General features: G+C 41.4%; 2 protein-coding genes across 4 annotated transcripts; both read left to right on the forward strand.

Moving 5' to 3' along the window:
• Positions 1-39,755: 39,755 nt before the first annotated feature.
• On the forward strand, positions 39,756-48,526 carry paxbp1 (PAX3 and PAX7 binding protein 1). The gene is made up of 18 exons (XM_034549950.1): positions 39,756-40,343; positions 40,618-40,737; positions 41,185-41,397; positions 41,608-41,832; positions 41,931-42,037; positions 42,172-42,395; positions 42,710-42,899; positions 43,816-43,939; positions 44,603-44,705; positions 45,013-45,128; positions 45,210-45,409; positions 45,508-45,655; positions 45,763-45,884; positions 46,006-46,082; positions 46,179-46,245; positions 46,343-46,489; positions 47,327-47,481; positions 47,710-48,526. Exons 1-18 carry the CDS (start codon positions 40,016-40,018, stop codon positions 47,828-47,830), a joined length of 2,787 nt encoding a protein of 928 aa, XP_034405841.1. The 5' UTR covers positions 39,756-40,015; the 3' UTR covers positions 47,831-48,526.
• Positions 48,527-48,867: 341 nt separating this feature from the next.
• Positions 48,868-60,291, forward strand: slc7a1a (solute carrier family 7 member 1a). Of its 3 annotated transcripts, none has more exons than XM_034549992.1 (13): positions 48,868-49,076; positions 53,327-53,592; positions 53,687-53,869; positions 54,017-54,175; positions 54,424-54,601; positions 54,789-54,922; positions 56,054-56,276; positions 56,853-56,992; positions 58,521-58,623; positions 58,864-59,069; positions 59,149-59,300; positions 59,435-59,543; positions 59,632-60,291. In XM_034549992.1, exons 2-13 carry the CDS (start codon positions 53,406-53,408, stop codon positions 59,802-59,804), a joined length of 1,947 nt encoding a protein of 648 aa, XP_034405883.1. In that variant the 5' UTR covers positions 48,868-49,076; positions 53,327-53,405; the 3' UTR covers positions 59,805-60,291. The 3 variants fall into 3 exon arrangements, with proteins under 3 accessions (XP_034405883.1, XP_034405885.1, XP_034405884.1); XM_034549994.1 differs by lacking the exon at positions 56,853-56,992 and adding an exon at positions 57,658-57,794; XM_034549993.1 differs by lacking the exon at positions 48,868-49,076 and adding an exon at positions 51,268-51,469.
• The last annotated feature ends 11,798 nt before the right edge of the window (positions 60,292-72,089 follow it).

Genomic DNA, 72,089 nt, shown 5'->3' on the forward strand with positions numbered 1-72,089 from the left:
GCGCCCTCATCACCGCCCCGTTGAGCAGAGACAGACTTGTTAGTTAAAGTGCACACACATGACTGTACAGTAGGTGCAGTTACACAACAGTTACAGCGAGACTGCAACCCAGACATCTTTTAAATTAGCAAACAAAGACACACAAAAAAGGGAGGTCTATTCTGGAGCGAAACATTGTTAGCTAATGAGTACATTATTATTATTATTATTATTAATATTTTTTTAATTGGACCTGATGTGTGAGTTGTACCTCGTATACTGCATTATACAACAACAGCTGTTGCTAATGTTGCTTATGCTTCCACATGAACTTGCGTGTGTGCGTGTGTGGTTTTCACATTCTTCTTCAAGAGTAAGAAAGGAACTATAATGAGTCCTGTCCAAGCCATCATGCAACAGTAGAAAATGTCTCCAGGAATAGGCCTAATAAGGATCCTAATGGTATACGTTTTTCTCTTTTAAGTAGGCTGCTTAGTATTTCAGAGGAGTTCTTTAAATGTCTCGCTGAGAAAAGACTGAATAGAGGGCAGGGTGGGAGGAAGGATGGGGAGACGGCCGACTGAGCAAGTAAACCAAGGACGGTGGAGGATCGAAGCGGACAGGAAAAGGGAGGTATTAAGAGCAGTTATATCTCGAAACGGCTTCCAGGGTCCTAACACTGAGGGGAAAGGAGTAAATAGCTCTGTCTATATTCATTTTTCTCAAACTGTTTCTTTGCAAATACATAAGCACATGGTCTTTTACTTTGATCAATGTCATTTTCCAGAGATAGGAAAGGTTAAAAGGATTGGTGGTTTTACAGCCAAACTCCCTTTTCCATTACATATACCACGTTTACGTTTATGATCCAGACCAGACAAAATCATAGCAAATATCAACGCTGTAATGACAAAGTTTATAAACCCTAGATTCATAACAGCGCTTAAGTAATATTTCCGGATCATTGAAATGGTTTCAGTAAGTCTCTGTGATTAGCCTCCCTGACCTTCACATCAAATCAAGATGAAGGTCACATGTTTTGTTTGAGTATTTGTTAAACCATGCACACAGGAGAAACACGCTCAGGCAACACTGCAAAGCTCAGCCGGTAAATAGTATTCATGTCCTCCAAAACAGCCGGGGACAAGTATACTGTTTTACAAGTCCTCAATCATCTCAGACGACAAAATCTCAGATGAAATTGGTTTGATAAAAAGAATAACTATTTTGTAGAGCTATGCAAAAATATAAATATAAACTTACTAATGCAATAATTTCTTTAACTATAGTGTATCGATACATACGTGACTACATCCAAAAGAGAATCCTGTTTTAAACGGATTAAAAATGTCCTTTAAATTGCCCTCGATTCCCTGTGTGTCCAACAACCTCGTCCTGCGCGCCTGTAACGCTAGATGTCGCTGCCTATTTCCTTCTAAGCTAAGGCCACGTGATCCTGCTAAAATCACAACATGCTTCTCACAAGCAAACGGCCGTATAGCGCTCTGCAGTAGACGGACAATGGGATCCCAAATGATTCCTGCCGACACACGATGAAAGAATAAAGATGTGACGAAACCTGTCAAAACATCACTTTCCCCCCTGCAGAGAGACTAGACCTGACGTGCGATGCTAGATGTCTGGACCACAGAGTTGTATGTTACGATGATGTCACACCATGACACCATCACACCACAGCACAAAGCCTGTACAGGCAGTAACAACGTGGAGTTTCTGAAAACTGAAAGTGCATAAATGGGAAAAACACAGTCATAGATAATTTGACTTTCATATGATGTTCATGGCATCCACATGTACATGCGAAGAGTGGTCAGCAACACAATAAGACAATATAAGACAATATATTTCAAATGAAGTTTTGGCAAGAGCATTTCAGAACACAATATGCATTATGAGAAGTGCATTTCAATTCAGTGTGTTGAGTGAAAATGCCGAGTGAAAATGTACAATACAAATACCCTCTAAAGTAGTTTTGATGCAATTTGTCTGCCCGAGTTATCAATATGTGATGTACGTATTAGACTCTCCAGGTGGAAAACAAAAAGTTGCATTTTCAGCTCGTTTTTTTACATTTTCATTAAAGAAGAATGTCTTTAAAGAGTATTGCAATATGTATTGTGATATTGATCACAGTGGGACTGTTTGATAGTCTTTTGTATTATCTATATTTCTGCAAGAAACCCATTTCAGAAGTTAAGAGTGTGTATTCTTAATTGTAAAACTAATTGGGCGATTTGTCAACGTAATCGACATCATCGATTACAAAAATAGTTGTCCGCGGATCGAAGTAGTGGCTGTTCCTGGTCAAAGTATGCGTTCCTTCGGAGAACAAGGTGTAGCTATAAAAACCTTGCCTACGATTCTCTAAAGTGTGGAAGTATTTTAGGCAGAGAACCAACAATGCAGTGCTCTGTACACTCTGAAAATTGAAAAATGGCTTATGACAGCAGTAGAACTGTTATGCACGAACCAAAAGTGATCCTGGAGCACTTGGTCAAGACAGCAGCGTTTCTTGTTTACTTTTTGTCCTCACCAAGGCATGATATATATAAAGTGTTAGGATTATCCACACGAGAAGCGTGTTTGTTAGGAATAGCTACTCAAAATTGATTTTCTAAATGTTTCTTCATTGCCCCCATGTTGAAAGTAACTTCTGCACTGCTGCTGTTATGGTAACGTGACGTAACCATACTTGTTTATCTGTTGTCTGTCAAAAACATAATATGTGCTCTGCTTGCTGTCAATGTTTTCATCATTTAAATAGGTGATGTGATTTGATTCATTCATTGATTAATGTATTCAGTAATTCATTGTACTCAAGTGTAGCACCCTGCAGTGTTGCAGCGCTGCTCTCCTTTACCACAGTCAAGCTCTACAGCAAAGACACTTTGATGCATACCTGAGTGTGAAACAGTATTGAGGCAAACCTTGAGTGACTGAGGTCCAACAAATTCAGGTAGTAGCATTGTATTGCAATTACCGTTAATCCTGTAACTCGATGAGAGGCAAAACATGTTACTTGTCTGTTGTCTGGTTATGCATATGCACAAGGACACACATGTGACATCACACGATACAAATTCCGACCAATGCGTCTACTTCTCCACCCATCTGCAGTTAGTAAGTGGTAACGCGACCAAGATATGCTGCAATGAACCAAGAAAGACGGAAGAAAAAGAAGTGATACTAATGAACATGGATGTGAACCCACTGCCGCTGCAGGGCCGCGTCATGTGACACGTGTCAATTGTAAGCGCTGTAGTGGATATAGGAGACCATATACCAGTTGTTGTTGTTGTTCTGCCTACATATATACTGTTGCAAGGATGATGTCTTTTTGCAGGCCAACCCCAAAATCTTGCATCGCACTGGTCCCATTGACAAAATGCCAATCGGATTGTTCTATTGGATTTTGGATTATTACAGAAAATAAACTCTGTGGCAAACAGAAGTGATACTCACACATTTTGTTCAGCAAGATAATGTTCACAAATGAACACCACTTTTATGATTTTTGAAGGGTAAATGCAATTGCTAGAAATACAATACTAACATTATAAAAAATACTATAAACTACACCACAGTTGCATGAGCATGAGTATATACGAGGAGGTAAATGAGGACTAGTTTTTGTTTCATTTCAGGCATCTAACAAACAAATTGAAGAACATGGAGGGAACTGGAAGTGCAAACATGCTGAGTCATTTCCAAGTTTTAGGACTCATTCATCAGCTCTCTGTAGTCTAAATCAAAGCACAGGGGCCTTAAAACTGAAGGTAAACATTGCTTTAGTTTGAGCCAACAAATCCACCACGGCACTATGTCAAGCTCATCACACTCAAAGGAGTCGTATTCTTCCACTTAAACTTCCATTCATACCATAGCAATTATGACCTAATGTACACACAATCAATAGGGGCCCACACTCTCCCACAAGCACAAACTCAGTCTGCAACTCAAAAGCAGTGTCTTTTATAAAAATAAAATAAAACGATGCAGGCCTCAATGGTTGTTTGGGAGTGGTATGGCCTAAAGCAAACAACCACTTTACTTGCCAGTGGAAGCTGCATAATGAGGTGCAAATGTGCACTAATACATTGTACTCACGACCCCATTGGAATGGCACCTGACGCACGGTGACGGGCGAGTGATGGCGAGGCACAGCTGTGAGGGGGAACTACTTCCGTCCAACATGGCGCTCTGGCTGGTGGCACCAATTCCAACAAGGAGACTTCTATCTACTCCTTGAGTGCAGAGAGTTTCCTCTCTGTCCAATGAGTACACAACTAACAGTGACATACAGTGACCGAAGTACCAACGGTTAGCATGCTGACGCGCTAATCGCGATTAGCGTCACAACTTTTACTTAAGTGCATCGGCTCGGTGCACACGCACGCGCCTTCACGACATGTTGCAGTCCGTCCTCAACCAGGTGGCATGACTCTGCGATGACTGATATGGCGGACATTCGTTGTTTCGACATATTCTTCATGGCGTTCACAAATCGTGCTTTAGGTCCTCACCCTGCGCCATTAGGGTACCTCTGCACCCCCCTCCCCCTACTTTTCATTTCAATTTCACCATTATCTACTTTTCCTCGCTCTGAAGTTTCATGAAGACTTCCATTATATTTGCACAATGTGGACAAGAATATCTGAGTCATAATTTATGCCTCCAGTATACCCAAGTGTTCATATTTATTTATGGATTCATAGTGAGTATTACAAAGATATACACAGATAAAACATTGCTCTCTCAAGAGAGGAGATTACAAAAGTACAAAACTGCTCTTTGATTTTGCACATTGTACTTTACTCTCAAGTCATGGCAATATAAATGTAGGTCTGTAGGTTAAAGGAGGATTATCTCGCGTATACATCCTACATGCATGGATCTTTCATGATGCACAAACACACTCCTGAGTGACATGGAATACACAGATGTGACTTGGCACCAGTTTGTCTTTCTCTCACTTAATTAATTCACTGTGGTGATACATAAGCAGTCTGATGACAGTGGAATTCTAACCAACTGTGAAGACCTCTGCATCACACATTTAATGAATTATTTGAACATTATAGTTGTGGGAGGCAAACTGTGAGTTTATTTCCGAGCACCTTCAGCTGGTCTTTTAATCACACTCACATTTAATAAAGATGCTTAAGTGCAGTTTATAGTCTCACTGTCACTCATAATGTCAGTTATGCTCCTACCCGGAACAAGCCACTGTATGGGCTGCAACTCCCTCTGCTCTTTTTTGTCCTATTTTGTACTGCCATACTTGTTTGTCAACGTCATATCTTGCCTGATGCATTTTGTGTACCCCATTTTTCAATAAAATGTGATTGTGTTGTGCTGAGTCCTGCACTGCTGCTCGGAGACAGAGGGGAGACAAGTAACTGTCATAAATAAATAAAACCCTACAAACATTTGTGTAATATATTTCCCCATGTCCTCTGACCACGTGTCTCTGACAGGAATACAAGGTATCATGTCAACTATTTGGTGACCTGACACATTTTCTGTAGGTGTCATTCCACAATAAATGTATAATAAACACAGACTTTCTTAAATTGCTTGGCAGTAAATGAGTTGATGAGGTTTTGTGTGCCCACAATGAATTTATATCATGATATCTAATAAGTCCCAGTCAGGTGACCCACAATAACCTAGATTCTATTTACAGCATGTGTGTATCTAAATTAGCGCAGAAAAAAAACATTAGAATTATTTCACCAGCTTCAATACACAATGCTGATTGAATGACTGACTTTGATCATTAATCATGGGTGACTGTCAGTATCCAAATAACTGAGTTCATTGTGAGTCATTCCCTCAGTTTAAGACATTCCAGTAAGATTTTCCAAACAGCTCTCTAGCAAAAGCAAACAGTGGGCCAAAGACAGAAGAGTCTAATCTGTCATGTCATATCAAAGCACAACCCTGAGCGGCTCCATTGAAAATGGAGCACAGAATTTGCGAACACACATTATGCTTGTCTATACTTTGCCCTGTCATCCTGTTTTGTTCTTTTATTGCCTCTCTAGCTTACACTTATCTTTTATATTTCTCTTTCACCTGCCTACTGTTCTTAATGACACTAAATTATTAAGTTTTTCTAACTGATTTACTGTATACAACTTGTGATGTTTTTTCCCTTCTCTTCCTGGAGTGCAAAAACAAAATTAAACCTCTGTTGTTTGAAAAAAACAAATACAAAGTGTTTGTTCACTGTTTTCATTTGACAAACAGAAAATATCACAGCCTTGAATATCACAGCCTTGAATCTCAGGCGTAAACACATCCTGGCGCACACATACACCAGCACCTTTAATCCCATTTCTGTATTGGGTCGTTTTGGGGCTCATGAAGATCTGAAGAGATTATCTGAGCTACCATACCTTAAGGGATCACTGTGCTGTTGGAGGTGGCCCTCAGTCACGCCTCCAGTAACACTGATGATGGACTAAATCAATTAGATGGACCAGATACTTGTTTTTTCCACCCTGGATCCATGGGGCACAGTGGGACTTCCATCTATTCATCTACCACAGTGACACACACACACACACACACACACACTGACACACATAAGCATTGACAGTGTATGATGTGAATAACAAGAGCTTTATGGAGGGTCCGATCGCAGGTTTAAGTATTCTGAGTCCCACACAGTTTTTCATTCGATCACCACCCTGCAGCCTGATATGAAAGCTAGACCATGGAATTGTTTATCGATCAACCTCTAACGAGCTACAAACCAGCAAACAAGCAAATGAATACCAAATACCAAAACCTAGCCTGGCTTACATGTAGATGTGATGGTCACTCATTTAGATATGCAAATGTCCGTGCAAACTGCCAGACCACAACAATAGGCAAGGAATAATGGAGATGTGTTCAAAGTGATATTTGTTCATAGATTTAATTTGCTACTCCTGTTCTGATTTGTTAATTGCTGCATTCGGCGTGCGTGGAGGCTTTGGTATTGTTGTTGTCCTTTGGCTGTTTGTCTGGACCAATTACGGTTGATCCTCCCGGGAGTAGACTGGACTCTTCAGATGTCTGCTTATAATCTATTGATTCCTTTCATCTCTGGTTGCCGTTGTGCGTGTGTGTGTGCGTGTGCGTGTGCGTGTGTGTGTGGGTGTGTGTGCGCGTGTGTCTGCGTGTCTGTGAGGGCGTGTTTGTCAAAGACAGATGGGGGTTGTGTCTATGTGTTGGAAATGAGTCGATCTCATTTACACTGGTCTCTTCGCCCGACAGGGGGAGGGAGGGCGCCTCATGCGCTTGTTGCCTGTTTCCTTCCTCTTTCTCTCGCTCTCTCTCTGTTTCCCCACATATGCTCATATCGTTCTGTTGTTACCGTTCTCTGTCTCATTTGTTTCGCACAAAACCTATATCTTCCTTTGCCTCCTGTCTTTGCATTATAACCCCCTATCTTAGTCTGTCCATCTTTGGCCGTCTACCTATTCACTCTCAATTTGTATCTTCGGCTGCTTTCTATTATTCTGTCTATTTCTATTTCACTATCGTTCACTCAGAATCCATTTTATTCTCTCACTCACTCTTTCTCCAAGTACTTACTCGGGTTCCGTCTTTATTTCTTCTTGTTTCTCTCACCGTGCATCAGATAGTGTTCATTCAAAATCACATTTGCCAAATTAGGGATGTAGAAAGCAAAAGTATCATTTAAGACTGGGACATTGTTGCATATTCATTTCAAATTCAAGTCACTTGCATAATACATTTCTCTGACTAGCATGGCCTAATAATTAGCTTGTTTGAATCTTTCAAACAACAGAGCAACTCCGGTGGAAATCCATCCACTGGAAATTAGTTTCAAGGCTTGTACAAATCTATATTGTACCAACTGAGAAAAAGCAACATTGTTCTTCGCTGGGGTGCAGTATAACTCCACAAACACACATGTTCTTGTCATCACTGGATAATCACAATGTTTCAAGCTGGTGTTTAAAATATGTGCCATGCAGTTCATACAATGCTAGTATGTCTGATCATCAGGAAGGATGGTATGAACTGTGGTAATTAGAAAGTACAGATATACACATACACACATGCACTGTCTCTGTCCTTTTCATTCAACCCTCCGCTGTGTGGGTGGATGGATTTCTTCAGTAGATGATATGACTTGAAGTGATAAGCTCCCAGAGTGGAAAGTCAAAAGCTGTCCCATCACCTCACACTCATTATACAATTTAGAGCATCCATTTCGATCAATCACCACCTATTGTAGTATCACTGTAGCAACCGTGAGGCTTTCACATAATGGAGGTTTTCTAAATAACTGCCTAGAGAGAGAGAGAGAGAAAGAGAGAGAATAGAACTACAACATTTCTGTCTGTCAAATATTTTCTCTTTGCACTCTCACTTTAATATCTCTGCATAATTTGGTGTGTTGCTAATGCTAATGTGGTTTGACCATTATTTATGTATGCATGCATGCATCTGTCTATGTGTAGTAGTTATGTCATGTAGTTGGTTACACATGTGTTTTAAGTGTAACTTAACCCCCAGGTCTGAGCCTAACTCCACCCACTGCATAATTAGAAAAAATGACAAAATAAAGTGAAAAAGGGGAGGTGGAGCGCATGGATGTGTGAGGTAGGAGTTGCTCAGTGGTCAGTTACATTTCTATTTTTAGATACATTTCATGACATAGATAAGTCCCAACCAAGCCCTCATGAAACCCCCCGGGCTTTGAAGCAAATCTGACAAAAAAACAACGTGATACCATTGGGCCCAAATAGGCCCATATACTTACATTAGGAGAGAGACATATGTAGATCAGCAGATATATATATATATATTTGATATTATTATTTGTTCCCATAAATTAACTTTACTGTGCAAACACTTGAATAGTTCTTACATGTTTAGGTCCTAAAAGTTGTAAAATGCTCTATTAGCCATATACAGAGTTATTTTCATTCCTCCGTTGAGGAGCCCGAGAAGGAGGGTTGACTGAGGACTGTGAGGTGGGGTTAAAGGAAACGCTAGCACACTTATCTGATTTCTTTATAACGAAGTCACAGGCGCCGCCTCCATTGTTGTGTCCAGTTCTCTTTACACATCCGTGGTCCTGATCTTTGCCATTAAAACAGTGGATGGTGTTTGTAGCCATTTTACAACCAATGAAATGTTGATTTTTTTCTACAGTTGGCAATATAATTTAATATTGAAACCATCTTTAATGTGTTTCATCACAGTACTGTCAAATAATGTATTTTACAGCTAAAAAAACACAGCTCTTTAAGTGCAGCGCTTTTGTGCAAAGTCGTGCCATCTTCGGGTCTAGCTAACAAAAGACATCTTTTCTTCATTTCATATTTTGTGACAACCACAGACAATAATAGAACATAATTGCATGTTTGCTGTTGCATCTACCTTCCTGGCACTTTTCCTTTTGTTTTGATTTCATTTCAACTTTCTAACTTTCCACTTCACTTAGAATGTGTCATTGTTTTTCATTCAAGAAGTTATAAATTGCAAGGGAGCTGCCAGCTTAGAGTTTGTCTTCTCCAGTTCCATGTTGAAATAATGTGTTATTGTTGTTGTTGGATACAAAACTGCATTAGCAGTAATTGCATTGTTTCACTGAGGTGCCTAAAAACAACAGTTTTGTACAACAGTTTTGTTTCATTGTGTTTTAAAGGCAAGCGTAAAGAGAATCAGACACCTTGGGGCAGAACTTGCTTCTTCAGCAGTAACAGTAAAATGGCTTTGTGGAAAAGCAAAGCACCATTTTTAGAGCGCAATTATGGGAGACTTTAATCACTTCTGACTGCTCACACTGTGTGTGTGTGTGTGCGTGTGTGTTTCTTCACCTTATGAAAAGCAGCAGACAACACATATTTTACGCTTTCCCTTGTTCATTATGGGTATCTGTCTGTGCCTATGTATGTCACCAATAATTGTGTGTGTTCATATGTCCTTTTATTTTGCTGACTTTAGGAATGAACGGCACAATTGAACCTTGTTTTAAGCAAAGCCAGCACCACAATAAATGTAAGAAGAAATGACAAAAATGACTCAGTATGATGCCTCGTTGTGGCTTCATGGGCTCCTTTCTCTCTGAAACTTCCCTACAGCCTCTCTGGTGCTTTATCTAATAACTTTACCCATGAGGTGCAGGAGGTGGGAGCAAACCAAAAGTGAGCAAAAGTGTGGAAAAGAAGTTTCATCACACAACCAAAGTTCTTGCATTGTCATGCTACTGTAGACGTTGTGGCCCTGAGAGTCCCTTGACTGTCCTCGTCGACGGGGTCAGTTTGGCTACTGATTACATTCTCAACATGTCCTGCTGTGCATAATTCTCCCTGAGCAGGGGGATACGCAGTGTTGGCACAACACTGGGTAAGGACACAGTTACTTACTTGTCTCTCAGGGTCTATTTGGTCACTTTGAAGCCACTCAGGCTCAAGTATGAGCGGAGGAAAAGAGCATCAGTCCCTACATGCCATCATTCTGAGACAAAATGTTGAAGTCCAAGCAGCCCTTTGGTGCCGATAAGTTCTTAATTGCAATCTCCTGCCAAATGAACAGGGTCTGTTGACATTAGAGGGGTGTTATTGTCATGATGCCATATGGCACTTGACAGAGGCTTTGCTGTAGCACGGCATAATCCTTTGCTACATGCATTTAGTGACAATTACATTGAGCCACACAGAGTCAAAAGAGTGGCACAGTAGGTGAAAGTGAAAGATCACTGAATATTTTGTTGAAGATCACTGAATATTGTCTTTCACTGTAGTGTCTGTACAGTGGGGAAATGAGTACTGAGTAATAAGTAGCTGTTTTAAAAAATATATATCTGTTTAACAGTGACTGACGTACTTCTATTACATCACAATCTGTGAAGTGTGTACGTCCTTTTGTAACTGACTTGTCGCTCAGCGGCAAATCCTATTCCACTGCTCACGCTCTCGGTCTCGCTTGTGATACAATTGACATCATGTGGTAGTAGACGAAGCAAAGCTCCTCATCCCATTCTGTGATGGCGGATTGACCTTAAGGACAATATACTCAACAAGTGGTCTCAGCCTTTTGTAGCATTAACAAAGTCTTTTGTTACTAGAATCGATAAACTTGGACTGCCTTCAATTTGTTAACTGTACCCAATATCAGAGGAAACCATCAATTTCAACAACACATGTCTCTTTGCATTACCCTCTAACACAGAGATATGTTACTCGTATTGTTACATCCATCATGCCCATTCATCACCATTGTTTTTGCATATTTCTGTGTCATTGTTGTGAACCCATAAAGCACAATAAGTCATAAGAATACGCCTGGTGAGGAAATTATGTTATTGACACCCTGTTGCATACATTTCTAATTTCTAATTTAATGTGAACATTTCTTTCATATTAATATTCTGTCAATACATGTATTTTAGACAAATGTATTTGCTAGGTATTGCAATAGGATTGACATTAGTTACTAATATAACCGGTATATGTTGAATAGCATGGATTACACCGAGGCGGCTCGAGTACGTCTTTTAAATTCTTGCACGATGTCACATATCAACTGCCTCCTCCCTTATTCCCCATCCCCTTCACTTCTTCCCAGGCTTTATCCGCGTTGTTGACTTTGATACTTCCTCCTCTCTGTGATTCTGCTGCTCCCTCCATCCCTCCTCTGTCTTAAGACAGCTTGGGCTGAGGAGAACTCTGCTGTGGGATAACTTCATTACAAAGCAACCAGGGGAATCGAGGGAGGTTGAAACAGAGGAAGAGGGTGGGGGCGAGATAGGAGAGATAAGCAGCAGTCTTGTTTTAAAGCAGTATTCCTTTTATGCCTTCATCTCATCTCTCTGCTCTTGTCCTTCACTAATAGAGAGACAGTCTGGCATTAAATGAGAAGACACTCACCTTCTCCAGGGTACCACAATAACAGAAATGTCAGTTCAACGCTTTAGATGGTGATGTACCAAGGTGATTAATATTTTGTTGGTTTGGTTTCTTTTTGTCTTCCAGGAAGGAAAGGATCCTAATTATATGGCAGGTGAAAGGGATGTGTCTGTGCCTAACAACGTTTATAGTCTAATACCCAGAGCAATCTTGTTCTGGTGTGTATTCACAGCATGTGAGTGTGAAAGAGAGAGAGAGATCGGGATGAGTTAAAGCTGCGAGTGTACACGTTCGCATGTTCTACATTTTCTTTTTCAATTAATTTTTGCAACGATGACAAATCGAGTGTCTCAAGGTGCAACCAACAATCAAACGCCCCTTCAAGTGTTTCTGTTTATGAGCAAGATAATCATCCTCTCCAACATTTGTTTCCAGAACGTTTGTCCTCTCCCCCAATTTCTGTTTCCATCTGTACCCTTTGTGCCATAATGAAATATAACAATAAGAGGAGACATGTTGAGCTCAGCCCGTTGAGCAGTCATCCCAGTCTCATTTAAGTTTATTTAATTGAATCCCAACAGGCAGAAGCAACTCTATGAAGTCAGCGTTTGGTGCCCTCTCTCCTGTCTCCGTATGAGCGTGTGCATGTGTTTGTACGCATGCACGTGTTTGTCTTGCAGCTGCAGGGTAATATTTCCCCCTGGTTGAAAGTTATTTCTGTCACCAAAAAGGTTTTGTAAACAAGAGGAACTCGAAGACACTTTGCCCCAAGGCAGCAAGACTATCATCTCACTCACTTACGCATACGCTCGCTCATCTTTTGGGGGTTTGCAGGGTTCACAACTTGAAGAGTGACAGAGACAGAACGGTAGAATGTGTGATGAGCCCTACATACTGTATAGAGAGGGTGGATTCAATTAGAGTGAGTGTTCTTGTTAAATTGCCTTCTCGCTGTGTCGCATTAATAGACCATGCATGACTTAAAGGCAAGATGGAGCAATGTCTAGTGCTCCAAACTCCTACTTTTCCAGAGTTGATTAAAACTGTGGTTCTTAATTTAAAGAATTGCTGAAATGTATTTAACATTTCGTCAGGCTTCTACACTGCTGCGCGCAACAGGCAGTAAGGCAAAGTCATGGCCTCCAACTTCTGAAGGAGCTGAAAGTGAGAAAACACAAACAACAGTCGGTGTGAACACATAATTGTACTTTGAGTTTGTGTTTGCCAACTCAAAGCACCAATCCAGCTCCTATTTAGCCCCATCAAAACAAGCTTATCTGTTTGTTGACACAATATGTCAATGATAAGATTGCACAATTAAAACCGAAATGCATTCCAAGCTAATCAGCTCAAAATGCACAAAGGGCATAAAAAACACTCTCAGCAACTCTGAGTCTGCAAAAAAAAAAAGAAGAAACCACATGACTTAAGAATCAGCACCCCAAAAGGCACAAACAAAATTATGTGATAGCTTTTACAGTCTTCGTTGATGTACTCAACTCAACATCTAATGATTCTCATCTTCCTAAAATGGTCACAAGGCAATGTTCCACTAAGTAAAGACAGCAAGGCAGGCGAGTTACTTCACAAGCAAATATATCCCTCTTCATTGTTTTCGAATTATAATACTTGCATAGTTTATAAATTAATTTTTTTGCCCCTCTGCATGCAGGGTATTTTCCATTCTCGTCTCAGCAGCCCCATGGGGTCGGTGGGAATGTAGTGTTTAGCTTAAGAGAGCTTCAGCAGAGTGGGTGGTTCCTTACAAAGTGGAACATGTGTTTTTATGCTGGAAGTTGAGCTACCTGCTGCTTCCTCCTGCCAGACCTGTTTGGAAGCATATCACTTTGATGGCCTAAGCTTTGAGAGAGTCACCTCCGTGATGGAACTGGTAGGTAACGACGGGTACAGAGGAGTATTTTGCTGTAATTTGTGTGCACATGCACACGTCTGCTGCTGACACACAAAGACCCAGAGGTCGGAGAGGGAACAGTGATGGCATTGCGTACGAAAACCTTGAGCGCAATAATGACGCACAGAAGATGTGAATAGGGATAACAAACCTTTTTTTAAAGTGGAGTCTACTATCCGAGATTCTCTCATTACGTGGGTCCTTGTCTCAATGACCCTGCTTTGACTATGGAGCATAAATGCACTCACCGAATGGCTCACGGCTGCTGAAGGAATATCTCAGGTGAATATAGGGCTAGAAAATTAACTCATGCAAATTGCCATGAAACTTCCCCAGTTGAATACTTACTTTAAAATAATTTTGTATAACATGTTTTCTGACAATGTATATTTAAATATACAAATGACCCATTATGTTATTAAATATGTGCTAATTTGCATATAGACAGGTTGACATATTAGAGTCAAAGGCTTGTAAAGAGGAATTTTGGATATCACTTTGAATCACTTCATAAATCAGAAAATATTGTCAACAGCCATAGAAAAATATGGTAAAAGATTTCTGTATGTATGATGATAAACGTCCTATGAAGATATGTTTTAAAATTCCATAAATGTTATAAGTTACTACAGGTGAAAAGTGTAATATAAAATAAAAACTAGTAGATATCACCATACAGTTTGCTAGTTTATTCCTTACATTAAAAAAATATTGTTTGTGTTATGAGTTTTCTGAAATATGTTAATGCTTAAATATGCAAACGAAGAATTATCTATAGCTTACCTTTGGTGAATTTGGGAGAAACCTTCAGACACAACTAGGCAAAGCATGAAATAGACTGCGCAATTTGTACTTGTTTGTGTGTGTTCATGTTAAGGGTGCAACAAATAAGCAACATAGCCCCAAATCTCTAAATTGACCATACATAATAAAGTATGTTTTTGCGTTGATCAAGTGAAAATCAGAATCTCATTTTGAAAAGCCTCTTTTTTCCTTTAGACTTTACAACAAGTGCAAAAAAATGTACACAAGCAAGCCAGCAAAGTGCAAATGAAGTTATTTCATGGGAAACAAGGGCCGTAGTATTCACAGCAGTATTACTGTTGATTTTGTTCATACCTTTATACCTTTTTCTTGGCTTCTCCTTTGCTCTAAGCTACCTGAGAGTTCCTGAACTGAGAGGAGGAAGGAGAAGCAGGATATAGCGATGTGGTTATCAAATGCAGGTAATAATGGATAATTGAGGTCTGCTTAGCAGAGAAGTCAGTCTGCAAAGTCCCCCTGCTTTTCACATTTATCCTCAGAAGTTCACACGTTCAACCTAACACTCTCACCTCTAAGAGAGCAATGCCTTTTTCTTCAACCTTTCAGGAGGAAAGTCTAATCTCACCGTTGCAGCTATTTTTGTTTCCTTTTCATAGGCTCAGTTCTCTCACTTGTGAACCTCTTCCTAACTCTTTTCCCAATTGTCATATAGGCTTTTCAGCTTTGATATTATTTAGAGCTCCTCAGGTGGACGACTCTGGAAACATATACAATCCCAAAAATGTATTCCACTGTTTTCGCCTTTTTTTGCTTCTGATGTTTTTCTTCGATTGTAATGTCAGGACAGTGTACGCTCATCAGGAGAGGAGGAGTGGATTTGTATGAAAGGAACATCAAAAGGTAAAAAAAGGCTATTTAAGTAAAACACGATTGTGATGAACAATATTCAAACCATACCTTAATGAATCCTACAGCCTACATTCCCCACATATAATCTGAACATAGGCTACTATTTATTCCCATTTTCATATTCAAAGAGGTTGAGCAGGCACACACTCACCGTGTCTTTGTTTTGCCTTCTACCCAGCATCCCTTTTTAGTTGGAGGGTTTAAGTGCTTCTTCTTCTGTGGTGATGTAGAGACTGCAGCAAGGCACTGGTACTTAAAAACCGACAGGGCCATTAAGGTGCTTTCATCGTCTTCACAGTCATTATCTGCCCGATGCATATTCAGCTACAGAATAGTGATGACTGGCTAATTCACTTAAGATAATTAAGTGAAGCGGGTTTGCTGTATCATTTCAGCCATCCCCTGTCCACTCCATCCTAAGCCTTTTTATTTTTATTTTTGGCCAAACCCTCCAGAGGAACAATTAGGCCGAGCATCCGTTGAACAATACCGACCCCTTCCCCTCCTCTTCAGTAAGAGAAATGTTTGTTACAGTTGCTTCTGAATGCCTGAAGTAAAGGTTACCATAGAGATAACATCTGCATCTACAGATATCTACATACACATAATCTATATTTCCTCTAATCATGAAGCACACTCACATATTCTCGCCTATCTTAAGAATACTTAGTTATGTAGCCAGGTTTTTTTCCACCCATCCCTTTCTTGATCCTTATCAACGTTTTCTAGACTAATTCTGCCCCCTACTGGGTATAGTGATTATTTATTTTTTTGTTAAATAATTAAATGTAATTCTGTTTTTTTCACTTTCCAGCACAATCGGCAGCTGTTGAGCACATATTTCAATATGCAACCTTGTTTCCTTGTCCTCCTTTCCTTTTCACTCAGGGACGCGCAGCTTCAGGATGTGCTGCTCACGTTACTCGTGTCGTCCCTGTGTCATTTGCAGCGAGGAAGGAGCGGTGGGAGCCATCTGGTGTGACTTCACATGCGATGTGATTTCACAGGCTGATTTTACAGCCTGAAACTACCCTGGCCTCCTCAGCCTGTCTTTACGAGACACATCAAGGACAACTTGCTAGTAAAGTGTGTTTGTGAATATATGTGTGCGCTCGTGAGGGGAGTGCGTGTCATTGTGAGAGAGAGAGAGAGAGAGGGAGAGGCCACCATCTATCGCCCTGTAACAAAAGATGCTGCTGTTAAATCACCCAGCTGAATACGCATAAACACTGAAATGCATCATTGACGAAGGAGGTAGGCAGAGACACGCCGCCATTACTCCGTTCCAGCTGCTTGACTAGATTTTTCAAATATTTGTGCTCTAAATAGCTTCACTGGACTGTTGGTTGTGCTTATTCGAGTATATATCGAAATAAAACGCGGTGCAGTGTGCATTGTTTTGCCATCGTAGCATTTCTTTGGTTTGAATTGGAGGAACTTCCTCTGAAGTGTTCTTGTTCACCTCACAGGTACACAGGACCAACCCCCCCCCCAAATTAATAATTATTAGATTAAAATGTGTAACTGACAAAAGTGTAAGTGAAAAATGGAGACACTATTCAAAAACTACTATTTTTACTTTGGATATGATGATGCAAGGAGTAATGTATTTTTTAAACCCCAGGAGCAGGCTGAAATGCATCCATAATTGACAGGTAAATCAGTGCTTAAAAATTCTGAAGCAGATTACAGCCTAAAACATCCCATTAAGAACTGGATTGAATGGAATTGAAGGGACCTTGCATACGACTGACTATCTTCTCTGCTGACATCTTCACTCTGATGTTAATTCCGCTTTCACGTCATTTTACGAATTCACCATAAATATGAGAATCCAATTGGGAAAAAAATGGGCATGTCAGCCTCCTAGTGCTAATTACAAGCAGGATGTGTGGGAATATTTGTTGGCTCCGTTGTCTCCCACTTGGCATTACAAATTGAAAAAAAGCTTGTCAGCTGGCAAACACAGCAACAAACCCAGTGATGTCAACAGTCTAAGTTAATAGAAATTATAATTATCAGTTATAATAACACTAATATAATAAACTCTTAAAAGCCTGTAATGTATGTGTGTTCGTGTTGGACTTAAATTTAGACATAAACTGTTTTGAATTTAGTTGAAGTCCAAAGCTTCAATATGACATTAACACATAGAATGGCCGACAGAAAGAAATAACCTAATTGTCTGCCAGAATGAAAGAAATTGGGCACTTGTACCCTGGGCATAGCTATTGATTTGCATTGAGTTTGCTGCTTGGGGAAATCTTACTCTTTAATTGTTCCAATTACAGAAATGCTCTCTGCTTGCTGATCACACCAAACTAGAGACCAACACATTGTATTCAGGCGGTTGAAGAAAATGAGACACCGTCACACACTCACACCTGACCCCACACACCTCTCAGAAACACCCTGACTCGCTGAGAGCTGCAGATCACTGTACCTTAACAAAGCTGCAAGTCGCTGTGTTATGTTCTTCCAGGTCTAACTAAGACTAACACGACACAACTTTAAAGTCCAACTTACCTTCTCCCTCTGCGGATCACGCAGTATAACTGTAGATCAGCTCTGGACACGGTTCAGCCATGTGGCAGCTCTGACACAGCTGCCTCATAGCTGTGAAATGGTTTTAATGTCCACTAAAAGCATTTACCATTCTGTCTCTCTTGCAGCTTACCTCACCCAAGACAGATCCAGAATTAACCCCTTGGACAATGTTGTGACAGAATCCTATTTACGTTGTAGTTTGCATTACATTTTTTAGAAATCATCTACTTGTGTTTTAATAATAATCTATTACTCGTATAAATACATTTAAATCGTATGTGCGAGACAATTTGTCTAATTTGTCACAATCTAATAACAGATTTCTCATGATTCCATCATTTAACCCCACACATTGTGTGTTAGACGCCTCTTCTTCTCCTCAAAGAAATGCAGTCTGAGGGAGGAATCTGCATATGAAATGAATTCAGAGATATCTTAGCACCACTTAATTATTATGATACGATATTTGAATATTCCTATTTATGAAAGTTGTATGTGTTTTCCAGGTGAAATACAAGATTCAAATTAAACATGTATCTATTTTTCTATCCCAATACAACATTTAATGAAACACCTTACCATACAATACAGTGAGATCTTGAGGTTCACTTTATTTTACCAGTATAATCCACTCAGTGCTGATTTCCAGGGAGTCCTGGTTACATATTGAATAAGAATTTCAAAACAGTGGGACAGTTAAAACACAGCAGTCGATCAGTACAATCTGTACTGATCAAGTGTCAGATTACAGTTTTCATTTGAATGCCTGCAGGCCAGTTTGTACACAATCGATTCCTCGTACCATTAGAGTCTGTAAGTGAAGCTCTGTTGACCGCTTCATGACATCTTACACACTGCAGTGGTGTTGGGAGCCAGGCACGTCCTCTGAAAATTTAAGGAAAGGGGACATTGAAAAACATTTTGGGGAAGAAATGCCTCTATTGCACCCAAACAAGCAACACGTGTCTGAAAATTAGGACCGTAAATATTCAACCCATCACTAATTGTTGAAGAGTTTCTGAGAGCTTTTTCAGCATTCTCAGTTTGGGCTTGCTGACATTTCTCTGACATATATTGATTCTGCACTTAATCAGCTGTACATATAGGTAATTCATATGCAAATGTACACTTCCCTGTGGCACACCAAAACTGCATGAGCTAAACAGGGTTTTAGGAAATTAAACATATGTATCCATCCTTGTAGGTAGGATATAACTGTTGTATAATCATTGTAACCGTCAAAGCCAAGCTGAAACGAGGGGAACCAGGGGATGGCATGGACCAATGGTTCCCGGCTGGATGCAAACCAACATTTTATGGCCTCTTGTCCATCAGGGTAACCACTTTTTATTGCATGGACAGATGTCATACAGTTTTCAACCAATAGTAGCGATGTATGGTTACAAATGAAATTTGGAAGAAATAAAGACATTGTCACTATTCTTTTTTCTAACCAAATGTAGATGTATTGTCAGACAATACATCTACATTTCAAAAAACTGTCTGCTATCTATTTTGTTTGGGATTGCAGTAGAATTAGGTATTTCACTGCAATCTCAAATCCTGTTGTCTTAATAGAAATGCCACCAGCTGCCAAAAGTCATTGTCAGATTGACACACACACTCACACACACACACACACACACACACACGCACATCTTGTCAGAAATGTCAAAAGCTGTTTTAATAAAGTATCCTATTTTCAATAATTACAGAGCAGTTGCTATAAGTCTGGGTTCATGAACACATCACATATTTCTCATACTCGACTGCTGATAGACGTAATCACCACCGAAGGAAATAATGACCCTGATAATTAAATCCCTTGTACAGTACTTGTAGAAAACTGTGGTGAAGAATAAAAGCATTTTAGAAGCATTTTCATCATATTTAACTGAAAAAAATATCAAATGACATCAAGATACCCCAGCCCACCCCAGCATCTTGGGTGAGTCAGAAGGTGTGCGAGTGTGTGTGTCTGTTTATGTCTGAGGCCCAGTGGGTAAATATGTATTTGTGCTTTTCTTTGTGGGACTACTTCGACCTTTCATCGCTTACAAAAGCACAGACTTAGTGTGTCTGTTTGGCTGGCTTGGCTTTGTAATTGTGTGTCTGAAATGTCTGACTCACTGGAGTGAAAAGGTTTCTGGGATGTTGTCTGTGCTGAGGCCTACTTAAACACAGAATAAAGAATAGTCTCCCTTTGGTTCAAGCTCTCTCTCTCTCTCTCTTTCTCTCCCCTCCGCCCCCCATCTGGCATCCCTTTCTGTTGGTCTCTGTAAATATCTGCTCAGTCTGACTGTACTGTCTGACATTGATGGTGAACTCTCCAGCGCTGACTGAGAATCAGAGGTGGGAGTGAAAAAAAACAGTTGAATACTGAGCGGCACACATTTAACCAGGCGCTCTCTCTTCAATAACACACAAAGCACAAATAAAACACAAAAGAAGGATTTCCTTGGAGGCAGGGAAAGACTGATATGATCTAAACTGATCTACTCAACAATGGCAGTGTATTGCCACTGAAAGATGACCTTGTAAATGACACTAAAGATGAAAAACGAAAGCGATCGACAACTTGATACCAACATGAGTGCTACATTGTGTCAGCCTGTTAGTGGACCAATTAACAATGTTCCAACACAATGAGGCTAATACGAAGGTGTGGATTAACTTTCCTTTTAAGTGATGCTGTGACAACACATAATGAGACTTTAGCCGGTAGGCACAGAGGCACATCAGAATGACTGGTGAGATGTTGCCAAAGATTCAGCGGCTTGTATATTGACAAAAGCTTTACTAGAGCACCATTTAGCACTTTGTCAGTTCTCCTTGAACAGGGAAGGAAGATTTTGTCGGGGTAAAAACTAACAAGGACGACAGACACACAAAGGATGTGCAATTTGAGTTTGAGACTTTGCAACCTAACTCGCCATCCCCAAATTGTTTCAAATTAAAGTACAATGTTTATTGAGTTGGTTTGCACGGCAACTGAGATGTAGATAACTTCCAACTGGGAGTAACACTTGCCTGTTTTTCTCTGACCAGCATATTTAATACAGGTGAGACCAACAGGATCTCACAGAAATACCGTATGTACAGTGACCACGACCTCTTCACAGCGTGTTAGGTGGCGGTGGCATGTACTGTGTTGAAATTACATGAAACACTAGTTTTTAGGCGAAGTTGATAAATCACAAACCTAACTTCATAATAACTCAACAACACTTTGGGACACCGGTCGGGTGGTTAGAAGTCCTGTGTTTGTTTGCCTCACGACCCTACTGCCCACCATCAATAGTCTTTCTCACTGTCTATTACTAAGTCACTGTTACCATTGCCATAGTCACATTGTGTCCACCACAAAAAATTGTCCTAATTGTCTTTCAATTGAAATTGTTTCTGGGGTGACGACACGTAATTTGCCACCACAATCTGCTTGGCAACCAGATTGAAAGAGAACTATTGAGACCTATAACGCTTCAGGTACAATGTTGGCTTCGAAAAGTAGGTATATTTTATCTTATGTAACTGTTCTGTAATCTATCAAGTTCTCGGAAATTATGACGAATAAAGTAATGGCTCATTTCGAATATTTAGAATATGTTGCAGACCCAGGAGAGTCTGCACTGCGTCCTCTTGTTCCTGTTGGGAATGTAAATGTGCTCACCATGCTGGTCAAACACACAAAGATGTGTCTTGATGGACAAGGTTGACCTATTTCCAACATGACACATGTATTAATTAATGTTAAAATATCACCGGAAGGCCTTTCTTGACATTTTATTTGAATACCTCAGCTAGCTGTACTGCATTGCAGTAGAAGCCAACAAACTATCAATGACCCAGAATATCCGATATGTCTTTGAAAGGTATGGGAGAAAGCCATGAACTCATCAATGTCGCTACATTAATGCAAAAAGGAAATAAAAGTTAAGCCCAATAAATAGCAGTGGGGTCACATTTCTCTTCTTCCCAAACTGTTCCTGACAGCGCCGCAGAAAGTTTGAAAGTTTGAAGGGTTTCAAAGAAGTTTGAAGGTAAAGAAAAAGATAATTTTGATACAGAGCTGCTGTTTGGGAGATGGAAATGAGTCACACAGGCAGGCAGTGCTCTTCTGCTTTGTCATTAGCAAGTTAATACATGTGTTTGTTTATGTGACTTCAGTCTTTTGTAGTTGCCAATCGTTATTTCTCTCACTCTCACCCTTTCTCTGACACGCAGCTGTCTATGAATCCCCGGAGACCAATTTGCCTGCAGCTGGCATACTGTAGGTGGTACCGGCCATGGGGCATTTACCCATTTACCAAAGTAATGAGGCTTACTACTGTTCATGGGTCTCTTGCTCCTCCGCTTTAAAAAATAGCTGAATGCGCCTCCGTTTTCCCCGCACACACGGTGAATAAAAGTTTTTTGGGTGACTTTGGCTCAACATTTGTCTAAGAATTCTTATAGCACAAATGCTAAACTGGATGAAATACAATGTTGCACAACAGGCCTTAAAGTAACAGTTTCCTCAAACAGGGCGGTTGCAAGGCAAGGGTAACAACACTGTGGCAGTCTTGGTCGCCATCAGACAAGCACAGCTGTTTGTAACCAAACAGCCCCCGTAGAGCAAATACATAACCTGAGGGAAGCATCAAGGTGTGCCAAGATTCGCAAGCTGTGCGGGCCCAATAAATAAGCAGGCAAAAAACTGAGAGGATGAATTTTAGTATTACCTGAAAGTGTGCAGTAATTTGAGCTTCATTATTGAACTATGGTTAAAACTTCATGCCAGAACTTCAGCCCACCTGCACCCATAACTTCTCTGATACAGCCTGCCAGGATGCAATTATTCCTTTTTTTACTGGCAGCACAGCAACTGACAGCAAACAGAAATCTGTTACTGTTGGGACTGATAATAATCAACAGCAATTGTTTGCATTCTGGAGAGGCCTCCTCCTGTGGAACTATTGATGGGCACTTGACATAAGGGGAGGTGGTGAAGGAGAGGGTCATGGCACCGTATACTGCAGTGACAGCAAAGAGAGAGAAAAGCTTGTGCATGACCCACGAGTCTACTGGATAGTAATTAAGAGGTGGAGACCAGGCGTGATGAGAGAATGAGAGTGATACTTGTCTTCCTTCCTGAACTTTGGCTTAAAGGTTGACATCAGGACAGCAGAAAGTCTCTACATAGTCCGTCGCAAACTAAAAACACATCTTTTTCGACTATACCTTCAATAGGGAAGGTAGAGCCGTAGTAGCACTTTGGTAGCACTTAAATGTCTCTTACTGATAGCACTTTGTAGTTTAACTTTATTGAAGAAATTGTACTTGCTTGATTCTTGTTGTTCTGAGTTTGGACTCACTTATTGTAAGTCGCTTTGGATAAAAGCGTCAGCTAAATGACATGTAATGTAATGTAAAGTGCTAGGACAATTAGAACAACACAAACAAGTTCAGCACAAACAAGTTAATTCTCGCCCAAGAGTTTGAGTTGAGCTGAAAAAAGACAGCACATAAAGGGTCATAAAATAAATAAAAATCTGTAACATAAAAACAAAGTGCTCAGAAACTTGGGACATAAAAACATCAACATCAAGACATAAAAATAGCACATACAAATCCATTCACGATGCCCCAATAACAACAACAAGCAGTGAGCATCACACCCATCACAACTCTAGTTCCCATTATGGAAAACACCGACCCACATCCCGCTCCTCATCTTCAGGAGACCACTGGACCTCAGCACAAATGAGTTTCTGGAGCTTTTAGCCATAACAGTGGACAGCATACAACAGGAACTAGTGGTAGGAGATGAAACTTGTGCTGAAGTCAGGAACTATTTATTATTGAGTTGGCGTATGTTAAGACATTGATTGAAGCAAACAAATGAAAGCAACTTGCAGTCCCACCAGAGATTGTCAGCTGCAGTCTGAGGCCTTAATCTGTATTTCAATCCAGCACCCGGCCGTCTGTTTACTTGGTAGAGTTCACCCTGGAACGAGAGGAATGGCAGATGAGGGCCGAGTAGCTTTTGTGGATTTTTATGCCACATGTATATGAGTTTAGAGGTTTGTGGATGGGCCAGAAAGGGCAACCAGTGACTCAGCTGGAAAGACAAAATATGGAAATTATTAGTTAGTTATGATTTACTGTTACTAAGTTATGGTCACGGATTTACAAGAATTTATTTTGCCATACACTATTATTTTATAAAGTTTAAGGCACAATGAGTGGGATTTTCCTGAGAAACCCGTATAGACTCGTAAAAAAATAATCAATGATCACTTATGAGGGGGGGGTGGGCTTTCACCCGCACCCTAACCCTTGTTGAATGTTGTATTTGCAAATTGCAACCGACAAATCCTACTCATTGTGCCTTTACCCTTAAGGTTAGCTGATCCAGAAGCAAGACAGATCTTTCTTTACATTGCTCCTTTTTACTATCGCAGGGCTTCTTCCCATCGTTCCTCCTCAATGTAATTGGACTTTCCAGGTTAAAGTATCAGCATTGAGGCTACGTCATTGGAATTTCCATATATGTGCTGGTAATGCTGCAATTCATGGAAATAGATCAATGCGTAACAGATTTTCTGAATTTAGGAGCAAATTATGATGTATTCTACTGTGTGCTGAAATAGCTGAATGGGACATGCAATTACATGCAAATGTTCTCCTAACTTTCATCCACTCCCCAGACTAAAACTACGCCTTGTCTCGTATGAGTCCCGACCACACAGCATAGCAACGCTACCATCCCATGACGATCCTGCGTGTCCTGCAGGATTCTGATTTAATTTCAGCCTCTATTGTAGATGATTGCTAGTCTGATCAGCATTGATGGTGGAGGAAGAAGTGTGGCTCTGTTTATCAAAGTCTCTCGGAGTTTGTGTGGGCATATGCCTAAAAAACAAAAACAAAAATAGAGAAGATGAAAGTATCGTAAGTGGGAGGTGCCCACTTGATAACACCAATAGCAACAGCAAGGCTCTCATTAACCCTCATCCCATCTCTGCACATGAAAGGAAGTTTCCTCCATAGTCCTCAACACCATAACAGATAGTTACATCAGATCCATGTCCACTGGCGAATGATTATCTGTATTCTTCCGTGCATGCTGCAAAAATGCCCGAGTGTGAAATTTAAGCAGCATAAATGTCTCCCAACAAAGCAAAGTTCAAGTGAGTGCTGTGGGACTCTTAATTTTTTCAGAAATTCATTTCTTGAGAGTTGTTGGGATTTATTTATTTCTTTCTTGTCTTGTAAGTTCAAGGAGAGAATCCCCCTGAAAGTCACAACTTTTCATTGGGAATTATTCAGTACTAACTTCAAGAAAAATAAATTTTCTTTTGCGCCAGGTTTAAACAAATATACCGATACATTAATCCTCGAGCAGAGGAGGAAAAGTAGGCTGACGAAGCCACATGTCACATCCATGATATTTGTAAAAATGTATTCATGCTCTGGTTTTTAAATCTCAACTTGAACTGCTAGCATTGGATAACAACTTGTCAACCTCACACTGTCACACTGAGGTGAAGCGTCAACTGACAGAAGAAGCAGGACATGTTTTACTTTACTAGAAGGCTACTACACATCGCTGTTACACTGTCAAAATTATTCAGTAAGGATTTGTGTTATATGCTGCACATGGGAGGCATTGTGTCCTTGCAGTATTAAATGTGCTTGTCTGTGAGCTATAAACCACTTTTATGTCATCCTGCCATGTTTGGATCACTCTTTTACTTTTTTTTAGTTTTAAGGAGAAATCTCTCTCTTTCTCAAACTTCCATCAAAGTTACGCTGTCCAGTGTTTCCTTTCAGAGACACGCATGACAGCACATTGGGATAAGCTTCCCCTGTTTTATATTCTTGTGGTTAGAAGGTGAGGTAGAAGTTATGTACACACACACACACACATGTGTCACACTTGTCAGCAGTACACCCTGAATGTGGCTCTACCTCATGTTGACTCCGAGAAACTCTGAGCGGAAGCATAAGAAAGGGGCAGATCATTTTACTTGGCTTTGCTGCCTTCGTCAATAACTTAATAATGAAGTCATTTTTGTGATAGTGACTGATTACATGTTTCCATTCATAGAGTAATAGATTAACTGTAAGGGTTTATCCAAGCCTTAGTCCTGCACCCATTGAACTCATTTTTGTGCAGGCCAGCTATTAATAAACACGACTCAATGACGCTTAAACCCCGACTTTAACCTCCCTCCTCCACTTTTCCTCTTTTTACACCCCCACAGCAAGATGTTCATCTATCTTGTGTAATAGAAAGAAAATGCTTTGAAACCCCCTAATCTGCAAAATAACGTTATCCGTTGCCTCTTTGTTGGGTTTTCTCATTGTGTGTGTGTAGTTGCAGAGAAAGAGAGCCTGACTGGATACAGTGGCTTGGACCCTGCTGATGTGCCCTCCACCCCCCCCCCCCTCTCTCTCTACCTCCTTCTGTTCATGGATTGTGGAGGTCCATTCACACATTGTCATATTTTTTGGGGAGTTTTTCCTGATCCGATGTGAGGTCCTGGGACAGGGATGTCGTATGTGTACAGATTGTAAAGCCCTCTGAGGCAAATTTGTAATTTGTGATATTGGGCTATACAAAATAAACTGAATTGAATTGAATACAACATTGTGCACATTATGAGTCAAAAACGCATGAAAAGAAATATGAGTCATTTTCAAACGTCACCTTCTTCTTAAATAGGATGATATTTCCCACTGCTCACACACCTTCTCTGCTCCTCCTCTCCTCCTCATCCATCTCCTCTCCGGCTCTCCCGGCGCCCATGGCCCATCAGCAGCAGCAGTTTGTGTTTCCACAAACAGAGAGAAGGCAGGAGAAACCCACCATGACAGGCAGATAACAATGCTGCAAGGCCACACTAATTGGCCCGGGGCTTACAGGGAGAGTCTGGTGTTCAGCAGCCTGGTATTTTGGGATGTGAAAGCAGAAGGGGGGGAGGTGGGAAAGGGGGGGTGTGGGGGAAGAGGAGAGGGTGGAGGCAAAGAGTGCCATTTTTGATTATGAATTGTGAGATAAGTTGAGTTAGGACATGTTTTTGTGAGGTGGAGGGAATTGTGTTGTGCAATTGTTTATTGTTGTGCGTTACTGAGGGTGGGTTATATGTCCATGCCATGCATGCACGCCTGCTACACAAGGCTCTAATCAGAGGAGATGATGATTAAGCACTTTCTTTTCCGTGAGCGATTAAAGAGGGCCCTGATAAAGTCTGCTAACATAACCACGTTCACACATGCAAACATTTCATTTGCATATATACAACTGTCTTTGATGCTATTTCTATAAGGCCGTATGTTGCAGACTTGAATGTTACATTAGGAATGTTTTCAACTGGGGAGTTTACAATTGTTTTATCGATTTATGCCTTTGAGTCTTTGACACCTCTGAAACAAGCCACAGCACACCCACTCGCATCAATAAGAGGTGCATTATACTCTCAAAATTACATTACACCACTACCAGCTATCTGGACAGGTTACTTCACATAATTTCATCCAATTCTTTTCAACTTTCTTGTTGGTCCTGTTAGCTGTACTTTGAATCACTTGCAAAAGGAAGGCTGGCCTTATTTGCTAGTGCACAGCAGTCCAGCTGGCAGCTCAAAAATTCGAGTTGTATTTGAACTTAAGTTTGACCATATACTGGAGCACAATGAGAGACAACAGCTTGTGTCTATACTCTGACTTGTGTCGGAGTTCTCAAGAATCAAAGTACCTCAGTGGTCTGGGACTGGCGGCAATACATTCCATCAATAAGTGATAAACCTTTTATATATTTGGAGTACTCTATACTCCAGCCTCTCTTCTGTTGTGCTTTTTTTCCTCACCATCCCCACTGGGACTCCATGAGGGTTTGTCACAAATCAGGTTGTGTCAGTTGACTTGACAGTGTGAAGTAAAAAGATATATACTGTACATGCAGTATTTGTCTGTCTGGGTATGATGTATGAAATATGTCGTTTCCTACTTTTTTTCAATTTCACAACTTCATTCCTTGTCATTGTCTTATTTCAAAACACATAAATATACACACTGCACATGCCTACACTCACTTTACCCCCCCCCCCCACACACACACACACACACACAATAATATTGTAGTAGGCAGATTATTCTGTCTGCGGTAATACTTTAATATTCTCACCGCATGTGCAATATGTGAAGGCCTATGATTGTCCATTCATGAGGAGTGTTACATTACAGTACCACTGTATATGTTTATGCTAACCCTACTCAATCAAAACCTCTATGTCGGAGGTTCCTGATGTAATAATTAGTTATTGTGGAAATTATTATTACACAAAAATATGCTTAATGCATGTTAGTACTGCACACTCTAAATGTGCAAAATGGGAGTATAGGAGCACATGAGCTAGCCAGCAGGCTCACGTTCTACAAACATGCACAAACATCCCAAACAAACCATCCCAAAAAACGTGCCTTTTGGGAAATAAAAATGTATGAGTGTGTCAAAATCTTAAAGGTCAACAATGGACATTCTCATCGGTACATTTGTTAGGCGCTGCACTCAGCAGCCTCCTGAAGACCTTCACGTCATGACAAGGCTTTGAAATGATGTGAGCCTTGTTTTTTTTCAATGCCCACATTTTTCCAATTCAAAGAGATCGACACAGAACTTGAAGAAAGCCCGAAACAGCATCGAGATACCAAACCAAACCCATAGATTAGCTGTTGAGTCTCAGTCACTCAGAAATGAAAGTAAGATGTATCATATTTTTAAAGAGACAAGCAATCTCTGTTGCTGCACAGCCCTTTCATTTTGTAATACTATAAAGATGTGTCAGTGGAAAGCTTCCACCAGTGCCATGTCTTTACTTGTCCATTCTATTGATCTATACTTTTATAACTCAACTACCATCAAGATTTCTGTTAGTGTTGATAGGAAGCATGAGACTATATTGGAAGGGAGTGTGTTTGCTTTTAAAAGTATTCCATGATCCTTTAGGTCTAGCCAATCAATAACCTGTCAGATAGTAAGTCTTTTCACTTTTTGGCCAGTCCACCCGCTGCTCCTCGACTCAACTCAACTCAATCCAGTTCTCTCCTTCAGCCTTTCTCTCAAACTCATTTTTATTACCTTGAGTCTATTGAGTGGGCCTGCCAGCTCAAAGACACATTGCACCACTCTTACACTGCTCAGTTTCTTAATAAAAGAAGGGTCACGGTGTCAGAGATACTCAGCAAATTGGGTGGTAGAAAAACCACACATTACAAGTTATATTCCTGTAAAACCAAATCTACTCTGATTCTCTTAAGTGTGCCACTTCCTACCGATATTTGTTGCACTGCCGGCGTTTGACTCTGTACTGAAGACATTTTGTAACTTCAAAATGGATTGTCTGAGCTCTAAAAGGACAGAGTGTTTACAGTAAATCAAAGATATATAGGTCCTTTTTACGGGGAAATTGAGGTAATAACTGAAAAAATGACATAACTGCATCTAGCCATGCCACAGTAAATGTCAAAAGTAAATAGTGGTTTCAATGGCCATATGAAAATAAAATACATTTGAATTAAATCTATAATAAAAAACAAAATGGTGTAAAAGGGTTAAAATAAGTCCCTCAGTTTTAATTTATAATAATATTCATTAATGCTAGTTTAGATACATTACGTGCAATTTATATTACAAAAGTTCACATTCTTGAGAGGAGGGAATTACTTATTATGTTTAATAGACTTAAGAATAAATGTGATTGACTGTGAATATTATGCAATGGTAAGTATCACCTTATGCGCTGCCAGCACCCAATTGTTTCCACATTTAGACATGAACTAATCCTACACAGTGCACCTTTAATGAACATGTTCATTAAAGGGTGCACTGTGTAGGATTAGCCAGAAACTAGTGGTGAGTTGTAGATTGCAACCAACTAAAACGTGTCCTGTGTGCCAAGCCTGTAAAAGAACTACGGTGACTGACGTGAAAACCTGAACATATGTGGATATTAAAAGGCTCATTTTTAAGATAAAAAACTAACATATTAGTAACTTTATATTCCATTTGTGTAAGAGATCTCCACAAATGATTACACACTGTTCCTTTCAGAGTGGAGACTCAATCATGTGATCTAATAAAAGCCACACACGTTGTTGTTTGCCAATATATCTAATCAAGGCTGATGGACACAGTTGATCATTTTTGGCAGCTGATTTTTATTCATTTTGGGTATATTTATTTTCCTCTCAGTCCATCTCAAGTCATCTGCAATCTGAACCAACGAGGTAAAAGCCCCCAGAGAGGTTTACCCTTGGGACCAGAAACACCCTCAGCTCAGGTAATCATCGGTTGTCAATCATCCATCACTCGCGGCCTGTCAGTAGATACTCATGGCATCACATCCTTTAGATGATGATGACCAGTTGGGTCTAAAAATCAAATAAGAAAACACTAGTCTGTACAATTCTATTTCTAAGAAATATTCTGGATGCACTGTCATATACACATCTACACTCATGCATGAAAATGAACGGGTTGGATATGTATTTTACTATCACACACGACTCCAAATCAGACTTACAAGGAAAGTAGTTACAGCATTGATGACTTCTATTCAGTTAAAATGCTTTTGAAAGACTAATCACTGGGAGTTACAGTAACTAATGGTGACATCTGTATATTGAGATTCCTGAAAAAAGTTCAGTAATTATTGAGCATCATATATGACCATAATAATTGCTCATCATCCATTTGCAATACAGAGAAAGGTACATTCGTATTTAAGTAAACAAACTAATGTTGTACGTATGTATGTTTGTTGTATGTATAAATGTAATGTATTACCTTTATTTTGCATGCACTTAAGTGACTGGTTAACCAAACACAAACATTAAAATGTGTTGTATCACAATTTACCAAAACCACAATATTAACTTACTTATACCATGATAGATGATTTCATCTATATTACCCATCCCTATTAGAAAATATGTTAACAAATAAGACACAAGGTAAAAAATACATTGCCCAATTCTTGACTCGTTTGAGAAATCGCTAAAAATCATTATCGCTAAAAATATGAAGGACTTATCCTCTGAAGCTGGTGACAACCAATTAACTGATCAAGGCAATGATTCTCTATTTTGATCATTGCATTTATTGTAGTTCAAACTTGACATCAGAGTAGACTAACTGGTGACACAAATATTTGTACCGTGTGGTGTAGACAGTTTTTATTGCCCATTCATATGACAGATTGAATGCCAAGCACAGTTGATGGGCCAAAGCCAACTTTGATGCTGTTGATTTTTGGGAGGCTGCCATTGGGCACAATGCAGCTTGATAGCAAGGTCAACACATTTTTTGAAAGAGCTCAATCTTAAGCAAATAGCAAAGTCTGATGCCCACTGTGGTTATGCTGATAATTCTGATTACATTTCTAAAACATGCATTCACTTATCATAAATGAACCACAATTTCCATATGACATACATTTATGAAAACCTGTCAATACACTGCATAAAATCCTCTAATATATCACAAAAAACAAACACACGTATCCCCATAAACAGTGAGTGTTAGCCAGGCACGCTCCTTCATCGACCCACGTAAAATGCCTGAAAGCACATTGACCGTGGTGGCCCAGTGGGACTGCACAGTCAATACAAACCAACAGGAGCGATTGATTGATTGATTGATCTCCTGCAACCGTACTCTCCTTCTCGCTCGGCCTCATGCCCTCCTTCCACACCCCACCTTCCCTCCTCCCTGCAGTCTCTGCGGCTTGTTCAAACCTAGTATCTTCTGTGCAAATGTATCAAAATTGGATCGAGATCCACGAGACATGTACTTCACACCTTGCATTAAAATGCAGCTCAGACTACATCCACAATTAGCTAAATTTGCTTCATTTGTTTTGGCCTTCCGTCCACACTAAGCTGGCGTTTTTTCATATCCAGAGCTTTCCAAAACACTCAACAGACGGATGAATATGGCTTCATATTTTTGGTCTGGACAGGTGCACCTTTTGGACATGACATAGGACAACAATGTGTTGTCCCCAATGGAGGTTTAACCAGCTGAGTCTGTCCCAGTCCTACATGTTGGCTGTGATGTGTAATTTGTCTGCATCCTGAAAGAATATGAAGAAAGAGAAGATATTTGGCTGCTCTTTGTTTTTGCAAGTACAAAAGCAACAACAAAACTGATTTAATTGACTTAGAGCAAATGAAGTCCAACTTTTGAGACCACTTTTAGATTTTACTTCCATGCTTACATTTGCAGAAGAAGAAAACAATTGTATTTGGCCATATTATTACTGGAAAAAAATGCAGTGACTATATACCTTTTTCCTTTCCTCTAGCACCAACTTCAGAGATGTACAGAGTTTAGGCATATGGACACATGTCCCTGACCACATTGAATATTGATATGGAGGTCTAATCCCAGTGTATCCATATTATAGTTTGCCTTTCAATTCGCTTATGATGACATAAACTGAGACACACTTTGATTGTCAGGTGTATGCCGGGGCTTATTAAAACCCTTGATCTCATTGTCTACCTCAACCGTACAATACATGTTCCCCACCTAGTTGCAAGAATACAATTATTATTCATTGCATCGATGAAATAGCAAATGAGTCTATGTATCGATTATTTCGCCAATTTAAGTAAAAAATATTTGTATGCTGCTCTCACCCAGTCAATTATTATTTGGTCTTTGAGCGAGAAAAGGAGGTGTATGGGTGTGACTGTAACAGAGATAGAATCGTGCTTCATGGTGAACTTCCATCTGGAACCTTTATCAGGGTACATATTTTAATGAGCCAAACACAGAAAGAGAGACAGGAAGCGAGGTCAGCTTTAAACACAGTGATTAGCAGTTCAAAGAGAACAACAAGGGTTTCATCTAGCTCTCCTCCTCTTTGCCGTCCCTCCCCTCACACTCAGCTTCTCTCATCTTCAAACGACCAGGGTGGAGGGTGGAGGGTGAGGCATGGCCTCTCCTGGGTCAAACCAACAGGGAGCATTGATGGCAAGGAGGTGGAAGCTGGAGGGCAGCTTTGTTGCCTGCTTGGGCTCTTCCCTTGCTGAGCAGTGATCAAACCAAGGCCCTGGTGCGGAGGCCCTTCTGCCGGGGCAGCGGTTGGGCTTCAACCCCTCGGTGAGCTTGGATGTGTCCCTGAGAAGAGATGTTGCAAAGTGCTCGGTATTTCTTGCTCCTTTTTCCTACAATGGGCCAAATGACTCCACTCACAGATGCTAAAAATCTCAAGTTGTTATTGTTAACTGCTGGATATCAAACACAAGATCAGGCTGGCTTTTGATGCTCTTCATGATATGGGCTACTTCACGTAGCCCTTGGACTTCAAGAACAGGCAATCGGGAAAGGTGACCGGAATCTCGAAAAAAAGGTAATCTCAAGGCAAAAGGCTGGCGAGAAAGCCCTTGAATTGATATTATTTGGTTTACACTGGCTCACATACCAGATTTTATTAAGAAACTTCCATTTTCATAGAACCTGGGAATTATGAAAAGTATCCTGAGCTTAAAAAAGTGTACTTGAGTGCAAGAGTTGGGGATTTGAAACAGAGGAGCAGGTGAGAATGTAGGTCAGGTGTAAATGAGCTCTCTACCGTTTTTATGAAGTACCTATGAGCAATCCCAGTTGTTCTAGTGGAGCTGCTTCGTGGCAAACAGCTGAATGTGGTTGCCCTTGGCAACTCCCTAGTGGGAATCTATATAACTGTATGAATGTGACACAGTATGGTGCTGAAAAATAGCATGCATGCTCAGCTAAAGCCCCTGTATAACTAGATATTAAAAAAGTCAAACGTTCAGAAACAATATATAATGCGCAAACTTTGAAAGATTGATCTTGCAGAGCACTAGCGGGCTGATCGCTGTGCCCAGGTGTTTGTTACTGTCAGCTTTGACATGAAGAAGGGGAAATGCATTCAGTATTCTTAAGTAATTACTCTGAAATGAAGAAAAAACTATTCTTTTTGTCTTACGTGGTAAACTTTTCGGAGCTCGACCTCCCTCCCGCAGAGCATGGTGAGTGATTGTTGCGCCCCGGGTCCTGTTCCTCACCGGCTGACAGAAAGATGGGAGAAATGCATTCAGGGAGAGAGTCATCATTTATCCCTCTGTAATTACTCTGAATTCAAGGTGCTGAAATATCTGCGCTCAGGCGGACGGAAGAGAAAAGCTCCTGAAGGACTGCCTGAAACATACGCATCTTGGAAATAAGGAGATTGAGAAGAGAGGCAAATCAGAGACAGAAACGCAAAATGATCAGATGAGAGGGGACACAGGTCGATACAAGGTCAAGCAGTTTTAAAAGAGATGGTCTAATGGGCAGTCGGATACAATGATTAATCAGCAGACAGTGATGAAGAGTGGAGTGGAGAGGTAGTGTAAGCACACACTAAAAGTGTGCGTTAGTATTTGGCGATATTATTACAGAAAGGAACTGCAGTGGCTATTAACCTTTCCTCAGACATCAACTTTAGAAATGCATCAGAGATATTTGGAGTTTGGACGCATTCGACGAGCATGTGGCCCGGACCACATAGACTATTGATTGGAAGGTCCTATCCAAGTTCATCCACAATACAGTTTGCCTTTAGAGCCACTTCGACTCAGGCTCGTTTTGATTGCCAGGTGTGTGCAGGGCCTATTTAAAATCACACATGGAAATGAGTCAAATGTTCTCCATCAGGACGGTTTGTCAAGGGTGATAGATTTTCCATCCAAGAACAATGAACTAAATAGAATTCAAACGCATCATCACAACTTACTGATTTCATTTACTTAGTGCTCTGTTTGGCCAGCGTTGAGTGGGAACATCTGCTGCTAAAAGTGTGCGTGTTACTGAATGTGTGGAATTGGGTACAATTACTTTAGTTTGTACTAAAATGTTGTTGAAATTCCTCTCTGCAATAGGTAACTTTTCATCTTCTTAATGAAACGTCTCTCTTTTCCTTTTTCCTGCAGTAATTCTCTCAAACAGGAGTCTCATAACCCTCCCTGTCTACCCAATGTGAAGTTTAGTTAACACATCCAGCACTAATCTTAAGACCATTATGAGCCTTGCATGGATGAGAGAATAGTAAGAAGCGGATAAAAAGCGCACAGGGCTTTTGCTTCTTCTCCACTGGGCTGTCCGCTGGTTTTGCGGATGTTTGAGTAAGAAAATAAATCTTGAATTCTCTCTCTTTTCCTCTTCTTCTCTTCCACTTGAAGACAGCAGTTTGTGAGCAACATCTCCCAGCTCACACATCTTTCTAATTTAACGTGCATCTTTAACATACACACACACACACACACACACACACACCCACACACACACACACACAAACACACACTCACTCTTATAAGCTCTACACGTGCTCAAGTGTTTGTGACTATGACAGGAAATGAATATTTAAGCATTGAGCCGCAGGTGTAGGAGCCGCAGCCATTTCTTGAGTCTTCTTGAGCACATCATTTATTTACCAGTTTGAGGCTTCAAAGTGGGTTTAAATATCATAATTTTATCTGTGTGTTCTCTTTAATAAGGCACATAATCTCCTCCACCCCCTCTGCAAAACTTTAGTCTCCATCCGGTTTCCTCTAAGGTGCTGTGGGGAAGTTTAAGTCTCTGAAAGCATGTTTCTGTTTCTCCCTTACCAGGGGTTACAGATAAGGGTGTGCTAGTTTTCTTAAATCCCCTATATGAGGGGGGGATCTCTGTGTGTGTTTGTGTTTGTGTTTGTGTGTGTTAGTGTGTGCATGTGTTAGTGTGTGTGTACATGAATATACATGTGAGCAAAAGTCCTGATAGCGTTTCCTTGTCTGAACCAGATGTGTAACTATGGCTCCCGATGATTAGGCTTTTGCTGTTACCTTGAGTGATAGATTCAACTTTCTTCTCCATACTTTCTTTAAAAAAAGCCTTTGCCACTATTCAATCTCCACTTCTGAAACTCAGCACAATAAAAAAAAAACTACTTCACTTAAAAGGTACAGATAGAGAAGAGTATAAACTGGAAGTGGGGAGGGGGAACGGCAGCCGAAGGGAAGAGGATTTGAGAAGAAGCAGGAAACGGGTGATGTTCATTTTTATTTTAATGCACGAAGGAGGCAGTTAGAGGTCACTGCAGTATTCTAAAGTGCGGGTTAACACCTGAGACAAGTACATCGCCGCACCGCAATCAAGTCAGATTGTCGTCAAATCCAGAGAGCTCTGCTGTGTGTGTGACATGCGCAGTCAGAGAAGGCAGAGGACTACTTTAACCGACACACATAGTCAAATGGATCATCTTGAGCATGCACACGAAGCACACTATCAAGTATAAGAGAATGACTACTGTTGTATTCTCTCTATTGAAGAAATAAACGCATGTGTTTCAAATGTGTGTTGTTGTTTGTCAGAGATTTTGGGTCCATTTGTGGTCAAATAGCTGATGTGTTCTGCAGTTATTCGCTTGACTTTGTCCCAGTGATTGGTAAGAATGGCCAATAAAGAATGGCCAATAAAGAATGGCCAATAAAGAATGGCGCACTTGTTATTCCTCCTCTGCCCGAAGAGGGCTCATGTACTCTGCTCGCACAATACATGCAGTGTCTAAACAGAAATTACTAGTGAGTCCTGATCCTTAGAGATAAGTATAATTAGTTATCCACAGTAGTCATTTTGTACAGCTTTGTACATGTGTGCTTGTATCACAATATTAATCTTCTGTCTTCAAAGGACACTATTACCTGAGAGCACAGGGATGTATGAGGAGCTAATTCCAAAATTAGATTTCCAGAGAAACTGGACTCCCTTGGTTGTAAAAACATGATTGCATTCATGAAAGCAAATATGGCACATGTATGTTTTTTTAAGAGTGCTTTAAGGGATGTAATGTTTGTTTTTAAAACGGATGAATTTGGACATCTTTATTTCGTCTAAACTAATATACATAGCCCTGCGTTAGTGGAAGTCCTTTGTCTAGGGGTGGGAAGTGTAGGTCCTCTTGTCCTTTCATTACGACGCCTCTTTTTGTTTTTCACTGTCATTCCATCTTCATTACCTTGTGACACGCACACGGTGTATTTAATAAGCCGGGGTATTCAACCCTGATGTTTGTTCCATCGCTGCAAATGAAACCTTGGTTTCTATAACTTTGCTTTCATAGTTACTGTATCCTGCAGGGGCAATTTAAAGTGGCACCACTCCTGCTGCACTACTCAAAGAAGAAATATATACTGTGCTCCTGCTTACCACGGTCCCCTGCACACACATAAACACAACAAACAAACAAATAACCATATACGTCTCACACAAATTAAATTGCTTCCTCTTAGCGATGAGAGAAGTAATTTGATGAGCCTTATGAAACTATGAGTAGCAGTATTGAGATCATCTATTCATGCTGGCTTGTTTTAGATACATTCACTGGATCAGGAAATGTCATTGTATTTCATTAGCATTTATATATGAGTGAACTATGAGCGCACCTTGGCCACAAATAAGACAGCCTTTTGCTTACAAGGGGCTACAGCGCCCCCAGGTGGTATGTAGATGAATGAGATTCCGTATGGGACCAAGACCAGGCCACATTTGTCTTTCCAACTTGGTTTAAACTGATACGATTGCCAAACTGTTTCTGATCATCAGGCTACTTTCCCATTATCGGGTCACAGCAAAACAAGTTCTCAAGATTTCAGCTTCTGGGAAATCTCACTGGAGTCGTTAATTTCCCATAGTGGAAATATTACAATATAACAACAGACATAGGGATGGGTTAAGATTATGTTCTTTTTATCAAACTAATTCCAATGTAGTAGTCCAAAAGACTATTATGGAATTCAGATGATAGAAAATGCACATCCATATGCAGATTGTGCATCCATGAGCATTTACAGTTCATTCCTTAACTTTCCATCATCACTACTTGTTTGTTTCACGCATACTCCGACCTTTACTGCATTTAAGGTTTCTGAAGTGAAAACATCTTCAAGGAAATGTGAACCCCTTTGTCAGTAGCAATTAATTGGTTCGAAGATACCTGCACTTCTTACTATAACACAATAGGATAAGAATATGTATTTTGCTCTGATGGTGAATGTCTGAATGTGTTATGGAGACAAAAAGGGGACTCTGGGGCTTCAAAACTGTAATGCTACCATTAATGGGAAGACATTTATCTCCAATTATCCGTTAATGGCAAAGGGTCATCTTGATGTTAATTAATCACAACATATCACTCCAGCTTCATCTGCGGTGACACTTTAATTTCAGCAGTTATTATCACTACCACGGCGCACACTACACTGTGTCAAGTAATGGCTCTGTAATGACCCTCACTAACTGCAGCTCATGTCTGGCATTTATTAAAGGAACTGAATGCTGTCGTAGTCCAGAATGCATATTATCTGTTCCTATCAGGAGAGACATATGCTGCTCTCAACTCGAACCTTGTCCATAATGTGTTTAACATGCCACCATGCATAGCAATCAGGGGCCATTTCAAGTGTCTTCTCCGGACAATTTTTTTTTACAAAAAGCTGTCTCCAGGTAAGTGAAAGATATAGCCCAGAGATAATGAGGGGTGCATGAAAGTGAGATAACATGAAAGGAGAACATTTTTTGAAGCAAAGGTAATTGTGAGAAAGCAGATGTGGGGAGGTCATAGTTGAAAGTCTTTCAACAGTTTCTTCCAGTAATATTTCACTTATTTGTCTGTCTGTCTTTCTTCTCAAACATAAACTGATGACCACAGACTAGCTATTGACAGGCGCAGATAGCCCACCCAACAACATATGCATGTGCCTAATGTTGATGCAAAATGTCAATATATCCATAACCAAATAGACAAGCACCCTGCTGTCCTACAAAAAGGTTAATCTGAAAAACTATAAGGTTTAGTGTTACTTCACACTATATTCAAGATGTATTTTATGGCTATTCTTTGGATATTTATGACAGATGTCTTGAGTCGTTCAGTTGATAATGCCACTTTCAGTGCAACATGTTCACTCCCTGGAGATCTCCATCATGGCAATTTGATATTAAACCTTTCATGGCAGGCTTCACTGACAAACACAAATGACCTGTGAATGTGTTGCAGTGAGATTGCATTACTGGAAACTATCATATTGGGTTGATTTGACCATCTCAAAGTCAAACCCGTATTTCATTACAGCAGCGTTCATCAAAAATGCCCTCGACCTTGAGCACAATAGTCATGAGGGTCCATATAATATAGTGTGTTTTCACAGAGTCAAATATTCTGTGTTATGTGTGTTATAAGATGTCACAATGATTGCAATAGCTTGGACAAAAATGGACTCAGCAATTTCAGTAGTCAGGCTTACGTGATGCACAAATTAATATTTGTCATGTAGACTGGATATTTATAATTCCTTTCCTGTCAACTCAAATAAAGCACTAGTTGAACACATATATTGAGAGCTTTATTGTAAGATAGAACATTTAATTACACTGACCCGTGCTCACATGAGGGTCACAAGCACTTTGTTTTGTCTCTCTTGTTTAATTTAAATCGATAAATGAAACAATACACAACATAATAAACATAAGCAAACGGAAAAAAAACAATTGTTACATGTTGTACAATGGATTTAGGAAAACCCAGAATAAACACAATTGACAAACTGGCACATTTTCACAATTAGTCTCAAATTTGTATGTAGACTTTCTCAACAAATAATGCCGAAATTCACGTACACAATCTCCCATCACTTCCTGCTCGTGTTTTGATTTCGTTATTAGTAATTCATTCTTGCAACACGGCTGTGAGGCGCGTCCGTACCACTTCTGAACAATTGAGGGCAGTGTTATGCCCACGGTGCATGTGCTCGGCTTCACAATTGGACGACAAAGAAGAAACTCACTTATCTGACAGAAAATGGCTGACTCGCAGTGTGGGGATAGTTTCCTTCTGCTCGGAGCACATTTTTAAAAAGGCGCCTCCTACGTTAGACCATGCGCCGTTGTATTTAAACAAGAGACAACACCATGTTTAAAAAGGCGAAACGCGCTAACTTTCGACGGCGGAATGAGTCCGACGAGGACGACCAGGAGGAGGGTCGGCAGCCCGCAGCGGCGCCGACGTCGTCGTCGTCTGGGCCTGTCGCGGAGGAAATCCCGTTCATGGAGACCATAAGTGTCGGCGCTGCCGGAGCACCCGGCGGCGCGGATACCTTCCAAAGCAACGGGGTTCAGGCCACCGTCTACGGCGGAAGAGCTGTCAAGAAGGAGAAGAAAGTCAAGGACATTGCTGTTGTTACTGTCCCGGTGGCGGGACCCACGAAAGCCAGTTTGCTGAGTTTCGACGATGATGAAGGTAAGCTAGCTTGGTTAACCAATGCTACGGTAGCTAGCCGGTCAACGTTTGTTTTTATGGGCCGTGTTGTCTGTACGTGTTTAAATATTAACGGTAGTTTACTGCTTAGGAAACGCAAGATAATTACACGAACCGTTAACTTTATATCTGGCGTTAATTAACGCGAAGTACTTCTGTTTTTTTTGTGTTCCTAATACCGCCAACTCAACCGGGATGATGCGCATGCTTAGCTTGACTGACCGCTCACTTTCTCGCGTGTCCCGTTTCTAAACAGAAGGATCCGAAGTTTTCCGAGTGAAGAAATCCAATCACAGCAAGAAGATTGTCAAGCAGCTGAAGAAAGAATACAAGGATGACCTGGAGAAGTCTGGAGTCAAACATGAATTCAGATCAGGTGGGACATCCCGCCGTGTTGTCACTGTTAGTGATGTTACATGACGTAACTGAATTTGCAGGGGGAACAGTTGCCCCCAAATAGAAGACGCCATAAAGCTCAATGTAGGCACGTCATTATAGTTTTGCAACAATGGACTTAAACTGACAATGGACCATATCCCAGCAATACAATGGCACATGTTGTTGTACCACAAGATGGGGTTAGATCTATTTTACTATGGCGTTAAAGTAATGCCACTTTAGGTTGAAGTTATGAATTTGTACTTGTTTGCATACAAAAACAAACCACATATTGCATTACCATCTATAGGGAAGATGGATTATTACCCCAGATTTCAATTTATTTCCAAGATCTATTTTCTGAAGTTGAAAGGCATTTGTTATTAGTTTGTTAGATCTGTTATCCTCCTCCACTCATTTTCTTTCTGCAATTTGGTTTCCCTAGATGCACCACCTCAGCTTGCGGTTTCCATCAAAGAAGAAGTTACCTGCAGAGCGGGTAGTGAACAGGGGGAGGAAGAAATGGAGGTGGACAGTACCGATGAGCAGGAGGAACAGGCGAAGAGTCAAGGTGGCCAGGCACAAGGTCAAGTCTCCAAGAGCAACAACACTGGATCATCGTTCAACACGCTTTCCTCTCTCGTCAGCCTGAGACCAGGTAACACATGCATGCACGCATTTTTGTTATTTTAAATTAATTCTGTTAACTTTGTACCCTTCTCTTTATTATTGGTCCTCTAATCGGTTGTTGAAACCACCCTGAATGTACTTTCACCTCATTGCAAACAGCACTTTGCCTCCAAACCTGAAATACTTTCTGGTATTCGGATACACAAGAACTAAGTTCAAGACCTGTTTCTCTCGATAGGGGAGATCCCCGATGCGGCATTCATCCATGCTGCCAGAAAGCGCAGGCAACTGGCTAGAGAGCTGGGGGGTGAAGCCCCTCTTGTAGAGACAGAGACTCCAAAGAAACGCATGGTAAGGGAAGAAGACCAAGATGCCAGTGACGATGAAGACGAGGATGAGAAGAGGATCCGCTTCAGCGGAGTCAAGAACAAAAGCCAGAGACAAAAGATTGCTGAGGAGATAGGTAACCTAAGAAAATGGTGCAGTGACTGTTCAATGATTATATACAACTGTTTTCAATCTGTGTTCTCTAAGACATGAACTTCCCCATCACATGTACAGGTATTGAGGGCAGTGATGACGAGGCACTGGATACAGGTCAGGATCAGGATGAGGAGGTGAGACGTTGGGAGCAGGAGCAGATTAGGAAAGGAATCAGCATACCCCAGGTAAGATGTTCTAACCTTATGAACAGCTGTGGAATTCTGATGCTTTTCTTTGTTTTATATACTGTAGTAAATGCCTTTTTTAATTTGTTGTCATATTAAAAGCATTATGTGTCTTTCTCGTTTCTAATGATTAGGTCCTAAGCAGCCAGCCAGAGGACAACACAGTCTACTACCAGAACAGCTATGAGAGCCAACCTTATGGCTCTGCCTACGGCATGGCTTTCACCTACAGTACTGTGGCCCCGCAGACTGCCAAGCTAACCGGCCGAGCAGACAATGGCTCTGTTCACTACGGGATGCCTATTAGTGAACTAACACCAATATCCATTGATCTGGTAAAGAAACGCCTGCAGGATAGGTAGGTTCAGTAGAGGACCGCGGCGACATCTAATATCAGTCTTCAGCTCAGCTGCTTCCATCTTTGTGTGCTGTGGACCTAGCCAAGCTATCCACCCATCTAAGGGCCAGAGAGGGAGTGTGGCGGTCTGGAGGGGCTTACATTTATCCCCACTCATTAAAACTACAAACAAGTGCATTATTTTGTCTCTTGTTAATCCATTTTCATGATCTCTCTGTGTTTATTTGATTGGTGTACTTAAGAGCATTGTTCTGCTTTCTGTGTGTCAGCTAAGCCATCATTACTGTCTTTCCCTGTATGTCATGTGTCTCTAGGCTCAGCCAAATGCGCGCAGGCCACAACGCAAACGCCAGCCGCAACAAACAGATCGAAGAAGACCTAGCTGCCTCCGAGAGCGCCATACAGCAGCTGGAGGGCTCGTCCAATGACAATGCAGATCAATATAAATTCTTGCAAGAGATGCGAGGGTATGTTGGAGACTTGCTTGAGTGTTTCAGTGAAAAGGTAAGGGAGAATTTATCTGCTGTCTGATTAGCTGTTTTCTGATTTGTGTCTATGTGATCTCTGACCTCTTGATATGGATTTTAATAGGAGAGGATCTAATGAGAAATCAGTATTGTGAAACATTGATTATTTAGTTTTTTTAGAACATTTTTAAGATGCTAACATTGATGCTAGGTAACAGAGCTGACAAGCCAGTGTGACTGCAAATGAGTCACTACATGTATGTCCCAGTTGCTTCACAACTGCTCTCAATTATTATTATTATTATTATTATTATTATTATCGGCTTTGCATAGTGAACAAAGTTATCGAAAGATGAGATGTGTGTCTGACGTAAGCTATAGCTAGCTATCTACTGAATGCATGTCTAAATAGAATATAATAATTCAGTCTTACTCCTGCAGAGCAGCAACAGAATGGAACAAAGCGAGAGCAGGCCTGCCAGCTGCCAACATGGGTTTTCTCAGACACACTAACGTCTGTTTTAATCCTATTAGGTGATGGAAACGGGACACTTAACCAACCATTATCAGTATGACTTAGTATGGAGTGAATACAGTGTAAACACCAATACTGGAACTGTATATTGTCAATGTTGGGTAAAAACTGTCAACTCTACAATTTTGTAATTTTATTGCATTAACGTCACAAGGCATTTAATAATGCCGTCAACTTGAAATATTATTACTCTCTTCAAATGAAAACATTGGCTGAACAAGTCCAGAACGTTCAAGCTTTCCTTCAAAGAAATATGACATTTTAGAGATATACGTTTTCACTCAACACCAGCTGTATTTTGGTTCCAGTATTATACTGTCCATCACGCTCCTCTTGTTCCCCCAGCAAGAACTCCCTGTGACTCGGAGCCCTGATTTTTGTTTGGGTCAGAGGTCACAGAAGGCATCATATCTTTCAGGTGCCTGCTGTCCTGGAGCTGGAGGCTGCCATGCACCAGTTACTAAGGCAACGTGCCTCACGACTTGTCCAGAGAAGACAGGATGATATTAAAGATGAATCGTCGGAGTTTGCAAGCCTTTCAAGTCAGTCCATCTTGAAGGTTTTTATGATTTACTTGAACGGCCTCGTTAGTTCTCTGTGCGTGTGTGCTGTTCACATCCTTGTTACCCGCAACCCACATTTATGTTTCCCTCATGAGTGTGATTAAGGCTTATTGAGGTGTGATTTTGAGTGAGTGAGCACGTCCGTACATGAGAACTGTTTTATTGGAGGAGCTGTTTCGGCTACTCTTTATTGGCCGAGTCACACAGTCAGCTGGGTGGTTGTAACTCAGCTCAAGCAAGGAGTCACTTAGTAAAGATTAAAAAAAAAAGATCTGTCAGTGACTTGTCATCTGTCACTTTCACTGTAACATGTAGGAAGTTGCAGCCAGGTAAGTGGCTAGAAAATGAATGATACCAAATTTATTTGTAACATATAATGTCTTGTTGCTGTGGTTACCTTTTTTAATATTACGAGGTTTAGGTCAATATTGAAACTTGTTTCATATGTTTAAAAAAAAAAAAAAAAAAAAAATTAGTTTGCATATAATTTACCTGTCTCCTCTAATTTAATTTTATTAATGAATTTTATTTTTTTTTGTTGATTATTATAATATTGTTGTGAGATATTTAGGGCCCAGAGTGAGGTTATAGGTTGTCTCAGCTTTTTATTGCTGGTTCTAACATGACTCCTGTCTCTTGCAGGTAAAGCTGTCATGGCTCCTAATCTGGACTCGTTTGGTCGTGACCGCGCAGCTTACCAAGAGAACAGTCGTCAGAGGAGGATAGCAGAAAGAGAAGCACGACGGTATGAAGCTAAATTGTTCTCAAAGACACGTTTCCAGGATTTGTGGGCTAAATTCCTGTTATTACTAGGCTTCTGTTACTATGGTCTATTGTCCCAGTTGAGCTTAGATTTCTGTGCTTTTATTCGCAAAAAATGCAGCCTTGATTGTAGCTTGGTGTGTAAAGCATAGGTTTGCCATGCAGGAGACCCTACGTTATAGTTGTTATAGTTTTGATGGAGTCATTTTAGTGCCAAGCTGATTACAGTTTATCATAAATTCTAGCCATGGTTTTGATTTTCTGCCTTTTGTGCTTGTTTGTGGGTGCAGAACTCGCCGGCGACAAGCTAGAGAGCAGAATGGAAAGAGGGCTGAGCATAAAGAAGGCTTATCCTCGGATGATGAGGAGACCTCAACTGACATCACCAGCTTCAACATGGAGAGAGGTACATCATTAAATTGCTGCAGAAATGATGGTACATTCTGTAGTTCATGCTTAACTAAATGAAGGCTTTCGTCCCATCCAGATCGTATCATCAGGGAATGTAAGAAAGTATTTGATGACGTGGTGGAGGACTTTCATTCTCTTGACTGCATCAAATCCCATTTTGAAGTGTGGAGGAGAGAATACGCCGACTGCTACAGAGACGCTTACATAGGCCTCTGTCTGCCCAAACTCTTTAACCCGTTAGTCCGTCTGCAGCTGATTACATGGAACCCTCTTGAGGTACAGAATGTGTATGCTTTTAGTGGATTATTTTTCTTTTTGAAATGAGAGAGGAAAACTCTCAAATCCACTTGTCTTTTTTCTCTCCCCCTGCCCAGACTCAGTGTGCAAATTTCGAGTACATGCTCTGGTTTGAGTCACTGTTGTTCTACGGCTTCGAGGAGCACAGCGTGTTGCAGAGAGGGGATGGGGATATCAGCTTGCTGCCTGCTATTGTGGAGAAGGTCATCCTCTCCAAACTGACAGGTAGAGTAACCCACACAGTTGCACTCGGCATACTAAGATGATCTTGGCATAACAATGCAGTTCAACTGTCGTGTATATTTATGGATTGGTGTGCGCGTGTGTGTCAGCGTTGGCAGAGCAAGTGTGGGACCCGCTGTCAAACAGTCAAACAGCCGGGCTGGTGGGCTTCATTCACAGACTAATGAAAGGTTATCCCACTGTGCTACATGGGGACAACAGATACACACAGGTACCGTTCACTCTCTTACTACCTACATGAACATGATGTACTTCATCTGCAAAACAAGAGATTGCTTCGGCTCATGTGATAGAATTATGCTCGTCTTGATTTCCTCTTTTTTTCTCACCAGGAGCTTTTGAAAACTATTGTCTTCAGGACCAGACGGACTCTGGATGAAGATGTCTTCCTTCCACTCTACCCCAAAAGGTATGTTACACAATAGAGGAAGACCTGGTTGTATTTTTTAAATCTATATAATGGAAGTTGACAACTGATTAAAGTTGTATTTCTTCTTTTGTTCAGTGTGTTGGAGAACAAGAACGGCGGCCCCTACTTATTCTACCAGAGGCAGTTCTGGTCCTGTGTTAAGGTATGTGCAAAAGTGGAGTAAACAGTGTTGTTTTTACTTCTGTGGTAGCTAAAGAAAACTTAGTTTGTTATTGATATGCTGTTGTGTTTTGTCTTAGCTACTGGGCAACATCCTCCAGTGGGAAGGAATCTTCTCCAGTTCTTGTTTGAAGGATCTGGCACTGGACAGCACTGTGAATAGATACATCCTCTCTGCACTGCAGACCACGGACACTGGAGCGGACAATGTCCCAAAGTGCCAGAAGGTAGGAAACTAGTTTTGTAGTTTCATGCTTCATGTGTAAATAGACACAGCTGAGTGTATCATCAGAATGCTTGTTTACATTAACTGACTTGTTATTAAATGGTGTACAAACATGAGAATACCATACATTATGTTTAGTGATATCACTCTTTTGACAGAGCAACATTATTCAGCAGGTACAGAGAAAACATGGTTATGGTCTGCTGCAGCCCATTGTACTAGAACATAACACTATGATAACAATTTAAAAAAAACAATAATTCAAGTTCTTTTCTTATTCCCTCAACTTTGTCTCTGGTCTGGAGAATGCATATACAGTCTTGATTGTTGGGGTACAATTTTGAAAATGTCTCCACAGATTACAAGAGGGCCTTTTCTTATTATATGAAGCAGCCCACACACCATCAGAGTGCAATGAGTGGAGCAAGTGGATGTGTAGTCTCTTCCCCTTATGTTCACAAATGAGAACAAATAAAATGTCACATTATACAAGCCTGTACTGCATTGACAGACAAAATTATTCCAGCGACATCCTACCGTATTTAATAATACCTGATCTGACTATAGAGACCAAAGATTATTTTTATTTTTTAGCCGCCTTAGCAGTGGAAACAAGTGTTTGTATTTTATAATCCAAGCCTCTCAACCCAAATCAATGTGATTGGCTGCATTCCACTTCTCTGCCGTTTTACAGCTAGCAGCCGTAACTTGACAAACGCACCTGCTGTTGAGAAGCAGGTGGCTCAGTTGGTCCACAATAGCAGTTTGCAACCCACTAAACATGGGACGCAGAGCTTGTGTTTAAAGCCTCCTTGTCCACTCTTGAACCTTTTTTCAGGTGGTGGAGTGTCTGCCAGTGCAGTGGTTCTCTGGACTGAAGGGCCAGCACACGTTGCCTCAGCTGGAGCCATTCTGTCGCTACCTCACCCACATGGCCAACTCATTGTACCGCAGCAGTTTGGGCGGGTCTGATGTAGATCGACGCACTGCCAAGTAAGAAGCTCTCCACATACTGTACAGTTTAGTTGTCTCAATTGGAGAACTTTAGTTCAGTTATAGCTCCATCTGTTGGAATAATATGGAAGGTGCTTTAAGAAGGATACAATGGAAGATTTGTTAAATCACAAAAAAACACTAGTGTTCTTAGACGACTCCCTTGATCAATACCTTGTAATGCGTTGTGTCCATTCTGCTTCTTTTATGACTCATTTCTGCCAACAGGGACCAAGTCAAAGAGGTTGTGAAGATGTTGGGCCACATGAATGCCCTGGACCACATCCTCGCAGTGGCAGCAGAGCATGGCATTAAAGACATCAAGCCTCTTTTGGAAGCCAAGTCGTAGAGGAGGACATGGCAATAGCAACTTTTCATACATCTTTTGTCGTGTACAGCACATTGAAGCCATGGGAACACTAAAGTTGGATTGCTGGAGAGAGAGAGAGAGAACTGCATAAATGGATTTGAAATAAAATGTTACTGTTGCTACCTTGCCTGGAAAGAGAAGGGTAAAAGACCTTGGTGTAAATATTGTGAATAATGTATAGAAAGGTGTGCTCATATGCTCAACACAAGACTGATGCTGAAATAAGGCCTTGTATCGTCGGCTCAAAAGACCCTTCAGTTGTTCATGCTGGCAATATTTTAAATGCATAATTTATTCAGAATAAACAATTGTTGATATGGCTAACTGACACATGTTTGGGAAATGTCTGCTCTCTAAATTGACACCATAGTTAACCTGGCTATCTGTAAAAACTGCTTTACCACCATTCTCTCACATACTCTACTTTTATGTGCCAAATTAACTTTCTAGTTGCCCAAAAGGTAGATATGCTCCCTGGCATGAACTGAGAACCACCTGGTCTCCCGGTACTCTGAGACAGTTGATATGGTTTTTGTTCTTTCACCGCCACTTTCCCCATCTGTGTCACCTATGGACTTCCCAGATGACCCCGACCACAGCTGAGCGCTTTGTATTGAATTTTGTAAAACAATTTTGTGTTAATATTTTATTTGCCTGTGAATAAAATATTCATTTAAATGCTCTTGTCTTATTTCAATTCATTAAAAAGTGTGGCCTTATTAGATGGTGTTATATTTCAGAATACATTCTGACCATACAAAGGTTCCTCGATTTAGGAATACTTGTTTAAAGACTTCTCTATAGTTTTTAACTACTGGATACTTGTTTAGTTTGGACGAGGAAGAAAACTTCAGGGGCCAGCTGTGACTTTGAAAGTTCAGGTCTCGGGCTCAAAACTCATAATCATACTAATTTTAAACAGTTGCCACTTGTGACAGTTGGTCTCTAATGTAAGGCTAATGGCTATTGCTCAACTGTAATGGTAATGGGAGGGCGGGGCTGCTGTGCCCCCTTATCCCCTCCTCCATCTGAACGCGCTCGCCAGAGCAACCCGAAACCTCAACTAAATTCCTTCTTATCACCTGTAAAGACGACGTTTTTTGTGTGTTTGTTGTCGGCCTCGGTGTGTTGACGCAGTTTTGTTTCCTACAATTTCCAGTTTTCAGACCTCGAGGAAATCTCTGGCTCGCATCAGCTGCTTCATGCGCGGCGCAGGATCCACAAGGTAAATAACGACTCGTACGGCGTGGCCGCGTTCAAATGCCCCACGCGCTGTATGTGATTATTAACTTTCTCGCATCTGTGGCCCACGCTGGATGCTTTTCTAGTGACGCACAGCCTCTCGTGCGCACAGGGGAAACTCTGTGTTTCCGTGCGTAAAGTGGAGTGGGTGCGTGAACACACGAGCGCACCCGTACTGTTCACCACATGCTCCTTTCGCAGGACCCCATTTTAACTGATTCAGACTTGCCTCTGGTTCCTGCAGCACGCCTGAGAGTGGGGCTTCGCTAACCGAAGAGATACCACAACGGAGTTTGCACAATTTGTGCAAACTTGCACCTCGTCGCTAAACAAGTATCGTTTAGGTGATTCTCTACATTTAATGCATACTAAAAATGAGTCGCCTGTAACCGTAGTCGTGTAATATGAGAGGGAGAGGGGGGGGGGGGGGGGGGGGGGGGGGGGGGGGGGGGGGGGGGAGGGGGGAGGTGTGCAAAAGGCTGGCGTTGACTGTGTGAGGAGCTGCAGTGTCGGTGGGGGCTGGTGATGTGTGCGAGGAAGGTGGGGACTGTGGGATTTGGAATAGGGAAGCAACCGTCCTGGGCTCAAAACTGGTCTGAAACCAGGAGTGTGAGGTTTATTAACCCCCCCCCCCCCCTGGAGTGAAAGCAGCAAGTGGCCACAGAGTAACTACTGACATGCAGAGCAAGCTGCAAATTAGTGGTGGAAAGTGTGTACACTCATAGTGAAGTAATACAGAAGTGTGATTTAGGCTGTGCCTCAAATCCATGCATCCATCCATTTAAGTTGAAAATTGAGTTTACATTATTGATATCTTGTCTTAACCGGAGTCAGTACAGTTTGGTATTTTGCTTCTCTGGGAAAACTAAAGTGGAAAGGTCAAATCTCTACTGTAGTTCAGGAACGCATATGGTCGTAGTGTTATGAAGCCCATAACGTGTTCCAGTTTGACAGAGGTCTGACTCAACCGGCCAAAAAAAAGAAGCTGGAAACATTACAAGTGACGGTCCCATTAACCACGTTCGACAAAAGCAGCATCAGAAGAAAGTGTTGCCAAAAAAAAAGAGACACATAATTGTTAAATTAACAAGTAACTATATTTCTATCCTACATATGACTATATCTTAAGAATGACTTAGTAACAAGAGTTGACCTTTTGGATCTTAATGGCAAGACCAGTTCCAGTTGGTCTAACTTTAGCTGGTCTGAAAGGGGGTCACGAGCGACCACCTTGCTGACTGCAGGGCTGTATGAATTCTATACAAATGCACTGAGGGATGTGTGTGGAAGCTTTCCAGGTTCTCTAAGATTCTCGAGATGCTGGGGCTTCATATTTCCACTTTACTGCACCTCCAGAATACACGATTGGTTTTCTGCGTAATCAGTCACAATAGCAGAATGTGTATTTTCTCTGAAAAGTGTTTGGCTTTTTGTTTACACTCACAGTCAAGAGGAAAAAACTGGGAAACAATTCCAACACAGTGGACTATATATAATATACATTCCTACATATAAGAATATGCATTATACTTTTGTATTCCTCCAACATAATACTGAACAATTTAATGAGACATGCAATTATAGGAGGACTATATCAATGCTATTTATTCCAAATCCAGTTATTTTGTAGGTACTCCTAGCCTTCCTAAATGTCAAGCATTGTCATATTTATGGTTTGCTTTCATAGGTGCTAAAGGATCACACCCCCTTTTCTGTTCATCCAATCCCTCCCACTGACAGGGCACTGCCTTTGCCTTCTGCTGTACTCTCTCTGCCAAAACATTTTAAAACTGACAGTGGGCCAGGTATATGTGCCAATGTGAGTGTACACTGAGTTAAGAAGGGGTCATGCTGTCTGAAGCCAGGCCATTTCATCTATACACAGTAATACCTCAGGAATAAGGTGTGGGATCATTTCATTTCAATGAATTTATACAAAGCAAGCAGCGATCAATGCATCTGCTGCGATCCATGATTGACAGTTGTGCGGTTACATTTCGGTTACAAAAATAGCTGCTGCTTTTGTAGATAAACTGTGTTAGCGTGACTGTTTCCATCTATGCAACGCCGTGATTATATAAGATATTACCGGCATCCAAAGTTATTACACACACACATGCATTGTGTTTTTTATGGTCAGCAAACTGCTACATTGTGAACACGTTTGTGTGTACATGCACACGTGTGCTGCTTTGAATAGCAAAGCCATGTGATTCCTCCAGGTTCTATTTCAGAGCGGCTGCCGTCAAGCGCTCTGCAGTCTTCACAGCAGCTTTAAGAATAGTTAACAAATGGGCCGTTTAATCCCTCTGTCACCGTTGTTTTCAAACCTTCCGCTGCAATCGACAAGTGAAGCTTATCTGTAGGCGGTTTGAAGTGAGTACTCCATATATCTTCTCATTCTGCCTTTTACAGAATAGTTTATTATTGGCATTTTGACAGTGCTCGGCAGCATTGACACTGTCTGTGTATTTCTTTGTGCCTCCTGTTTCAAGCACATGAGGTTGTTGGGAAGAGACAGATTTCCTTCTGTTTGAGGCGTCATTATTTGGTCTGATGTTGCAAACCCGGGTCATTTTGGGTCATTTTCTTCTGCTATGTGCATGCATGTGTGTGTTTGTTCCTATATGCACATCATGATCACCCCTGGATATGTGAATAGTATTTTCATTAAGCTTTTGTTTTTCGACCTTCCCGGGTTTTTCAAAAACAAACTGTCGTAATAATCAGCTACTTATTTATGTGGGCAGAATAACAATATACCATAAGCATGGGCTCAGCAGTCTCATTGCTGCTGGTTCGTTCCATTCATTTCATGGATTATTTGTGCAACAGCGGTTTCTCCTGTTTTGTTTTTTTGTTAACAGAATAATCAAATTTGCTGTATGCATTTCATCATGGGACGAGTGGCTCAGTGGTGGAGCAGTGGTAGTGGCTATGGCGGAAAAAAGGTGCTATTTGTAAAGTGAGAAAATGCAACACAAACATCATTATGATCCCTTTCAGTTGTCATTGTGTTGGGCTGTAATGTCTCATGTCAGTACAATAAACCATATATTGTATGTAACAAAAAAAAAAAAAAAAAAAGCTTGATTTATTAGCTTGTATGAGATGTATATGATTATCGATTAGTATGTTGATTATTTTCAACATACATGTGCTGTTTTTTTAAGAAAACCAAAACATATTCACACTTAAGTATGAACCATACATTTTTGCAACTTAAAAAACAAAGCAATGCAGTATCAAGAGTCAAATAGTCCGGTATCTGAACTCAATGTTTTCTGGGAAGAAAAAAAAATCCACAAGGTTGTCACCTTAGCTTACCCTTGTGTGGAAGTTTCCATACGGTGTGACATGACGGTGTTGTTTTGTCCACATGACCTTTCAGGGTTAATGACCTCGTGTGGAGAGGTGCCATTATTTCAAAACGGGCCACAGTGTTACGCTGCTGCAAGTCTGGTCTCTCTTCTATAGGACATGCCTCTGGACTTCTGCCATATCGCCACAACCTAACATAGCTGCAGGACATTGTTTATGCCCCCTCCCCTCCGCCTTTCCTCTTTCCATTCCTCTGGCTGCCCTCACTGGGCCAATACCAAGTATTACCTCTCGGTTTGTGAGCTCAGCCCTGGGGAATGTGCATGACATGTTGGACAGACCACTGACCCACAGTATCTTCTCGGCAACCACTTAGGAAAGAGGACATACAGCTGCTTTTTGCCTCCAGAGGATAGAGGTAGTTTCAAACGGCTGCTCAGTGGTCAATTGTCCCTGTTTGTCACATTGCAGAGTAACAGTCGTGGTAGGTTTAGTTTGTGTAGGAGTAATGCAATGTAACGAGTCTCCACGGCATGTTTCAAGAAATAGTTTTCTGTGTCATGTTGAGCACTGATTGTCTGTTCGAGGTCTTTGCCTCCTCTCCTGTGATTTGTGTTATGCAACTCATGTCAGCAACGTATCCAGCAATAAGATGGATTATCCCTATAGGCTTTCTGTTTTTTTGGCGAGCAGTCTCACATTGTGGATTTGGGTTGCGTTATGTAATACCCCAGGAAACAGTGTTCTACTTACAAGTTTCTGAAGTTTGTCAAACCCCTTAACCCAGAGTGTCACCGTGTGTTTATTGAAAAACTGAAAATACAACGTGTTGTGCCTATTTTAAAGCACCTGAGTCAACTATAAGTGTGAGGAACATTAAAACCCTTTACCTCATCGTTTCACTCCTGTTAGGTTGTGTGTGACCTCTCCCCCTCGCCCCTGTGACCTGTGAAGCCCGGTCAACCTTCTCCCCCTCCCTGAGTTCAGATCCATGGCGCTGAACAAGCTTGTGGGTTTTGGGAAGCAGTTGCTGAGGGTGAAGGTGGTGGACTGTAACACAGAAGACTCCCGTCTGTCTCGATGCCTCAACACCTTAGACCTTGTGGCCCTGGGCGTGGGTAGCACGCTGGGCGCTGGCGTCTACGTGCTGGCCGGCGCTGTTGCACGAGAGAATTCAGGTAAGTTGAGATCCCAGCAAGCGATTTAAAAGACATCTTGTGAGAAAAATCCTGATGCCTCTAATCATATGATATCCATTGTCGCCTCCCATAGGTCCTGCCATTGTGCTGTGCTTCCTGATAGCGGCCTTAGCCTCAGTGCTGGCAGGTCTGTGCTATGCCGAATTTGGAGCCCGTGTTCCCAAGACAGGCTCAGCTTATCTCTACTCCTATGTGACTGTGGGGGAACTCTGGGCCTTCATCACTGGATGGAACCTCATCCTCTCCTATATCATTGGTAAACAACACGCAAATCCTCATTTGCTACTATGCTGCCGCCTTTTTGCTGTCTGTGCTCCGGTGCAGATAGAGAAAGAGAATGATAGGGACAAGAAAAGACAACCAAAACTCCACAAATACCTCAACTGCTCTTTCTTCAACTCAGGTACCTCCAGCGTGGCCCGAGCATGGAGCGCCACCTTCGACGAGTTGGTGGGGAAGCGCATAGAGCAGTTCTGCAGGGAGTACATGTCCATGAATGCACCGGGTATATTGGCAAAGTACCCTGACATGTTCGCTGTTGTCATCATATTCACCCTCACAGGTAGGAAAACCTCTTTTTTTCTGTCCTCTCTCTCTCTCGTGTCACGAAGAGCATACTTTATATTGCTGTCTTTCTCTGAAAACCTTTATTGTTGACATCACTGCAGTGGCAGATATACTACTACAGATAAATAGGTTGACACATTTGAGTACAAAACTTGTGTAACCAGTTGAATGTATTGCCCCTCTAGTCTAGTCTCCTCCCCCGAAGAAGCTTTCATTTTCTTTTTTCTCTCCATGTCTTTTAAGGTCTGCTGGCATTTGGGGTCAAAGAGTCAGCGATGGTGAACAAGGTTTTTACATGTATCAACATCCTGGTCTTGCTATTCATGGTGGTGTCTGGCCTGGTCAAAGGTACTCTGAAGAACTGGCAGCTGGACCCTGAGGAGATCCTACATCCTAATTATACCAGTAACTCCAGCCTCAAGTAAGAATGTGGATACACACACTCTGCATCAAAGATGTTCTGTGAAACATCCTATTTTACATTTGATACTAGATTTTTCAGCGGCATGAGTCTCAGTTACTCTCGATAATCCAGAGACCTCAGTTTATATAATATCATCAAATACAGGTTATATTAGCTGATAATCGTTCTGTTCCTCCCTGTTCAGTCTGACAGACACCCTGCCAACCAAAGAGATTTTAGGAGTAGGCGGCTTCATGCCATTTGGTTTCACAGGCGTCCTATCGGGAGCTGCTACCTGCTTCTATGCCTTTGTCGGATTTGACTGCATCGCCACCACAGGTCAGTACCAGAAAACTCTCTTAGCCCTGTTTTCCTTTTGCTCCACGCCTCTTATATTGACTCATGGGCATATGTCGGTTTTTGATGTGAGTTTTGCAACTGAATCTAAGCTTGTTTAAACATCCAGGAGTGTTACGTAAGAGGGCGGGTCAGAGTGAATGAGACAGTTTAGTGAGTTTGACCCAATCTGGCTCTAGGTGGAATGCAAAGTTAAGTTATGATATCGGTTTTGGAAGCCATTTTCTTCGACTCTGTGCCGATCTGGACCTGTAAATCGGTGTGTGTCTTCATACATGTAGATCTGTTGAATCGGTACAAGGCCTTTGTATTCTAAAGAAAAAGAAAAGGGAGGGAGAGTCTCTTCTAGTTTGCCTGCTCTCTGGATCCCCGGCTATTCCCACCCCTCTTGTTCCTGAATTCTAATTGGCTAGTCTGAGTTTGACCCTGAATGATTGCTTGAGTTTGGCTTGTGGGGGCATGCCTGTCACACACACACTCTCAGCCAGCCCTACACCATTATATTGTGTGTGTGCGTGTGTGTGTGTGTGTGTTGGTGGGTGTGCGTATTTCGGATACCAAAAGGTTAGTTGGCATTACCTCTTTCCCATCCACACACACACACAAATGTTACCCGTTATGCGTATTACTCCTGACCGTCCAATATTCTGAGGCAGTCAGTAGCTGTCATGAATGGTGGCGTCGGAAAGGAACCAGACAGTGTTACACAGACTCCATCATCGTGATGTGATTTCACTGCAGAACAAGATGCAAGTGTTTGCCTGAGGAGCTCTGTTGCATAACCACCTGCAGCTGAATGGTTGGGTGTTTCCGTCTTGTGGGTGCACTGGGAAAATGAGCTGTTCAGTTTGTTGGAAAACTGTTTTTTAAATACATTTGTTTGCCCAGTTTTTCCACATTTTTGAGAGTTCTGCCAATACGACAATGTGGTTTTCCGTTTGACAGCACATATTTGTTTGTTGATAATGCAGATTTGTGTCTTGAAATTCCAACAGGCAGGACTTTTATCCTTTTAAAAATGGAATGCAAAAGTCAGCACCTGGTGAAGTATGAAGAGTTGAACGTGTACTTGTTGCCCTGTTTAACTGTGTCTGTTCCTCGTCTACGCCCCAGGTGAAGAGGTGAAGAACCCCCAGAGAGCCATCCCTATTGGCATCGTATCCTCGCTGCTCATCTGCCTTGTAGCGTACTTTGGGGTTTCTGCCGCCCTCACCCTCATGATGCCATACTACCTGCTGGACAGCAACAGCCCTCTGCCTGTAGCTTTTAAATATGTGGGCTGGGGAGGCGCCAAGTATGCTGTAGCTGTAGGCTCTCTTTGTGCTCTGTCTACGAGGTAAGCGGTTACACACACACGCCTGCATTGGTCTGCCGTTAGCTTAAAATGCATGCTCATGTACTCTAGTTCACTCTCTCTCTCACACACACACACACACACTCCTGTGAAAGTATATTTAACTTCAGAAAGCATTTGATCCCTTGACTAAAAATAAGAATGCTGCTAAGAATACATGGTACCATCAGTGCATGTATGATGTTATGTAACTCTGTGTAATCAAAGGCCACCACATGCTTGATGTTCTTTTATTAATAATCAGTTTTTCATGGTTTTTGAATAACATACATACATGCTTTTATTTTGAATACCTGTTGCTATGAGCGAGAATTGTTTCAGATAATTAGGGATTCTGTGTGCATTAAAATTTTAAGATGCGTGCTTTGTTATGAAACATGTTCCTGCATGCCACAATTATTCTTACAGTTCATGTTTTGCACAATGTAGAGCATATTCTGTTATGTAAATGTACTGTATGATATACCTGTGAGCTGGTGTCTCTGTTCATGTACTTTTCACTGCATTTTCGTGGGTGTAAGTGTGGGTACTATATATCCTGGTCTTCCCCCCTGGTAGCCGGCTGGGTGCTATGTTTCCTATGCCCCGTGTGGTCTGGGCTATGGCCGACGATGGGCTGCTTTTCAAGTTCATGGCCGAGATCAGCCCCCGCACCAAAACCCCGCTAACTGCAACCCTCACCTCTGGCGTAGGGGCAGGTGAGACACTAACACGCATGTTTTTAAACAGCATCCATTTTCAATGAGGCTCCTTCTCAAGCTGCTGGACTGAGCTGCGTCGGGTTGTAAATGCTCTGGTCTGCCGATTGCAGATTCTATTTTAACTGTGTGATGAAGAAACCTGCCAGAAAGCAGCACTGCAGCATGAAGAGGGCTTCACTAACTGGCATGGCCAGGTCTCTTGTGTAGTTGGTGGCGGCATTCTTCTAACACGGGTCAGGGGCTGGACTTGTTTTTTAAAGGAACTGAATGTAGAGAGACTTCATTTTCTACCTGCATCTTGGTGGCGTAAGAAGGAATATAAACTCCAAACTAAACTGCTTGCTGGATTAACCAACTATTCATTTTGTACAACAAACTCAAAGCGTAAAAAGCATGTAGAGCACCATATTTGCTATTTTAGGGAGAGAAATCTTTGGTCTAACTGCACGCTCCTGCTGCTCTACAGTGCGTCTGGTATCCCGCTTCACTTGCTCACCCGAAATCTGCACCTACTATCGTACTGAATGTATTGTTCTCCTTCAGCTAATTCCTCCCCTTTCCTCCCTACTGACCTCTTTCCATTCTTCATTTCCCCTCGTTCCTCTAACATCACCCTACAACTGTCGTTCCAATCTGATGTTTTCCTCCCCACGTCTCCCCAGTCTGTTGGGCTCCATGTTTCCCCTACCCCGTATCATCTTTGCCATGGCTCGGGATGGCTTGCTCTTCTCCTTCCTGTCCCATGTCAGCAAGAGGAAATCCCCCATAACGTCCACTGTGGCCGCCGGGGTTATGTCTGGTAAGATGGACAGGGTTTGTTAAATGGGGACTAATAAGGAAAACAGAGTATTTAGGATGGAGAGAGAGGGCGTAAATAGAGAAAGGAATGAGATGATGTGAAAGTAGAATTAAAGAAAATCATGAGCAAGCAAAAAGAAGGAGTACAAAGTGCATGATCCGCTTTGACGTCTCGATCAGCCGTCATTAGTGGATGCTATTTATGGTCATATCAGGAAAGGAGTGGCTGTGACCATTTAAACATGCCTTTTTCTAAATGTTTTACAACAGTCATTTTTACATGGAACGAGTTGTGCTAAGGCAAAGGAAGTTACCAAATTGTTTTCAATGTGCTTTTTACTGTGTTGCGTTTGCTGACCTTTGCAATGTAATGTTACACAAAAGGTCTTCAGCCATGCCAGCAGCTCTGTGGGGCTGAACTACACACAGCAGCAGGGCTTTGAGCTAAGCAAGGAAACGCAGCATGTTAACATGCTCACGGGGACAATGCTGATGTTTCGCAGATATAACGTTTATCTTGTTCACCATAGAGTGTTAGCTAGAACTAGACGTTTAAAGCGCAGACATGTTTATGGAAAATCCGAGGACCAACTTGAGAACACATTACGTTCCTCTCTATTTATTATTTATTTATTGTAGCAAAAGTCCTTTGGATCAGACAACTCTTCTAATTTTTCCCTCTCTCTCTCTCTCTTCCTCTCTCCTTTCATTTTCTTGCCCATTGAAGCCATCATGGCCTTTCTGTTTGACCTGAAGGACCTGGTGGACCTGATGTCAATAGGGACGCTGCTGGCCTACACATTAGTGGCTGCCTGTGTCCTGGTGCTCAGGTGAGTGGGGGGGGGACATAAGTATGTTGAGTTTATTCAAGGACAGTGGTCCGGAGGAACGGCATCATTTCCATGTTGGAGTTGGTCCAGCTTGAAGCTCAAACACTTAACACTTCCATCACCACCTTCCTGCTGCCACATATCTTTATGTTTATATCTCTTTTTAGCAACCAGGGAAAGCCTCAAACTGTGTGTGTGTGTGTGTGTGTGTGTGTCTGTGTCTGTGTCTGTGTCTGTCAGGTACCAGCACAAGCAGCCCGGTCTGGTGTATGAGATTGCCAGTACTCAGGATGAGGTGGAGCTGAGCGACGGCATCAGCGTCCCCAGTATGGACATCCTGCCTGGTGTGGAGGAGAGATTCAGTTTCAAGACCCTCCTGTTCCCAGATAACCCCGAGCCGACGATACTGTCAGGCTTCGCTGTCAACATCTGTGCCTCTGTCATGGGTATGTGACTATAGATTCTCTGGATTCATTTAGGAAAAACATTGCATGAAATTATTTAAATACATTTGTTCTTGTGCAGGAACGTTGATCCTGGTGTTCAGTGTCCTGGCGGTGCATGGAGGCGCTGCGGCGTGGAACATCGTAGCCCTCATTGTCATCTTCATGATGTGTCTCCTCCTCACCTTTATCATCTGGAGACAGCCTGAGAGCAAGACAAAGCTGTCCTTCAAGGTTTGATTTCAGAAACTCAGTCTGTAGAGCAGTTCGGGTTCAAAGAAACTGTAGTTTAGTCAACACTATCTGTGGTCCTTGCACTTTGCTATATCTTAACGCAAGCTGCCATGTTTCCTTACTGGTCTCTTTAGGTTCCACTGCTACCCTTCCTTCCAGTGATCAGCATGTTTGTCAATGTTTACCTGATGATGCAGCTGGACAGAGGCACTTGGATACGGTTTTCTGTCTGGATGGCTATAGGTAGGTAGTCTCCATTTCTAACATCATAATTGTCTTTCAAGGGAGACTTGATAGTTGCAGAAATTATTTTCGATTCCTGTCTTTTCAGGTTTCGTGATCTACTTCGGCTACGGCATTCGTCACAGCGCCGAGGCCGCTCTGGCCCGCTCGTCCTCACACACAGAGGCGAACAAGCGCAATCGCGATTCAGATGCGTCGCCGGAAAAGGAGGCCTTCCTGCACCATGGTGTAGATGCCAAGGAAGACGACGACGATTTGTAGGATGCATTAGAACGTGCCGCGTACATTTTGACCTCCCCTGCTGCCAGTTTGTCTGTGTACGAGTATTTTTGACGACTCACTTGTCGTGCTCCCTTTTGGGGAAAGTAATGATGAATAACTTTGACCCTAAATTTCATGAACCTGTGACTTTCCCTCTTGACTGCTGGGTAGGAAACAGAAGACTGGGGATAGTACTCGAAAGCAGAGCTTCTTGAGCCATAATTGACTATTATTTTGGTATTTTTTTATGAGCTTGTTTCCCCTTTTGTTTGGCCTTGAGGTCCAACTGCTCATGCATGGCTCTATGAGATGGGAGGGCTCTTATTGGGGAGGTTAAGTTGAAGCCTAGGTTACAATACTGGCACTAAGACTGTGTGGAAACATCTTTGGTCTGGGTGCCAGAAACCGAAATGCTGTACATGTAGTCTTTCTTTATGTCAAAACAAAAAATACTGTACACAATTAGATAACAGTCAGTCTTTAATACATATTGGTATAAATACTTTCTTTATGTCAAAACAAAAAATACTGTACACAATTAGATAACAGTCAGTCTTTAATACATATTGGTATAAATACTACTAAACCTGTTGAGGTCTGTGGTTATGCAATTGTGGTTATTCAGTATGGATCTGGCCACTAGTTATAATGCTGAAACAACGTTGTGTTGGCTCAGTTTCTTCCTGTGACACACACATCTAGTCCTGACAGGAGCATTTTAAATTCAAGCCATCTGACTAGTAATAGTTCACCGGATTTCTGGTTTTGAATCCTCTTCACAATAATAATGACAGTCGTTGAAATAATGCTACATATTGAACATCAGGTGAAGACATTGACAGTTGCTGAATGTCAGTAAATGTCGTGGAACATTAGATGATGGGGAATTTTCACAGTGCTGGCTGCTGTGTTTTTGCATCTGTAACTCAGAAAATGATACAGGCTGACCTTGAAATGTTACATTTGGGAGAATGTTTTTGTTTGCAATTTGTTCTCACCTTTTCTCGTGTTTATTAGTGTCTTTTATGTTCCCCGCTTCCTAAATCACCAATGCACCTTTTAGATTATGAAACTGATACAATTAAGTGAACGCCGATGAAGAATTTGATCTGGTAGAATTGCGCCACACTTGTACATTCATTACATCCGTTTTGTTTGTCATTAAAATATCTAATGCTTTTAGATATGCTTTCTCTGTTCATAAACATAAAAGAGTACTCCACTGGTTTAGCATTGCTCATAGCATTCTTCTTCCTTGTCATAAACCTAGCCTCCAGGCCGACTGTTCAATCAGATATTAAAGTCTGTTCTGCTATAAGCTTATAGCTTGGGGCCACGAGGAGAGGGCTACAGAGGTCTGATGAGCTCACTGTCTTACTCCAAACCCTCAAGACTTTCATTTTCAAACGTGTAGTTTTCAGACTCTGACAACATAGCTCAAGAGACTTGAGGCAATTTATCAGACTTTAAACATACTTTGTTGAGTAAAAGTTCCCCAGAGTTCTCCTTTAAAGAAAATGTGTCATTTAATGTAGACTAATGCATTAACAGTTGTATCATGTTCCCATTAGTGTTTACCTAAGAAGTGCCTTCTCTGTGGTTATAGGAGTCCTTTACAACAAAGTAGGTGTCTATAAATATAAACATATATAATCAACATTGTGTATAAAAGATATTGTTTATATTTCTTAGAGTAAATTATTTGTAAATGTAAAAAGGGCTTATATTATGTTGACCTGTTTGTGTCTGACATTGTGTTGCTGATATTGTGATATTGTGATAACTTTATCCTCAGGGTTGGCACACCGACTGCCTTCACCTCCTTTTGCCATGACGTTGGGGTCATGGTGGGCCTCAGTAGAAGTGTAATAAGGTGACATTGCATTGCTTCTTCAAGTGTCACTTGTGACTTATCCAGGGGTTTTGGTAATGTGTACTAAATATGATAATATACATTGTTGAATTGTTACACAAAACAATGATGTAGGTACAGACGAGCAGTTTCACAGATAGACAGCATATTTCCCATGGTTGTATATTTTTCAAAGAAATCTACAAATGCAATATAACATAACAATGTAATAGCAACTAACCCTGATTCATGTTAAAACCCGGTTCCCTTGTTAGTGTTGAATATACAGAGGGATTTATGTGTATTTGAAAAGCTACCTTCTCACATAATAAGTACTTGTTTTTTGAAATGTAATGCCAAACCTCAGTGTTTACTTCGAAAAGAAGCACAATGTCCATACACATATACAAATAGATACACAATTGTAATGCTGCTTTAAACCGACCTGAGCTTCCCCTTTACACAACATGTGTCACATATTTAGGCTTTTGATGTTTCAAATCCATCACCAGTGTTGATGCTTCATGTTTATGTTGTTTTGCTGTGGTTCCTCAATTTTCTTCGACTTCCCCCCCCCCCTTTTTGTGCTTCCCTTTACTGTGTGTAAATGCTGAAAAAGCAACAGTCGGTATGTTTGGGTCACATCAATTGTTTTCTTATTTTGTTATTCATCTCTGGCTTCATCAACCTTTTATTGAGCTTTCGAACATATCGCACAGCCTTCTTCACCAGATGGACATCGCCCAACAGTCAAAGTGCATTCTGGTGTCATGTATATATTTCCTTCACCTGTAGCCTAAACATGTTATAGGCCAGAATAAACTGTCTTCCATGATCCAAATGTTAAACAACTGCCTAATGAAGCCTGCTTCTGACACGTGTTTGTTTTTTTTCACATTGAAAATCAGTATGCGGGATTTAAAGCTACTCGTGGATATATTATTTTTCCACAGACACAAACGTGCACAATCACACACAAACGAATCCCACACATAGCTCCTTGAAAAGCAACATGTAGGCTAAATAGCAGGCATTCATTCCTAGCAGTTAAGAAGGCCTACATTATATTCGCTTGGTTCATTACCCACCTCTATCTCTCTTCTTCAAAGTATGTGTATGTTTCGTGCATCACCTGTAAATAAAACCAGTTTTCAACGTCTAGACTCTTCGGGTGGGTTTTTATTTTGAAATCCACAGATTTTTGGACTTCTCGCATGATCCAGCAGAGCGCGCACACGTGTTGAGAGCGAGCGAACGAGTCCGGCACTGGGGTGCTCTGCCAGGTGTCGGCTGCAGCATCAGCACCGCTCCTCCTCCCGTCTGCAGCATCTCGCTCTCTCCTTGCACTAAGAGTCAGAGAGAGAGAGAGAGTGTGGGGAAAGACACGCTTGTATTTCGCTGTGCAACTAACTGCTTCTGAGCGCGTTTTCTTAGATGAAGCACACACCAGAAGGTAAGTCACGGACCTAAACAACAAAACAACAACAAACTCCCCGCGGGTGTCTTTTTGTCGACGATGCCCCGGAGTCCCGCGTTGGTTTCTTGAAGAAGTGTCGCGCGTATTTTGCCTGCGGGACTCGGGTCTGAGCAAATCACAGCGAAATATTGGTCTCGTGTTGTTGTTGTTGCAGCTTTTTACATTTCACAGCCTGTTTAAACAAATAATAATTGTGCAATGGAAGTTGACCCGCAGATCGTGGCCAACTGTAAGTGGAGCAGGAGGCAAACGGAGAGGAGCGCGTGGTTGGAGAGAGAGAGAGAGAGAGAGAGGTCAGACGGGGAAGAAGAGCAGGTTGTGTGATTGATGGAGCAGGTCGTGCCTCTGGTGATCAGGCATAGATTATCCTGGCTTTAGATCGGACTCCAGCGATGATCCACTGTACTGAGAGGTGACAAAGATACTGGGTTTGCGTTCCTCTTCATAATAATTATTATTTGTATTTATTACCATTACGCAAGATTTCTGACATTAAGTACGATATATATATATATATATATATATATATATATATATATATATATATATATAAAAGTCCTATTCTTCACAGTTTTCCCCTTTAAATGACAGGACATATGCCATTTGTTGTAGTTGTGTTGTGGTATTTTAGAGTTGTTATGCTGACTCAGACTTAAACAATGTAATGGAAGTGGTTTGTGTGAAGAATGTTAAGTTGAATTGTGCTCTCTTCTAAGACTGATCACAGCACCAAGAATATATTTTTGCACATTTTAGCAAAGGTAGAAGTATTACATTAGTAAAATGTTGCCACACTAATTTACCAGTAAAGGCATGAATGTGTCGGCCCTGCTCTGCTCCTGCAGCTGCACACTTAAAGCTCTCACCTCTTATTCTTTAGCACCTTCTAACTCAGGTGCAAAGCCAGAGGAGTCACATGCACAGTGTTTTTATACGCTTTGGTTACTTTTGCAACAATTACCACGTTCTCAGCTTCACCTTTACTTAGAGGGGAGTTCGGAGAGGAAAGACAGGAAGGGATGGATCAAGTAAAGTTGGGCAAATTAAGTGCATGTCTTTCACACTCTGTCTCAGTTTCCATGTCTATTTTGCAACTGTGATCACACCGGTTAGCATTTGGCTGCGCTGCCCCCGACACGTGGTCAATACATTTTACTCATGTGCATAAAATATGTTTGAGAAGTGCATCTGTTTGTTTTCGTTGGAATTGTCTGATGCCGTTATCAATCCCAATATGGAGGCCAATACCCTGTGGATCTCCATCTTGTCCATCAAAGGGCAGCAGAGCATGTGGCCTGGGCTGTAGCTGCTGTACTAGATGCTGATGCATGTGTGATTGATTCATTACATCTGACCTCTGCAGTATCTGAACAGCGATCAATTCAGCAGATCTCTGCCAGGAAAACCACTCGCAGCAGTGTGTCTGTGTTTTGTTGTCGTCCTCGGGCTCAGGTGCTTCTGTATGTGTGTGTTTGTGTAGGTAAGACAGTTTGTCACAAGGCCCTTGAGTGTAGTGCATGGGTGCAACCTTCAAGGTCATTTTATAGGATAGAACAGAGGACAACAAGGAGGAGGGAGAGAGAAAATGGAAACCATAAGTGAAGGAGAAAGAGGTGGAGAAATATATATATGCCTCTCAATTAAAAAAGTTTTTAATGCACTTTCATCTGAAAAAAAGCGTTGTGCTAGTTGATACCACAGTAGTATGTAATTTGTAGAATAATAATGTGAACATTTTTGTTTGTTAAAAGTAGGTAAATGTGTGGTGAGACAAGAGTGAATGGCAGTAAGAGGGGGAGGCTGCAGCATTGACCTGTGTTGTGACTTATAATTAAACAACTTGGAGGCTTCTCTTTGCTCAATGAGGTTAATACGTGTGTGTGTGTGTGTGTGTGTGTGTGTGTGGGTGGGTGTGAATGAAGTGTCAGCACACACTCTCCAATTCACGGTGTCTTTGTCTGGAAGGTGGCAATGAGCTTGTTGTAGCTCCTCCCCTGCAGTCACAGGCAGGACATCAGAGGCTGAACACAGAGACACGCCTCCACTGATGACAAACACACGCACACACATGGTTCCCTGTCCTGGAGTCAACATGAAAGACCTTGTTCATTTGTGTGTATGCGTGTGCATCCGTTTTCTAAATGTGTGCAATTTGTTTAAGGGAAGAGCTTCTTTTTTTAGTTTCACAATGTTTCTGTTTCACTGTGACAGAACGGACTTCTGCACACAGTCTGTGCAGGATGGTTTTAGTGAGGACAGAGCTGCAAGTGCTATTCTTGACTTGACTGTAAAAAGGCCACAGGATCATTAATTTTGTATGATATTTCTCCAGACTGTACAAACATTTAAAAAACTGAGCAGCATTCCTCAGGACTTCTTATGCCATCCAGTAGTCTCTCACCTTTCTTTGTCCAATGTTTGGAAACCGTCTTTTTGTGACACCCCACACAATCGCTTCAAACCATCACCATATCATTTTTTTCTTTTGCACACCATCACCACCCCCCAAAAAAACCTCAGCTCACGCTATTCTTTGCTCACCTCTCGCTGATCGTTTGCCAGTTTTCCCTCCCCCACACCCCTGGGGTTTGCCACATTACACATGCATACACACTCTCACACATTGCAACACAAACTAGAATCCGCTCACACACACACACACACACACATACCCTCCCCCCCGCCCCTCCCCTCGCTCTCTGCAGCTTCATTTATTTCTATTATCATATATCTTCCTAAAATAAGCACAAGTGACTCAGCCCGTCTAAGTTGCACTCAGCTTTTCTTTGTCTGGGCTGCTTCACCGTGCCAGCGTTGTGTCTGACTCTTTCTCTCTGTGTTTGTGTCTGTGTGTGTAAACATGTGCCGACTTCCCTGCGGTCCCACACAGAATTCTACTATCGTTGATTTCTTTGTCTGCAACTGCTTTGCATTGGAAGTGTACTCCTTTCCTCTCCTCTTTGTCCCCACATACAGTTTCACGCACCAGCCATGCAAGAGTTAACATTTTTCTCTGCGACAGGACTAAGGGTAGTGGGAGTGGGTGGAGGGGCTTTGCTAATAACAATGCGGTGCAACCTGCAACTAGTCTGGACGGACACCCTTTTTCTCCTCTCCTCCATGCCATCCCCGTCTGGATCTATGTTTTAACTGCAGGGCTCAATGAACCAATAAACACAAGTCTCATGTCTTCCTCCTTCTCCTAATTCTCTCCTCCAGACTGTAGCAGTCTGTGTATTTCTAATTATGCTAATCTCTTTACCAGCTCCGCTTTCCTTTTTCTTCCCATCTCAGCTCATTCCCCTCATCATTTCTCTGTTCATTTCCTGCACATTTGTCTTTCCTTTATCCATCTCAGCTACAGTCCATACTTACAGGCAGTGTATAGCACAGCCAAACCAGACAGGAAAAGGCGGACCATGTCTGATTCATACCCAGTGAACACTGAAAAATAATAATGAAGGAGATTTTTCATCAGTAAGCCACATTTTCTCCCGGTGTAAAGCTGCCTCTTTGTCTCTGCGCCTGCTGCAGTGATAGTCCCTGCCAGAGTGTGTGTGTTTGTGTGTGTATAGGTGCTTCTCATGCCACTCATGTGTAACTTTGCATGCATATGTGTGCGAGTGTGTGAGAGACAAACCTTGCCTGTGAACATGTTTTGATAAATGGATGTGTGAACCACTTTTTATTCTGCTTTGGCTAATATGTTATAATCATTGGCATATTGTGATTTTAAGATGATTTCATGGCATGTTGCACATACCGCATGCCCACGTGCAATGCGGATATAAATCAGCTTTTATTGCAGATAATCAGATTTCCTCATTCTCTTTATTCAGTTAGGTATGACCACCCACTTTGACCCAAGATCCTACAGAAATCCTGTTACAGTTCCCCCTGCGATATAGAATGACTTTCCCCTGGGGTATAAAAAGGAGTGGAGTGGGCTGAGAGAGAGCCAGAGGGGGAGAGACGAGGGATTATTTGGGAAGATAGTCTGCTGATGTGTCGTCTAAAATGGGATTGATCACTTCACCCTGCCCTCGTTAACTGTGTATTATTAGGGTGGAAGAGAAGATGGAGGGAGGGAGAAGAGACGAGGAAGAGACAGAGACAAACGTGAACATATTTTTGGAGAAACCAATAAAACAGATGGGAATAGCTAAAGGGACGCATCTTAATTGAATACAGCTGTGAGCTATGTTGTGCTGAAGTCAGGGAAGCAACATATTATTTTAAAAAGGAGCAGCTCTGTTGTTGCTTTTTCATGCACATCTATACACAAAGTCCAGAGAAACCGGAGGATGCTACTTCTGGATACTCACCCAGTTGTGCTTCACTGTTCGCTGTGATGGTGATCCCTCTGCTGTGCAGAGTGAGTTGTTGCTAGGTTCACACATACACAAACACTTTTCGTGAATCACCACATTTTTGTCTTGTGTGAAAACAGCTCTTAGCTTATTTCAGTGCTATTTCTGTCTGTGTTGTGTCGCTGACAGAGCTGGGAGGAGAAGGAATGGATGACTAAAGCTTAGCTTATTGCTGAATAGACTTACTCACTAAGCTTTATCCTGCTGGATGATTGTGTGTGTGAATAGAAACCAAAGTACAAGGAGAAAGGAATACTATACATTTTCCCCATAATGGACAAGAGGATGATTGTTTTTATGTTGACAGAATTTGCCAGTTTATTTTTGAATGTGTAAAAGTCTTAAATGTATCCACTTTTCTGCAGCACACACACACACACAAACACACACACACAAACACACAATTCTAAAAAAGGTGTACAAGGACATGCAAGGATGATGTCATTAGAGATTAATTACATGCTTGCTAAGACACAGCATGTATTGTATTAGAGGATTGGATTTTTATCTTTAAAGATAACTGCTCCAGTGCATTTTAATGTAAATCCTGCACTGAATCTAATTATGTCATGTGCTAACACCCAGAAGTCATAAATTATGGTTACGCACATGTCGCCGCTCTGTCCATTTGTGTTACCTCCATCTCTTTTGCTTCTGTTTTAGTGTGCTGGAATTCACGTCTCTGCCGATGTATATGTGGATGAAAGAGATATGGCACCAGGGGGGTGTATGTATGTGTGTGTGTGTGTGTGTGTGTGTGTGTGTGTGTGTGTGCGTGTGTTTGTGTGTGTGTGTGTGTCGCTGGGTTCCCCTGGGACCAGAGAGCTATAAAACCTGTCTGCTCTCCAGTGGGGGAGGAGAGGAATAAAGCAAAGTGCCAAAGACAAATGTCTCCTGTAATAGCCACATGTGCTGCTGGACCGACAACAAAGGCGCTCAGAGTGTGTGTGTGTGTGTGTTTGTGTGTGTGTGTATGTGTGTGTGTGTGCATACGCATGTGTCGATTTGTTTGTCTGCAGGTATACTGTTTCCCAACGAGACACAATGCGCTCATATGCTCATACAGTCCACATAAACCCACTCACTCACTAAAATTAAATTCTGTGCAGCACTTTCATTCACTGAGTTAAAAAAAGTAATTACAAAATCCCCCAGTATTGACAATTGAAATACCCTCTAATATATGTATTCTCCATCATGAATATAAAGGACTGTATACAAATGCTTCGATTGAGGAAGGGGGTTGAAACTTAATTTTGTAAAAAGCAAGAACCTCCCCATGATCACACATTATGTTTCTTTGGACCCCACTTGACTTACAAAATGCAATGCCCTTTGACACAAAATCTTAAAACAATATATTTAATGGAAAAAGCTTGCACATATATTGTATATTCTTCCAGGGTGCAGTTTCAAAAAGCGGGTTGAATATCAAAACAAAAGCCATCTTTATACCCAATTGATTTGTATTATATCTTAAAGAGACTCACCTGCTCTGCTTCAAAATTCACACTACTTTCACAATGGCAAAATAAATAAAAACCCTTCTCTGACCCCATGTCCCCTCCTGATCATTTTTGTACAGTCCCGAAGAGAGAAACAAGAATAGGATAGTCCACTTATACCTCTTAGAATAGTACGGCTTACATGAAATGTACCACCTGCAGAACAGAAATGTATAAAATGTATAAGTTACTAGGTTCATCATTGGGTGCAATTTAGCACTCATTAGCATAAAATATGGAAAAGGAAATTCAATAATTACTTCAATTTGTCTCCTGGGCTTATATCAGTAAATCACTGCCGAAACGGGGCTCTATAGCTCATATTATAGAGGTTCAAATGAAGTATTCCCTTCCAGCAGCCTAATTAGCAAACAGTAGCTCTCCTGCATCAACTCTCTTCCTTTTTTCATCCATCTGAATGTCTCATCTCTCCCCACCACATGTCTGTGTCTCATTTTTCACCCACACAGACTCGCTCACATTCAGAGAAAAAAAAGAAAGTAGGATGGGGAAGGCCTTTCTCTTTTCCAATTCTACTGTGCTCTAGATTTCATTCAGCCCCCCCATTTCCACCCACTCTCTCACCATGTTGCATTCCCAGCTCGTCATTTCAAACCTTCTGAGAGGGGCTTTCTGTGGTTCAGTGTAGCTCTTGATAGGTTACGAGCCTGCTGAAAATCACAAATTCCCATCCTTTACTGAATTTGATCGCTGCTGAGATAGGGTCTTATTCTGCCCCATGCTCTCATCACTTCAGCGATCCGTCAATCTCTGCCCACTTGCTGCAATATGATTGCTCCTAGATAAGTAATATGTACCTAGTGAGGAAAAACATCACTGGCTTTCAGTCAGCTATTTCACTGTGGCTGGCCATATATATATATATAAATATATCTCCATGCATGGTTGTGAGTTCACGCGTGAAAGTGTTGCACAACACAATGTATGCCTGAGCTGTGAGTGTTAAAGCACATGGCTGACCTTCAGGACAGCCCATCTCTTTCTAACGCTGACCTTTTGTCAATGATGGGAGACGTTGGGGTCAGGATGGGTATTCTCCAACATTTCCATGACAACAGAAGCAGGACTGTTGAATTTGCTCTTCCTGCTGTTTTCCCAGAGCAATTCAGTGGTTGCGTCAACTCGTTGAAACAAAGGTGAAACAAAGCCTCCACTCATTACATATTCCAATCCAGGATTCATATAAGAAGGATTTATACTGTATTTAATCAGTGTTGATAACTGGTAAAGGAAAACATTTGCTTAAAGCACTGTTGGCAGAGATGTATACACAACTCCTGCAGCTAAAAATGGTCCCTGTGTACTTCCAGTGTTTCTAGAAGTGCCTTGAAGATCAAAGATGTCCACATTTATTACACCTGCAATTGCATAATTCATATTCCAGTCAAAAGGAAAGCCCCTCACCAACAGCAGTCCTGCTTCATCCACTCACTCCCTTTGTGATCCGTTTTACTTTTCACATCTACGACAGCAGGGAGAACTTGTTTTTTTTCTCATATGTATGTCTCCTGGAGCATCCCAAGATACACTTGATTCTGTACACTTTTTTAACATTTTCTTTATCTTCAAAACAGGTCATTTTACTCACATAGTCAGACAGGTGGTTTGGCTCTTTGTCTGATTATGTTTAGGGTTTTGCCACATTGCTTTTGTCTGCCTCTGCTGCGAGGCGGTGTGCAGCTCATTGTGTGGTTCAGCCACTGTGACCAAGTTTAGCGCCCGAGACTGCTGTCATCAGCACAACCTGCAGTGCTCCATCAGTGCCGTAATGGATCTGCCAGCATGTCCTCTCAGAGAAGTCTCTCGACAAATCTCTGTCTCTCTGCATCTCCCATCTCGTTCCCTCCCCGCCTCTTTGTATTGTGTTTCATAATTACCTAATGATTTGATTGTGTGCACAAGCTGAGGGTAAATATTAGCAGTGTTCTTAGCAGAGTACAGAAGTGTGTGGGTTTGTCATGTTTGTCTATTTGTTTACCACAATGAATGTTCCCTCTGCCGTCCTGCAATCTCATCTCAAGCTGAATATTACATTTTAAGAAATTATCTGGTATCAACACTTCATCATTTTATACAAATGCAGTAACACGCGAACATGTATTTTAGAGTGTTAAACATTATTTGGTCATAAAGGTTTCTGTATTGCAAACCTTGAGTAAAACTACCTTCCTTTACTCAGAGATCCCAGCAGCTTCTTTTTAACGGATTATTCAGGAAGGTATTTAAAAAATACTTCTTAGATGACTATCAGGAATACATATCGTAGCCGTGAATTTTTTTCCTCCAAGTGCATTTGGACAAACTGTAGTTTTGCACCTTATTGGAGCAGCATCATATGCGCCACAGGCAGTAAGAGCTGCCTTCTTAGTAGTTCACTCAGCTCCCTGATATCACTGCCACAGGACACATGGAGAAGGCACCTGCTAATGAGTACAGAGTCCCCCGCTGCACATATAATTAGAGGGTGGGAGTGTTATTTCCACTAGCTCAAATATTCAGCGTGATGGTTTGAAGACACATCATTGACTACAGAAGGACCATCTTGATCCAAATAAACCATAATATGCACTACTCAGACAGATGTCTGTACATTTAGCATACATTTTTGGGAGAATATGTTTGCAATTTAATAAGTTTAACTTCAGTCCATATGAGTTCCTGTGTATATGGTATAGGAAAAGAAATAAATGTCAGAGTCCTTTAAAATTGTGCGGTTTTAATACGTCTGGTTTAAAGCAGAAGGAGAATTCTTCATAGAGCTCTCGCATAAATATTGAGAGATTGAAATTTAAGAGTGTTTCCTCTGCCAATTCTGCCAGATTAAATGTCTCTGTTGTGTTCTTTGCTCTCAAAAATGTCTTTGGTGTTTATTGGTTTGGGTTGTTTTATTGCACTAACATGATATACAAAAAAATAATAATTGCCCTCCCTGCAATCTGCTCATCTATTAACATGTGCATGTTTTAATGGCACCACATACAGTCTGTTACCTTAAAACTGTACTTGTTCAACACATTTGCATGTTTTCTGTACATGCTGCAGAATGTGGCCTTTACATGC

This window comes from Cyclopterus lumpus, chromosome 14 (assembly GCF_009769545.1).
Source record: "Cyclopterus lumpus isolate fCycLum1 chromosome 14, fCycLum1.pri, whole genome shotgun sequence".
NCBI classification, from domain to species: domain Eukaryota; kingdom Metazoa; phylum Chordata; class Actinopteri; order Perciformes; family Cyclopteridae; genus Cyclopterus; species Cyclopterus lumpus.

Coding starts and splice junctions, on each gene's coding strand:
- paxbp1 (XM_034549950.1), top strand. CDS start 40,016: ATGTTTAAAAAGGCGAAACGCGCTAACTTTCGACGGCGGAATGAGTCC. Junction 40,344..40,617: donor GAGTTTCGACGATGATGAAG/GTAAGCTAGCTT, acceptor GTTTCTAAACAG/AAGGATCCGAAGTTTTCCGA. Junction 44,706..45,012: donor GCAGAAAGAGAAGCACGACG/GTATGAAGCTAA, acceptor TTGTGGGTGCAG/AACTCGCCGGCGACAAGCTA.
- slc7a1a (XM_034549992.1), top strand. CDS start 53,406: ATGGCGCTGAACAAGCTTGTGGGTTTTGGGAAGCAGTTGCTGAGGGTG. Junction 56,277..56,852: donor CTTTGTGCTCTGTCTACGAG/GTAAGCGGTTAC, acceptor CCCCCCTGGTAG/CCGGCTGGGTGCTATGTTTC. Junction 58,624..58,863: donor GCCTGTGTCCTGGTGCTCAG/GTGAGTGGGGGG, acceptor TGTGTCTGTCAG/GTACCAGCACAAGCAGCCCG.